Source organism: Anser brachyrhynchus, assembly GCF_964034855.1.
Source record: "Anser brachyrhynchus genome assembly, chromosome: 3".
NCBI classification, from domain to species: domain Eukaryota; kingdom Metazoa; phylum Chordata; class Aves; order Anseriformes; family Anatidae; genus Anser; species Anser brachyrhynchus.
Window position 1 is genome coordinate 30,202,168 of NC_137696.1, and position 72,089 is coordinate 30,274,256.

The 72,089-nt window shown below is 39.5% G+C and overlaps 1 protein-coding gene across 4 annotated transcripts; it reads left to right on the top strand.

Annotated features, from left to right (window-relative positions):
• Positions 1–8,130: 8,130 nt before the first annotated feature.
• LOC308192319 (uncharacterized protein) lies at positions 8,131–47,489 on the top strand. 4 transcript variants are annotated; one of them, XM_080585759.1, is made up of 6 exons: positions 8,131–10,862; positions 27,352–27,415; positions 29,557–29,606; positions 38,494–38,585; positions 38,853–38,999; positions 40,396–47,489. In XM_080585759.1, the coding sequence occupies exons 1-6, from the start codon at positions 10,847–10,849 to the stop codon at positions 40,504–40,506; spliced, it is 480 nt and encodes a 159-aa protein (XP_080441885.1). In that variant the 5' UTR covers positions 8,131–10,846; the 3' UTR covers positions 40,507–47,489. The 4 variants fall into 4 exon arrangements, 1 of the variants encoding a protein (XP_080441885.1); XR_013948721.1 differs by lacking the exons at positions 27,352–27,415; positions 38,494–38,585 and having other exon boundaries at positions 38,838–38,999; positions 40,344–40,474; positions 44,151–47,489; XR_013948722.1 differs by lacking the exons at positions 27,352–27,415; positions 38,494–38,585; positions 38,853–38,999 and having other exon boundaries at positions 40,344–40,474; positions 44,151–47,489.
• The last annotated feature ends 24,600 nt before the right edge of the window (positions 47,490–72,089 follow it).

The window sequence follows — 72,089 nt, forward strand, 5'->3', positions numbered from 1 at the left end:
TCAGTGCCAATCAGTATTACTTTCATAGAACACTGTAAACAGAGGACTCACAGGCCCTCACTAATTAATTCACATGGAGATATTGCTAACAGATGGTAAACACATGATTAGTCATGGCATCTTTGGTGTCTACTTCAATATAACTATCACAAAAAATGAAAGGATCGTACTACTAACTGCAAGAACTGCACAGTTCTGAAATTACTTACAACAAGTAATATATTCTTACATTCAACTTGATAGTTCTGCCCTACAGAATTTTAGTATATATGGTTACACTGGTAACTTGTTAATTGTTCTGAGCAGAACAGACCAACATATTTAAAAATGTCTGCCTTTGGAAAAGCAAGAGTTAACTCCATTTTCTCTTCTGACATACATATCCTTTGCTTAAGTGCTCTGCTGTGAATGTCAATACTTTGTTTTGTCCTTTCAGAATTGTTATGAAATGCAGGGATGAAATGAAATTACTCACTGGGTAATACCGCCCATCAGCCTGTGCTTCCTGTTCAGCTCTTCCTTGTTGGGAAGAGAGTACACACATGGGGCTCCAATGCATCAAAGGCTCATTTTATATGTCTAATGTTAAAGTTATGTGCTGTTGCAAACTAGGCCAGCTCCTAAAAAGCATGTAAAATCAGAGTAAATGGAGCCCAGTCTGGCAGCTGTGAAAACTTTCACTGCTAGTACAGCCAAAGCAGATGCTTCAGCTCGGAGCCGCATTCAGCGAAGCGGCCGCCAAATTCCAGGTTGTCTGGATGGAGAGACATCCAGGGTGGTGACCAGTGCCCAGGCTGTGGTACACCCGCTGACACGTCTGCTGATGTTCAGATGTACTGCATTTGGGGGTTATTTGTATAAAGTGGCAGAGCTGGGTAAGTATGTGGTGATAAATCTGGTGTGTTCCAGAAGGAAGATGCTCAAAAGAAACAGCACATAACTAGATTATAGCTCAAGTGAGCCCAACCTTCAAGTGAGCCTATAAACCACATACCAATCCCTCGCACAGCTGAAAGCCAGGAAACACATACCACATACCTCAGCGAGGAGAAGAAGGGTTCACGGGTGGCAACAGCAGTGGTTCTCCAGGAGTCCCTTGGCTCCAGCCTGGGAGCGTCTGGGCTTGGCATGCAGCTGGCAGCCAGAGTGACCCCAAGGTGTCAGTAGTGGCACACCTGGGACCTCTGTTTGCTAACAGTCGGGGTTCAGATGCTCCAGCACATTTTGTCTGAGAGGCATCTTGTTGCTGGTCTCTTAACCTGGCTCCAGCAAAGAAGTTCCAGTGTGAAAAACTATACATATGTGCCTGGTGTTTAGCCAATTTGTACTCAGTAAGGTAAAGACGTTTCATATGGTAGCTAGTGAAAAGCAAAATCACAAGTGGTTTGGGCTAAACTGAGTCTAACCTACTGAGGAAAAAAGGCATACTTACTGTCCATGGAGGAAATATTCTGTTTATATTAGGCTATTAACCTGTGTGATATGCTTTGCTTTTTCCACTCCTTTAATGGTATATTTTGTCATGCATTTCCAGGTGGTTTCCTGTGCAAAGTTCAAAGGACTCTGAGAATTGCTGAATGAAGTTGTTTTTCCTGGGTGAAAGAATGAAATGTTTGAAATGCTTTGCAAGGTTTACAAATATATAAAACATTCCTGTTAAAAGATCAAATTCCAGTCCACAGAAATTGATTTCCCTATTGTAATTGTAGGAAATAAATTACGTATGTAAGATAGACAGTGTGTGCTACAGGAAACACTAGTAAAAAAGACTTTTCAGGGACTGCAATAAGGCATCTCTTATGCTTTAGGAAAAGTCATTAAGGTATTTCATAGATAGGAGAGGACAGCACAGCCTTGCCTACCCGTGTTGGCTTCCGGGCTGGTTTGTCACTTTCCAAGTTGACTAGGAGGGAAGAAGTCACAGACCACCTCTGAGGAGGAGAGGTGAATCCATGTCCCTTTTGTACCTCCTGGAAGTGCACAGCCTTTTCCCAGGGGGTTTCCCAGGATAGGCCGTTCTGCACCCTTCCAACACCAGGTCTGTGTGCCCTCACTGGAGATGCATCTCTGGATGCTCCACAAGATCAACTATTTAGGAAAACAAACAAACAAACAAACAAACAAACAAAAACAAAACAGCAACAAAAACCCACAACTTTTCCCTTCACACAGAGCTTTAAAGAAACAGCAGGTTTTGCTCCGAACAAAGCCAGATTTTTGTGCTCCTTGCTGGCTGCCTACCTATACATACAGGCTGTGTTAGTATATCCCTAACATACAGTTTAAATTGGTAAGAGAATGTTTGGCAGTTACATTTAAGATGTAATGAACAAATCAGTTTGTCATCAGTTTGTAATGGTACAAACATTTTAAGTATTGCAAGACAGCTTGAATAATACTGTGCTCTCCAAAGTAAAATGTTAGCATTTGGTTAGTGGCAACAGTGGGTAAAAATGAATTCTTGTTGCAGGAATGCTACATTTCTGTGAGGTTAACCACACTCTGGCCAGAATCAAGCCAGAAATTAGCCTCTCGGCTGCTAAGATGGCAGCTGAAATGTGCAGACTTGAGAGAAAAAGCCTCTGTGGTTCTATCTGCTTGGGGCAATCCCTTCAGAGAAGGGATAAGGCAGTTTAGCATCAGTTTTAGACTTCATTAAACTAGGTCTAAATTTGTTCCCCTTCCCATGTTATAAATACCAAAATACTGTACGTCTGCTACAATTATAATTGTATACCTTAATCAGCAACCAAATTTCTCAACTGACTGCACACAACTCCAGTGAATGGCAGCTGGAATCGCGTTTGAGCGCAACTGGTTAGCATCGGCTTTGCTCTTCAAGCAGAGCCTGCACAACCAGCAGTAGTTAGAGTTCCTGAATACCTCCCATTATAAGAACCAGTTTTTAAATATTTATGAATTTGCTGAATTTAAATCATTCAGGCAGAACAGCTTATTGCTGTAAAATTTGTTTCTGCTTATATAGTTCATTAAAGCAGCAGAGATTTGTGTATGAATATGTATCTAAAAAATTCAGACCTTACTACTGACCCACGCATGATCACTGATTTTATGGTGAAGAAACATCTGTATTTTATCTGTTTCATTTAAACATTTAAAGAATCTACAAGAACTTTTTTACCCCACAAGCAATTGCTTCCATTCTGTGACATTGCAAGAAGTCTGCATGTGTTTGACGCTGTATTCTTGCAGCAGTTATTTTGTGTCTTCATAAGACTATGGGTTATTTTTTTCCCATTTTTTTTTTTTTTCTTATCGCTTATTTCAAAATTTCATTGAAAAGGCAAAATTTGGTTTCAGGAAGATGGATCACAGTAATGGGTTTGACAGAATCTTCGTTAACTTAAATGGGAAAAGTGGCAGTGCCTTTGTCATTAGCTTCCCAAAAGAGAAAATGCTCACATCTCAGCATTTATGCTAAAATTACCTTTTATCTTTGATTTGTATCAAAGTATTTGAGGTCTGACTTATTTATGGGAATGCAGATGTGACCATTGGCCCATGTACATTTATATTATAATTCAGAAACTACACTGAGCCTTTTGTATCTAAAGAGGAATCTGTGGTCTGACTTATATGATGGGCTAAATTAAAGCTTAACAAGTCTTAAAATATTATTAAAGAAGGCACTTGCAAAGGTTGTCATATTTGAAAACATTGATGGTATATTTGATCTACCCTTGTTTTAGCAAAGGATATATTTGATAAAAGAGCAAAAACTAGGTTTATTTATTATTTAAAAGGTCAGGGTGTGTGAGATTTTTTAAGGCATCATTAAGTATGCCATCTGAAGATAAAAACATACACTGAAGTTGTTACTTGGGCAATATCTCATGGAGAGAATGGAGGGAGGGAGGGAGGAAGGGAGAAGGGGTGGAGAAAGAAGAAAAGAGAAAGAAAGGAAGAAAGGAAAGAAGAAAAGAAGCAAGGAAAGAAGGAAAGAAGCAAGAAAAGAAGGGACAGAAGAAGGAAGGAAGGAAGGAAGGAAGGAAGGAAGGAAGGAAGGAAGGAAGGAAGGAAGGAAGGAAGGAAGGGAGGGAGGGAGGGAGGGAGGAAAGGAGGGAGGGAGGGAGGGAGGAAGGGAGGAAGGGAGGAAGGGAGGAAAGTTCTGTACACTATCTCAAAAAGAAACATCCAAGGAAATAACTACAAACATCATGAGCATAGAAAATAACTGGAGAAGTATTCTTGTTCTGTATTTAGTTTATGTTTTTAGAAAATAAAATTATACAGTATTCGTTTTGTTAGGTTTTATGAATGATTAAAGAGGGCTCTTGGAGATAAGAAACAGAAAACAAACTAAATATGTTATTTGAAAAATGTACAGCTTGTAGGTAAACAAGGCAACCACGTGTCTGATTTCACTGATCTTTTGTGAAATAAAAATTCCCTTTGACTTAGTGTAAGTCAATGAGATAGAGAAAAGTAAGTTAATGATTATGAAACCCTTTAAAAAATTAGGAAAGATCTTGTCCCTACTAAAGGTAGATGGAATTTTGCCATTGCTTTCAATATTCTACCTGTTCTGTTCAAACAGCTTAATACATAACAGTAGATAATTGCCTTCATATACAGACAGTAGCTACTTGCCATAAGAGAACATGATATTGATTGGTCCTACAGCATGGGAACTGATTTTAAAGTTTAAGTCTATATCAGTAATAAGAAAAGTATTTATTCAAATAAAGCTACTATGAATATAATATTCACTAACAATCCGTGTCTAAAACATGTTGTTTTTCAATAGTTTTGGCTTAATTGCTTTGAACTAAGAAATTGTCTCTGAAAATAAATATTTTTGTTTTGCTTTAAGTGGGTTAGGTTGGATCTCAAAGAGAATCCAACCTAACTGTTGTGCCAAGGCTGAGGCACTGCTTCCCAGTGCACAGGTGCAGCTGGCAGGGTGAAATGAGGGTGGAACAAGGAGGAGGGAAGGAATAGGATGCACACATTTTGCAACAGAATATTCTCACTTCAAAAAGTTTGCGTGAAATGGAGTCATCCTTTTGCTCAGAATTAGGCATCTACTCTGCCTATAGCTGCAGTCCTATGCACTGGGATCATTTATGCAGGATAAAAGTGGCCAGTGTGGGAGTATTCCTCAAAGTTTTAACCATATATTAGTCAAACTCTGAACAAGGTGAGTAATTACGAATTCCATTATAGGTTTTTCTGAGGTGCTAATTGGCACAGGATATTTTATGAGCATGACTGAATTTATCTTCCAGCATCTACTGATGTAAAGCATAATGTTATTCCTGTTTTAAAAAGGAGAATAACCAGGAGTGACTGGGTACCTAACAGGAGACGGCTTGGATCTGATTTTTTGGAGTACTTAACATTTTATGGCACATTACAGTTTCAAGGCACAGCTTCTATTGACTCAGCTGTCTTTCCAAGAGCTCAGCACTTCTTAAAGTCAGACCTCAGGTACCTCAAAGTAGGTGCTCAGATCTGAGGAAAATACAGTCAGTGGCCACCTGTGAAAATTTTGGTGTGTGATTTGCCCACCATTGCCAACAGCTCGCTAGCAGGGCAAGAAACAGAGTTCAATTCACCAAGGTGGTAATCAGCTCCTTAAAGCACAAGATTTTACATCTTCTGTCTGAACATCTGCCTTACCTCTTGGCTTTCTCAAGTTACGGACCAAGACATGGGGAAACCAATTAAAAACAAACAAACAAACAAACAAAACAAAACAGAACAAAAAACAACAAAACAAAACAAAAGCTATAAATTAAAAAACCACTTCCAAAACATTTATATGTCTTCCTTTTCAGAAAACCAAACCAAACCAAAACCAACCATGTGTGAATAGGCATTAAGAGGGATTGCACATTGTGTTGCTACTTTCTTCTTTTTAGAGACTTTTATTTTATTTTATAGTATTGTATCAGTAAAATAGCTTTACTTCTGTCATCCTTATCATTTGGACATCAACTTATTACCTCATAAAGCCATCACACTTATACTGTCATGCGATGTATTTCAAAATGGTTTTTCCTTTATTAGAACTGACAATTCCTCTATATAACCTTGTTCAAATAAACTTAACACCCACTTTAAAACCACTCTGACTAAAGCCTGTATTTTTCCCAATGGTGTAAACTGTCTGATTGTGCACGTGCACATGCACACAAAGTTGTGCTGAGACTTCAGGTCTCCACCACCAGTAAAAAGCAATCCTCCCAGCATTGGAAACAAAAGACTTAAGTTGAGGTGATTATTTTGGTGCCAGTTTCCATCAATCCAGGGTTCAACATGTCCATGGCTAATATTGATGCTGCTGACTCTCTGTTCAAAACACATTTTGTCCCCCCCCCGAGAGGTACTGACTTAATCCATTGCCTGAAAAGATGAAGATACTGCAAGATCATAGCACATGCTATCAAAGGGGCCAGGGAATTCAACCCAAGGGCATTTGAACCGTTGTGGTTTATTTGACCTGCACCCAAGGAGTGTCCCTTTTCCTGCCCTTGCTGGGAGCACCTCTCCTGCGGTCCAACCTGAGCATGTTCCCCTTGTGAGGAGGGGGATGCGGCTGTGGGACAAAGGGTCTGGCTGCAAGGCAACCTGCTCTGCATCAGGGAAGAGCAGGAGCGCTGCTTTCGGCGACAACCCACACCAAGATGGGCTCAGCCAATTGTGAAACCACAGTGTAAGTCTCCCTTTCTTCACTCTGAGCCTGGCCAGCCCAAAGCACAAAACCCCAAACCTTTACTAATGATATATTATGTCTGGGAACTGAAACATGTGCAAAGTGTGTGCATACGGAGCCGTCAGCATGTTCGCCACTAGGAAAGTCACACCGGCCACTGACAGAGAGTGTAACAGCCTTCTTGTAGCTATTCCTGGAATAGGAAATGTTCCTCATTTTCATTCAGAATAAGTTGTTGTATATGAGTTAGCTTACAATAAGAAAATGCATAAAATATTTCCAAAATTTGAAATAGTTTAAAAAGCAAAACCTAAACATGCTGCATGTATAAAAGTAAAACATTTCACCGTTTCTGATTGTTTTCATAAGCAAGCAGTTCAGCAGTTTGTTTTCTTTTTTAAACCGAGGTGCATTTGGAACAGGATCTGTATTTTTAAACCTCAAAATTTACTGCAAGATGATGGAAGAAGAACCGGTCTCCTCCCCAGCTCATGTCAGCCCCTTTCCTGATTGAGCCCTCCCTTCTCTGCTCGGGTTGGGCAGTGACACAGGAGCAAAGTCAGGCAGAGGCTGGTCTCATGGCAGGCCATACCACATCACCGCCATGGCACGCACATGGACCCGCTGGCCCGTCTGCACGTCCCTCCTCAGGTGGAAGTCCCGCTGTCTTACAGTCTGCTACAACCACTTGCCGTGGAAGGAAAGGTCTTCTGCGCAGTGAGCTTCCATATGAAGAATTTATATCCCCAGTTATAATTGTTATTTCCTTTAGTTTCATCGCAGCCTGGAAATTGCATAGGAGCATGACCGTTTACAGAAGGGCTAATTAAGTGATTTAGTATTGGTACACCAAAAATTATAGCAATAGCCAGCAATGGAACCAAAATTTCCGGCTCCAAAACATGAACTCATCTCCCATTCATGCTGCTTCCCTGCTTTGCCATTTTTTCTACTTTCTTTGGAACATGAATTATGACAATTAATGTATCCCAGGACATATAATCATTTTAGTTTACTGCACACTTGCATGTATGCCTCCCTTTCTATTACTGATACAAATAAACAATATATTATTTGCGCTACTACACCATTTCCAGTTCAGTCCAGAGTTTTTTCTCTCTCTAAATATACTAAGTGTATGATAAAGTTCTCCCATGTCTAGGACATTGCTGCTCAAATAATGCTAAAATTGCACCACAAACTAAAAGATAAGAACTTAAGCGTGTTCTCTCCTGGGTCAGTGTTTCAGCTGTTTGGCTGACTACACAGGAAGATGAGAAAGCTTAGAAGAAGGGTTCAAGTTCCTTCAAAGTGCACAACACCTCTCTTTTTCATGACACATAGCATGTCTGTAGGAAATGCTCACACTCTCATCAGGAAGAAAGCCATCAGGTATTTGTAACATTGAACATATTACAGTACATGGAGAGACAACAGCCATAGGAGTTGTTATATACATGATATAAGTAATGCAAACATATTCTCTATTTACACAGCAGTAAAAGAAATCAGGCTCTTCCCTAAGGTGATATTTTATTTAAGTGGTAAACTTATAAAGCCATTTATGTTACCATATAATTGCTTTATAAGAAACCTGAGGGCTTCTGCTCTGCTGAAAGTTTTGCAAGTACTCTTTTCATTTTCCCACTTTTGCTTCTTCCTTATACAAAGTCAGATCCTTTTGAGAAGAAGTAGTAGAAGAAGAGCAGCACTACAGGGCAGCATGATGGCAAGAACAGATCCGCAGAGAGTGTTAGAAGCCACCTACCTCCACTGGGGACAGACCTCAACTCCCCCTGCTCCCGGGGACTCTCAGTACCTTCTGAGTCAGATCTCTCTCTTAGGCTGTCCTACGTTTCATTGTCACCTATCCTTTCCAAATTTCTGATCAAATCTGGATTCTCTGAATAAAATATTTATTCTGCAGTGCCTTAGATGATGTGGGAATAATTCTTTCTGAACAACTGAGCAGTCTATTTTGAAATATAAAATCAGAAACAAAATGTTTAGACTGCTTATAACTGTAATTTGAAATATCTTGAAGGAACACTATGGATCTTCTATGCACATAGCCAAGAGGAAAAGGGAGTTTTCACTTCAGACACAAAGGAGAGACAGAGTTATTTACTTATAACATTACACTGCCTTGTCTGTGCCCAATTTTTTAGCCTCATACCATAGGACACTTGACAGCATAATGACATAAAATTATATAAAATGTAAAGGAAAGCAAACACCTATTTTGAAGAAATACCCACTTTAGTACTCAGTTCAAATGCCTGCATCCCCGAGCTGAGCAATAACAAATTATTTCAGAACAAAGTATACATTCTGCTGGAAGGCTGGAAGGGCCATGATATATATTTCTATCCCATTACATTTCTACCATCATGAATCTTAATCTTCACATTAAAGTCACAAGGGCTACTATTGTTCGTATCCTTTCCATTTTCATCCCCCATCTGAATACATTCTTCCATTTGAAAAAATAATAAAAAAGGTCTTGACACATGCCTGGATACAGCAAATTTAAAAGGAAGAAGTTTGGTTGCTATTTCTCCCAGTTGTGAAACAGGAATTGCTTTTGTATGAAGCTGGGTCTAACGGAGTGAGACTAAACATTTATAAAATCAAGTAGGGATTGAAATATAGCATTGTGGTTACTAACATTTCACAGCAGCATATCAAGTTTCACGTTTCATCAGCTGAATAGAGTCTGTGTGCTGGGCTATTGTGGTTCAGTAGCTGACAGCAGTCAAGTAAGTGCTGCTCTCTTCCTGGCTTAATCATTTCTATTACACTCAGTGTCAAAACAATAATGTCAGTGAAATGGGCTTGCTGACATTATAGATTAGAATTGAGTGATTCTGAATGTCCTGAGACTGAATTGCATTTTATTTCTAGAAAATTACATATTACAATTGCAAATTAAAGAGCTTAGATCTCAACTGGCTGTATCAACAAATACGTAGCCATGGACTCCAAGCTGCCGGGGAGATGATCCATCATGAAATTCATGAGGTTTCATGTATACTAACAAGAGAACAACTGCCTAAATATTCCGCCATGTGTTTGGAGGGGATTTGAAGAACAATCATTTTTGTTAGGAGAGATTCATTCAGCCGCACAAGAGGTGAGAATCCCTCGGGTAATCTCAGAGAATTACAGGAGATTCCAGAAAAAATAAATAAATAAATAAATATAAATATATTCTTGATTCTCTTTCTTCCATCAGCCAGCCATCAGTTTATGATGACACATCTCCTCACATTCACCTGAGGAACACATTCACAATTTACATACCAGCCCCAGCAGCAGGCTGCAGAGTTTTCTGCCAGACTGACAGCCACCAAATGAAAACAAGTAGCATTTAATAACAGCAGTCATCAGGGCTCTTACTGAAAAAGAGAGGGTATTCCTGTCATCTGTCCTTTAGATGGCAAGGGCAGCAGTGTCCCATAGTACTTTTCTATAAAAATCTTATAATCATAGGATCATTCAGGTTGGAAAAGACCTTCACAATCGCCAAGTCCAACCACCAACCTAACCTAGTCCTATCACTAATCTATGACCTCTAGTGCCACATCCGCGTGTCTCTTAGATACCTCCAGAGATGAGGATTCCAAGAATAACCACATTTAAAATACATTTTACAGAACATGAAAAACTTTGAAATACAAGAGATGTGCTTCCTCTTTGTATTTTCCTAGAAAATCAGCAAAAAAAAGTAGTTACTCTGGTATTTGTAAAATAATTTGAGGTTCCTTGCAAAGAGCAAGTAAGACCAAGCTTAGTAAAAGTGCAGCAACCAACAGCCTTTTAGGAAGGTCCTTAAGTTCTGTTTTGTTTTAAAGATCCAAACCCATTCCAAAGTTTTGTCTTTTTTTTTTTTTTTCTTAAAAAAAATAATCTGTTGCCAAATAACTGCATTTCTTTCTTTTAAAACAAGAAGAGAACTAGAGGTCCTACCTCAGGCTCTTGTGTCTAAAGAACTGCTTAATCCTAGGAGGAAAGAAAGTCTGCAGCAGCAGATTTGTAAATGAGAGAAAGGCAGAGTTAATATGATTCCTGGAAGAATCATTTACCCTTTGATCACAGTCTGAACTGTGTGACCACGAAGGAATAAGGCTGTGTTTCACATTCTTGAGTGGCGGCTTCAAGCTTTGAATGCAGCTGGGCAAGGGTAAGATGAAGATTTTGTATTCCTTTCCTTCTGGGAGAAGGTGCTGGGGAATAAATGAAGTTTTAGCATCTTTTCCTCTCTCTCTCTCTTTTATTTTTTGGTAGCCGTTCAAGTGTTTTATTCTTCTGTACTTTTTCTTCTCTTCTGTCCCCTCCAGCCCCACTCTGCCTATTAGGCTCTTTTTTTTTTTTTTTTTTCCTAACTCATCTTTTCTGTGCAGTTAGATTATCATTTTCTTGTTACTTCTTTTCTCTTTGAAAGTTGAAAAGAAATATAAAAATGTGGAGAATGTACACAAACATAGATAATGTTACCCATTTGAGATTTTTTGATCTTAGCAAGGGGTCATTTCCGTTCTTTTAACTACCACATGTCCTCCCAAAAAGTATACTTACGGCACATATGCAGGTTCTCAACTAAAGAAGGAATCTTCCAGTTGTATCATTTCTTTCATTTCTTTCTTTCTTTATTTTTTTTTTATTTTTCCTTTAGTAACCATCCTTTAACAACGCAGTCATCATTAAAAGATAGATTCCCAGTGGATGATACTCTATCAGTTAAGGCAAGAAAAATATAGAAGGGTTTGTGTATTTGTTTTTACACACATTCTTCTAAATGAAAAAAAAAATACTGACCAACCAACAAACAAACAAAAAAAAACTTTCATTTTGCCTGAGCAGTAGGAATTTAAATTTATTCACAGGCTGAAAAAGCTTGTATGAATTCAGAATATCATTTGTAAGAGCTGCCAAACAAGGAGAAAATGTAATAATATTATTCACCCATGGGAACATTTGTTTCCAGAAAACAGAATTAATAGGCTCAATGCTCTCTGAAAGGCCTTCAATGCTTTCTGAAAGTTCATTTAATCAATAAGCAGAAATAACACTACCAACCAAACAGTGATCAACAGTGATCCAAACAAAAACTACAGAGGAATCTACAAAAATGTAATATATTTACAAGTAAGAAAAAAGCAAGTAGGAAACATTTGATCTTAATATATTTTGTAAATTACTAAAAATATCCACCAGTTACTAATAGGCTAGTATCTCATAAGTAATGTGGGAAGAGGAAAGACATATTTTCTGTAGAACAAATTAGTCATTGTCACAATCGTGACAAGATAACTTTTATGGAGAGTGATGAAAGAACGCTGAAGAAAAAAGCAAGACCATATGTATTTATATAATTCATCATATTATAGAATTAATATCAAAAGCTTGTCATCTGTGCTCCATGATGGAACTTAGATAAGTTTCAGTTAATTCTCAGGATTATTATTCTGAACCAGAGTTCAAAAGGCACGAAAGGCTGCTGACGGCAGCAAAAAAACTTGAGGTTACTTCTAAAACTGTTCATGCTTTTAGATTCTCTTAATTTACTTGGTAGTTTTTGAGCAAAAAAGGGAGATGTATCTTCAATATTTTTTCTACAATTAGTTATAAAGGCTAGATACACTTTTGAACAAATCAAAGGCAAGAGCTTATGTTAATCTCCAAATCCAAGATAAGATATGTTCATCTATTTAATTCCTTATGTTACTGGTAGAACAAGAAATTCTCATTTTTCTCTGGAAGATATGAGTCAGCTTCAGTCCTACATATATAAGGAAACACACTAGTAACAGAAGATTCTGTCAAATTTACCAACTGTGTTTTGATCGGATTTTTGCAAAAGCTTCATTACTTTTGTTAAATGAATAATCACTGAGAAGCCACAGCTCTACCAGGTTATGTGTCTTATAACCTCCTTTGTATAGTTGAATGAGAGAGTGTGTCCTCATTTCATATTTAGCAGAAAGTCAGTCATGCACGTAATAAAGGTATAGGTTTTAGCAAGGAATAAAGGGTGCCAGGAATATAAATATTTGTTATGTGTAATCACAGAACATCTGTTGCTCTCTCCCCATGGGTGGTCCAGCTCCAAAGTATACCCAGCATTTGCACCTTTTGCCATGTAGCCCAGATAAAGTAACGCTGCACAGTATCTTGATTAGTGCTGCTTGCTGATTTCCTTGGGCTAAAATGTTTTCCTGGGTGAACCTACCATACAAGTTCAATAATAAAAACAATCATCTTAACATCTTAAATCAAAAAGAGAAATACACAGCTTATCCTCTCCAGCTAGTTTTAATTCCTTTATTTTTTACAGTTATGCCCTCTTTTTTTTTTTTTCCTGTCATTTTTTTCCCAGCATTTTGCCAGTGAAGCTTTTTTTTTTTTTTCTTTTTTCTTTTTTTTTTTTTCCCTACTCTTTACAGTACTGGTGGTGGTTCCTTGGGTCACAGAGTTAAACTGTTTGAATCCACAACAGCAAGTGAAATATGATCTTTCAAAGCGTTAGTTATGGAGCTTTAGCATTAACTCTGCATTTCCTCTGTCTCTATCTGTCTCTCCCCCTTGTCTCCCCTCGGCCCTCTCTTCCACATTTGCAGGGTGGAATGGGACACTTGCATGTGGCAGAGTTCCCTCCAGGAGCTTCAGTCACATCATTCCTGTGGGTCTCTCCAAAAATGCAATATAAGCGCATTTCTTTATAAGGATGATTCTCAGTGTTAAACTTTTATTAATCTGAGGCTGTTCTTTTCAAGTATTTCAAACTTAAGATTAAAAATGACAACAGACCCTCAACTAATAAGATACCAGGAACCCCTTGTTTATGGACTACAGACTGTTACTATTTCATCCTGAGGATGGGCAACAAGACAGTCCTCCTGGATCTCTTAAAATCCAAAGTGCCTGATTGCAGGTGTGCAGAGTGACTGACTGTATGCTTATTTCAGCAAAGGTCTTTCAAACCCTCAAGCATTCCTTAAACATCTTTGCCTCCGCAGTCACTTTTGCCCTCTTTCTGCCCCAAAGGTCAGTCAGTCCCATCCCCCTGTCCACCTTCATCTCTGTTGCTCTTCCCCCATTGACCAGACAGAATAACAACAGTAGGCACTTAAGGTAACTTCTGCAATAAATCAGGTTATCTTCCAGTGTCACTTCAGATAGAAGGAGGGAAGCTGCAACCACATTAGGGTAGTTGGCTTTCCCAGGTTTTGGCACACGCAGAAGAAATCTAAAGGGCAGTTTTGAAGTCCTCTGTCCCCCTCCTGCCCTGGGACAGGTTTTATTTCCTTTGGGCAGAAGGCATACTGTGTGTGTGTGTGGGGGGGGCAGCATCCCACCTGCTCCTCAGCCAGCCCATGCCCACCACACTTGCCACCAGGCTCAGCACCTCACTCAGTGCTCTGCTCGGAGCTGCTCACCCAAATGGCCAGCCAGCCCTCCGTGGCACAGAGGTTCCTCATGCATGGGGGTCCCCATGTCCCTGTGCCCCTCGGAGACCAAGCCCTGGCCCCCTGAGGTGCTACTGAACAGTCATGCAAATGTCAAAAAAAGTCTTTTTTTTTTTTTTTGGCCAGGACTGTCACCTTGGGAACAAGAATATCTCCAATGTCACCAGATTTCAGAGCATGCTTCAAAAATACCTTCACTTCAGGTCACTTAGGAAAAAAAAATACCTTCTAAAAACAAAAATTTTTACACTACCCCAGAGCTCCTACTCTTCTATAAGGCACAAATCACATATCAATGAACACTCAGGTTTTAAACAAGAATCTTAGGAAATCTATAAATTTTCCAATCACTTCTAAGAAAAAAATAGGGTACTTTATTTCCATTTTTTTTCTTTTTCTTTTTTTATTTTTTTTAATTAGAATAGAAAAGGCAACATTCTTCTTGGAGAAACTTAATTAAGTCCAGGTATGTGGTCTAGGAAATACAGAGCTGTGTAACCTGATGGAAACGATCATTTTCAATTGTCAAGACACTTCTGCTTCTTTTCACCCCAGATTTAAGTCCATCTGGTTTCCACCTGCTCTGTATAAAATTGGTTTCTTCCCTTTTCAAATGTGACCATCCTGCTCTCTATGTTTGTCTGTGGCATTTGACTCAAAAAAGTCAACTCCACCTGGAATATGTGCTCAGCAAGGTGGGAAGGAGATGGGTTTTACAGGAAATTTATTCTGGTGATGAAGGAATGTCACAAACTTCAAAAGGGGCAGTTTAGTTGGCACATTAGGACGCCAAACTTCACAGGTTCAAAACTTAAACTGCTTTAGTTTTAAGAACTGGATTTACATTTTGATTAATGCCCTCCCAAAGTCTGATTTGGCGGGTGGCCTTGAACTTTCACATCCTCTGCACAAGTTTCGCATTCTGTACTTACTGTATGCATCACATATCACTTGAAATCTTCCAGGGACAAAGGATACCATCTATCTCCATGACTATCTTCTAGAGGCTCTTCAATTTGCTACCACAAGTGGCATTTATTTAAGATGGTTATGAGTTTTTGAGACCTGTTAAAAATATCAAGCTCATTTTAATTATCCCTCATGAAGGTATAAAATGATATTGATATTAAATTAAATGTCCAGAAGTGAAGCTGGAACATGAGAAATTCTCATTAGATGTAAAGAAAAAATTATTTACTGTAAGGATGGTCAGACACTGGTCCAGATGCTCGGAGAGACTGTGGAGCCTCCATCCTTGGACATACATGAAACAGTGAGACACAAGGTCCTGAGCATCCTAAACTTTATGTAGGATGGTGGACTACAGACTTCCAGAGATCCCTTCCCACCTACACATTTCTAATTTCCAGAGGGTTTTTGTCTTATTAAACAAAAATGTAACTACACTGCAAAATGTGGCGTATAAAGGCCATGAATATTTGGTTGGTCCTTTGCTCCCACCTATGGCAGAAAGGTCTCCACACAACGGACTGTAGAAAGGACGTGGGCAGGCACAGCACTTTCAAAAATCAAACCGTAGATCCATCAAGGCACTTCTGCATTGTGACACACAACATCACAGGACTCAAGAAACACAACAGTCACCCATCAGATATCACATTCAGGACAGCTGTTTTGCGCTGTTCAGGAAAGGAAGTTTTATGTCAGGATCCTTCAGGGAATAACCAGGATGTATTAGCAGTGCTAGAGGGGAAGGAGCCGTCCTCTGAGTGTGATCTGGTAACATGGAAGCCCCTGATCTTTTTCTGCCTGATACTGATGCAATTGGGTTGATTAGGGAAATCAATGTTTTTCCAAAGCAGCTGTGATGATGCAACCACTGAAACGGGCAAATTTCTGCTGCTTTCAAAACAGAGCTTTTGCCCTTATTCCCTGAAGTACAAGATAGTCCTAGAATAATAGTCTATCTCACAGATGTCTCTGATGCAGGTTTGCAGTGTTACAAATACAAATAAAGTGCTACTTTATCTTTGTGCAGATGGATGTACAGGTGCTTTTGCAAATCTTGGCTATGACGATTGCACACAGAGGATGTTTTATTAAAGGACATTTCCTCATTTTCTTTTCACTGTTTAGAGCATGATATGTGCACACTAACCAGAGTCTGTCTTCAATAAAAAGCCCTTTAAAGGCTGCCCACACATCCCCAGCACCACGCAAACTGGAATGAGTTTAGCTTCACAAAGCCTGACAACGTTATGGAGACAGCAGTGGCTCCAGCTGGTGCACACTGCTGGCTGAGGAAGGGGCTGAGTACCATGAGGGCACCCGTCATCCAACCTTCCTCCTGGTCCTCACGTTAGCCGTTGATACATCTGGCAGAGTTACCCAGAGCCACCTGTAACTGACTCGTCTAAGGTTGGGTGGGATGCCTGAAAAAGAAACGGAGCCCAGGTCTTTCCATTTTTAATCCAATTCTCAGATGTATCTTTCCATTTCCTTAGACTCCCCACCTGGAAATTAAGCAACAGTCCATTTTTACAGAAAATGAGGCAGTTCTGCCATAGAGTGGGTGAGACAGTGTTTTCTCGTGGAAGAGAAAAATACTTTGTGATCGTGTAAGTAAAATATATTTCTTAAAGTCGATGCATAAAGGGGTACAGTTAAGTTGTATGCTGAACAAAGCCAATTTCCAGTACAGGAATAATACTCCTGCCAAATTTCAAGTTTCCATTACCTTTGCAGAGGTGCTAGAGCTGTAAAATATCTTAAAATCTCTTACATCATAAAAATATTTTCATCACTTTTTCCTAACCTAGAAGTTATTCAACCTTCCCTAACTTAAATTTTGGGGAGAAAATTATGCTTTGTTTAAGAGTAAGATTACAGCTGTATAGGTGAAACTTGGAGAAAAAAATAAAATAATTAAAATTAATTGAATGATAGCAACCCTTCTTTGCATATTAAGCAAATGCCCCACATAGAACAACTCAGAGTGTTTTCTGACCCACTCTGTGGACATCAGCTGGTACCTCTATGTTAGCATTTTAGCTCTGATCAGGACTGATTTCTGAAGAGAACAGTTGTCCCCAGTTGCTGTGCTTTAGTTAACATCTTAGAGGAGCATTGGCATGCACTAACTGAGTTTCTTGAGCTTCTTTTCAAAGATATGTTGTAGGAATGTACCTAATTCACTCCAGCCAAGAATGGTCTTCTAGTCAATCAGAGCAGACTGGAATTAGTAGGAAATTAAGTACCTTGCAACATGTATGGTGTAGATGTCAAATTCTCGGTATCTGTTGTTTCACTCTAAACATATTGGTCATGGCTGCTTGATAATAGCAAATAGCAAAATAATGTTAATCAATAACGAATGCATGATTATAGATGATAACAGTGCATAAAATGTGATGTTTTCATGTTTGGCATTATTTCAAAAAAATATGACAACAACATGAGTTCCAATTTATTATAATAGTGCTTGAAGTGAGTGTACAGGAAAGATGGGTTTTTGCACAGGAATGAAGGAGTCAGGAAGAAGATGTGTCTGATTCTGTGATCCTCGAAAGACCTAGCGTAGGGAATCAGATTCTGAAGTCAGGCATCCCGTGCAGAAACCAGTTTATTATCTAACTAGGTGGTTACAAAATATATGAAATCTCTCAAGAAGAGTGAGTACTGCAAATTGATTCTGCATAGTAGTAATTGAAAAGCAGGATCAGATGAAAAGTGTCATTGTGAGATGTTGAACATGATTTTAGAGATGTTCCCACCAGCATCCTCTGGCTGCAGTTCCACAACTACTGATGTTGGATGTTGGGCACTCTGTAGTCATGATGGGACAGATCTGATCCACATCAGAAGCAGACAAATGTTCACATTTCTCTTGAAATAGCAACTGTTGAAATTTATGCCAGCTTTATGCTTTTATTCTGTCTGTACAAGGACATGGAACACCTATAGTCTGCTATTGCAAATTTAGCCTTTCAGAAATGACTGAATGAATTTGAATGAACAAACTGAGTTTACATGGGATCAGCAATTTGTGTTGTATGACTGTGTCATCTTTGTTCCAGTGCTAGAAATAATGGATTTACTGTATCATGACCCTGGGGAGAAATCAGACTATTCTGAAAAATGGGCATACTACCAAACCAACAGAAGCCTCTGATTCCCAACTGTTCCAGCAAATAGCTGCGTGTTTTATGACAATATCCCTTTTCCTTCTGCCCCCTGTGCTCCCCAGCTGTCTGTTCCATTTTCTGCCAAATGCAGAGAGTGGTGGCAGAGGCAGCAGAAGAGGCATCGTTGCACCTCTGTCTCCACTGCTCCAAGGCTTCAGCCCCCCACTGGTGCTTTGTGTGGAGGCAAAGCCCATGGCAAAGACCAGCTGAGGGAGGGCCATGCGTGGCCAGACACACATGAGGGGTTACTGACATATTGCATTGCAGTGGGTAGGGTGTCTGACCTCAGCTGTGGTGGACCATGAGGACCACGGATAGACCAAAAATGGATGATTGATAACACACCTTAGGTGAAGGATTATGATCCAGTGGCCAGTCTCCCTTATTAAGGGCTTTGTGCTAGAGCCATACAAGTATCTACAACATGTCCCACAAACACTGACTCTACTACAAAAGTGAATTATATTTACTGTCACTAAACAGTCATTTATCACAAGTAGTTTAGGTAACTGGATTAATGGCCAAAGTCATTTGAAGAATACTTTTTGAAAACCAAATATATTCCAGAAAGCCATGGGTTTTCTATGGACAGTTACCCCATGGATGTGGGATGAAAATTGCCAGATGAATCACTGCAAACTATATGTTCACTCAGTTTTCCACAATCTATGAAGCAGGAGACAGGAAGGTGTACAGTACATTTACATTTTCTCTTTATATCAGAGGAAGAGGAAGAGGAAGAGAAACTTGTTGACAAGATTTTGTGTTAATATGGTAAGAAGCACATTGGAAGCATACTTAAAAAGACCAACAAAAACAGCAACAACAAAAAAATCAATAAAAATAAAAAAAATCAATCCAGCAGTTGCAAAAGAGTATTTGGTCTGCAAAATATAGTGGTGATGCACTCTAGGACTTCTGCTGTTTCCACAGCTTGATCTGTAGGCACAGATGAAATCACACACACAAGAAAGAATTTACACCCTAAATAATGGGCCTAATATTTCATACACGTGTGAGAAAAATCATTCCTCAGTAAGACAGGAGACTTGCTCGGAGTTAGCTGAGTCCCATAAATCAGCACCACCTGGAAGGATGCCATTCCTCTACCCTGTCAGGTCAAGGGCCCTCTCTGTGAAGGATGGCTGTGTGAGCATCTCTGCTGTTCTGAGATCTGTGGGTAATGTTTTTACACTCCGTACAATCTTCGTATTTGTCATGACGACTATTCTTGTCAGCTGTTGGCTGCCATTATAAGAATAATAGTCTTCTTTCAATTATTATGGCAGTGCCACAGCAATAATTAATTCTAAGAGGAACTACAAAAAAATTACTCCAGAAAAGCTATTCTGTAACATTCCAGTAACCAAGGCATCTTCTGGATAAGATGTTAATTTTATGAACAAGTCTGACAATATATTGTGGAGTACATTAAAAGTAGGCCTTTAATTTACTAGGGTATGCAAGTGCCATCTTAAAGGCAGAGAAATGCCTAACTTAGTGTTTATTATTAATTAGAACTGACCTAATGATTAACTTTTATAAATAGAGCAAATCCTGCTTAGAGGTAGGCAGAATTACTTATAAATTCTCAAATGCACTTTCCTCTTACCCTCCTTGCTGTGGCTGAAACTAAATATTTACATCCCATCTGAGGCCTCTTCTTGGCACAGTATGTTATTTTAGTCATTGTTACATTTTGCTTTTGGGCTGGGTCACCCAGTGCAATGGAAGATAGCTGGTAAATCCAAAATCCAGGTGGTGTGGGCAAATATCGTACATGAAGGATCGAAGCTTATGTAAGGAATGAACCGAGCTCAAATATATAGCCAGTTCAAGACACTCAAAGCAACATTTTTACTATCATATCAGTGAAGGATCTCCCTGCATGGCATCCTTGGGTCCAAGAGAAAGTTAAGAGAGGAAGGACAGAAGGTTTAACACTGTGTAATAAAAATTGTGATAAAAGCATTTCCCTCCACAGGAAGCACTGAATTTCTGTGTCAACAGAAGTAAGTAAATAGATATTGCGCAATGATTTGGCACTTCTGTTTGATGTTTTAAAAAATCTCATATCAAGTGAAAAAATTATCTTTCCCAGCTGGAGGGGTTATTGACAATAATTTCAAAAACACATCAATGCTTCAGAAAGTCTTAGGAGAAGTGACAGATAATGCTTGCAAACACAAACGCAGTTTTACTGGTGAATTGCAAAATGACTCTGAACATTAAGGAAATGAAGTTCCAGTACAATCTTGAAACAGGAGTATGGGAACAGCAGGATGAGCTAAAAAGAGAAAGGAAAACCACTCAGCTACACTGAAAATTAATAGGAGCACTTTGATGAAGAAACTAATATAACCTAGAATAGAAAGGCGAATACTTAATTACAAAAAAATTAGGAATGTGTGAAAACCTTATGTGTATTTTCTTACCAAGGTCAGATATGAATATAGTAGCACAATGGATGTGAATTAATGGAAATATGAATTAATGGAAAATAAATAATATTCAAGCATGAGCCTAAAATACTTACTCATTGTGAGTATCTTAGTACTGGAAACCAAGGTATTTGGGTGTTAGTTCTGACCACAAGTATCAGTACTTTGATCAATACCTGGCTTAGGCAAAAATTAAGCACAAGTGTTGTGAAAATTTCTATATAATTAAATGGCTAATTCCATTGGTACTCTGTTACTTCCTGCGTTCATTGACAGTAACATGTTTTGAGACACTCAACCATCTTTATATCTTTAGGCATTTTGAAGAGGTAGAGCAGCTGGCATTGGAAACTCAAACTTGGCTGCATGTTTCATCTACAAGTCTTGACCTTTTCTTGAGAAACAGTATTTAAGGGCCACAAAGTCAGTGACATAGGAAAGACCCAATCTGATTGGGACGTTATGAAGTCTTCATGCCTTTAAGACTAGGTTAGGGAAGCATAGCCTGGGAATGATATCAGTATAGCTGGTCCTACCCCTGGGCAGCAGAATGACTAAGAGGACCTCTTCTAGCTTTTTTGTTTGTTTGTTTGTTTGTTTGTTTTTGTTTTGATGCTACTTAGTGTTTTTAATTTGAAGGCATGCAAAGTAAAGAAACACATTAACGCAATCCATTACTTGATTAATGAAACGTTTATAGTTTATACTGCAAAGCTATTACATTTTTGTTGATTTTTTTTTTTTTGCCAAAAGACAGCTTCAAAACTCTAATAAAACTCATAAATGATATGTTTTCAGTTTAAGCAAAAGTCAATGCTTTTTTCACACAGATACCAGTGTATGTATTTCTCTTTATGTTGCAGTTTTTCTTTTTTTTTTTTTTCAAGTAGCGGCACGATAACCCAACTAAGCCAGGGTGAAACAGGAGGCGGGCAGTGGTCCCAAGGCACCACACTGGGACTGGCTGAGGCTTGCCAGCTCCCCCCGCACAAGCCAGGAACAGTATCTAAGCCTGGGGTTTGGAAGGCATTTAAGAACAGGAACCGAAATTCGGCTTTTCATCCGTCTCCCGCAGCTGTCAGCCGGCGCGGATTTACCCGGGGAGGGGTTGCCATCTAATGGCACAAACTAGAAGCAACGCAAAACGTTCAAGTATTTTGTAATAAAATGGGTCCTGACTATGGCAGAACAGCTCGGGAAACCCAAGAAAACTGATCTTTCTCTCCTCTAATTCTTCTTAACACGAACTTCTGACCTGGAGGCCACTGAGGACCTAGAGGCACTTGATTAGCTTCAAACAATACGTTTTACCAGAACTATGTTTCAGTGAATTTGGTTGTACCAGTCAGATCAAGACAACCTTGTAGCCCACCTGTGTATACTGTGGCCAGTAAAAGTCATGGGGAATGACTGTAGGAATACGGGGGTTTAGGGACTTTCACAGTTAGAGGCTGCATTAATCAAACTCAATCAGGCCTTCAGTGAGGACGAAACTTAGTGTGTGAAGCTCTACGTGACTTCTACTGGTGTGTGTGTGCATGTATGTTGTTGATTTCCAGCTAAACTCTTCTTGTAAAAAAATAATAACAGAAGAACAATAACAAAAAAAAACACTGTACAAAACTTCAAAGTTTGGCTCTCTTCATCACCTGGGAAGTGTTAAAAACAAAGATCACATTACACAAAACTGTTATTTAAAGCACAGAAAAATCAGTCAATCAGAAGAAGTTGAAGGGCTTCAGCATCTGATAGAAATATAAAGTGAGACCAAGTCTCAAGACCGATATGTCAAACATAAGTCCAAGTGATTCTTTCGGTGATGTTTTGCATGTGTGCTGGGAGCCTAAATCCACTCCTGTTTTGGGGGGGGCAAAACACAGAACTATATTGAAACTGTAAAAGGAGATGGTAGAAAAGCAGAGCAAACACATGGACTCACCAGAAATTTACTCCAGATTTACATCTAGTAACTTATTTTTTCTTATAGTAGCCAGTATACTAGGGGTTACACTGAGGCCAGTGTATCAAGCATGCAGGTGCTTGGAAGGAACCAGGCAACACCAGCCTGTCACTGCAAAACCCCTCCACGTGAGCTCATGAGGAGTACAGCCTCTGCGTGGCAGGTACAGAACTTCTGCCACTTCTGCTATGAGGAGATCTCATAAAGACTCAGTTGCTGACGTCCTTTGTCCTCTGGGCTACCGCCAGGACACCCGGACAGACCACCTGGACATGCATGCCTTGGTGCCTGCACACTGTCCAGATTACATGGATGCATGCAACTCGGAGCTTGTGATTATGTGGGTGACAGGGTGTGAGTGAGTGAAAAAAGTTTTGTTTGAGGTCAGAATCCTCTTTCCCACTTGCAAAGCCTCATGGTTCGGCTTTCCGTATTGCTGCTATAATCACGTAATATAAAATGCTACTGGGGTAGCATATTTGAGCCCACACCCTAACCAAGTGCTAAAGGTATAACATAATATGCCAGGAGATTCCTGAATAGGAGAGAGAGGAGGAGGAGGAGGAGGAGGAAGAAGAAGAGGAAGAAGAAGAAGAAGAAGAAGAAGAAAGAAGAAGAAGAAGAAGAAGAAGAAAGAAGAAGAAGAAGAGATTTTATTATTATTATTATTTTGCCAGCATGAAACAAAGGAGGAAGGTTTTTTTGAAACACCCCTTCCACCTTAGTCACTGATTGTGGGTGAGACTCCAACTCACTCTAAAGGCAGTACAACAAAAAGTATAGCCTAACAGTTAGCCAAGAAGAAGTCCTGAGCCCGGCTGTTATTCCAGAAAGGAGGGAAGCTCCAGAAACAGGTACTAATTCAATCGCTCACTTTCCAACCAGCCTCCTGGCTCTCAGGATATCAATAAAAGTATCTCTGCCTAAGCACATGCAAAAACACAAGAAAAGAATCTGTAATTTGACTGTTCCTCCCAGAGAGTCAATTACACATTGAGTTTAAATTTAAAATGCTAGATTGCAGGTAACACAACGTTACATGTAAGAACTGCTAGGCATTTTATATACATATATATATATAAACACAACTGAAAATAAAAGAAAATGATAAAGTTTCCAGAAATTTCTTAAATGTTGTGCAGCTTTCCACAGCAGTGCTAGAATTCATTAAGATTACACAGGCAGATTTCAGATGTGTCACTCTAAACTTGGGGTGCTGAGCTCCCCCATGTTATCTGATGCACATGCAGGGGAAAACTCTGTGGCTGTATAACTACACAGGGGTTATCTATAAAGCCCTATTTGAAGAAGAGTCCTGCATTGTGAATTTCAGGCTTGAGGCTTTCTCTCCAAGTCACTTGACCGATGGCCCCAGGGAAAGCTGTAGCCCTCCCTAATGCAGCTGGGGGGCTGTATGGCCACAGGGAAGCAGCTCTGGGAGCACAGCAGCACTGGGAGATAGATGTATGTCAGCAAAGGTGGCAATTTGAACTTCCATCTGTGTTTTCTCTTTTCTGGGAACCTTCTGTAAGGGAAGGTTTCATCTGCAAACCCACGATGCAGTCAGCACTGTATATGCCAATGGATAAAGAGCAAACTATCCGCATGCTTTGTTTAGGGCTTATTGTAAATCATGCACTTTGTGAAGCCACCTCAGCTCACTTCTGATCATAGACTTGATGTGACAAATACCACATCCTCCAAGCGACCCAGGATGTTTATTTTTGTTGGACAGATGACAATACAGAGGAGACTATGAATACTAACCACATCATATAATGATTTGGTACAACTATAAGGTTTTCTTTTTTCTCTTTAAGAGAAGGAGGAAAAAAGATTTTAGGCCTTTCACTCTATGGCAAAGACCTGCTAAGTTCAAACTGAAGAGGCATCGTAAATTCAGTGACTCTTTTATCCAGCCCATTGGTATACTTGAAATATTGTACAGAGAAGATATTTAAAGAACATACAATCTTTTGAAGAAAATGATCTTTTAGCCTATTTAATAAATGTCTTTCATTAAAAATCATTGCGTTTGTTTTTCCCATTTTGAATTACACCTTTGATACTAACCCCTGCTAGGGTACAGCTTTTTTCATGCAATAACCTTAGAAGGATTATATTCTAAAATGACATCCATGGACATAATGTTCTCTTTGCTATTATTTCATAATTTACAGTTATCTCATCTTGAAGGTAACCAAAAAAGAATCTTTCCGAAGTCCATTCAATTATAAATAAGGGTCTTTTGCACTTCAGATAGCATCTGGCTCACATAAAAAACATTGTGCCTATCTTTGTCTTCAATATATTAAGACATTTACTTTTTTTTTTCTTAAAAAAAATCTTGCTCTCTAGATAATATGATCTGCTTGTTGCTGCTATTATATATTATTTTCATGTTACAGCAACAGTCAAAATGTGCTAGCTGTTTTTCCAGATGTGTCACAGATATGATTTCTGTCCCCCAAAACCTGGAAGCTTCAGAGAGTGAACTTTATGTCCAAAAGGCAAAACGTTGTGAGGGTTAAAATCAGCTTGACAATATTACAAGGATCGACTTGCTGTGATTGCATGCTGTGATTTGGAAACTCTGACTCCTGGAAAAGGACTACCGAGGCTTTGTAGTAAAAGAAGACCCCAGGAAGAAGGAAAGATGAAAAACTCAATGGGCAATGTTTTAAGAGGAGATTTTTGGACTATCAGTCTGGAAGCAAATGAGATATGCCAGTAGTAGACCCACTTGGGGCAAAAGAGGGCCAGGTAAAACTGACAGAACAACACTAGGAGAAAAGCCAAGGGCAGCCATGGGAAGGAGACCCTCCAGTGCGAAGCTGGCCCTATTGCATATGTGTAGCTGAAATAAAAGAGAAAATAGCTACTACCTATTGATTTTTTTTTTTTTAATACGTATTACTGAAGTAAATACACACTGAAAGGTGTGATGGAGAAGTGAGGAGCCAAAGGATGGAAGAGGTTTCTTCTAGGCAATAGGGAACAAGAGCGCAGGCGGTCTGATTATTTGTGCTCCTGGAAAACTTCCTTTTGTCCTAAAGCAGAGCGTTAATGAGAGACAGGGTGGTCTGTCAGAGGACCAACGGAGGGAACATGCTTCCCAGTCACTAATGGTGACAGATGAAGTAAACTTCTTCACAAAGAGAATAAATAAATGAGGGACACTTTCTACTACCTGCAGGAGGTAAGGTCCTAGGAGAGATGGCTTATGCCCAATATTTTTTGATGTCTGGCAGTTGACTTGGGAAAAAAGCAGAGCACTGGCATAGATTCAAGCCCTATCTCTGAAGAGGCACTGTTTTCTCAAGCTCCTTTGGTGGTGTTTTGCACTCGAGGTGTTTCACCACAAAGTAGAGTACACTTCTCACGGTGCAGAGAGACATACACAGTGCCTGCCTTGATTTTTGGAGGCTGGCACAAAGCACAACCAGTCATAAACATCTTATAACTATGACTGAAAGGAGCTGGGTCAATACATTTCAGACACCACAGCTACAAATATGTGATTTGCAAGTTAAATATGAAGGTATGGACATGCAGGTCAGGCAGCTCTGTTCTTACCTTCCCTTTGTGCCACTCTTCCCTCCATGTCTCTCTAGCTCACCCAGCACACAACCTCAAGGGAACATACCTTGGGAAATGTTGTGAAGGAAAATATTGGGAACTTACGGAAAGTTCCCCATAAGGAAAACTTACGTGCACTTCCCCATAAAGATATAGGGGAAAACAAAGCAAATTCCATACCATCCCTTACACATCATTAAGGAGATTTACAACAACTAGAAAACACCAGTTATGCTTGCCCTAAATCTACACCACCTTGCACAAACAAGTCTATGTTTTCCCTAAATTGCATGACTTGCCTGTGTGCTGGGAAAATGGACTGGTAGGGGAAGTCCCAAATTTATCACCACTTTGTAGTTCATAAAGATGGTGTTGACAGGTTTCTCCCCTGCTAGAATGAGCTGAGCAGTCTGCCTACCCTGCGCGCCAGGCTGTGCGCATTCTGAACTGTGTCTCTGGTGCAAGCACCCACAAATAACAGGTCTCATCCTTTGAAAGGGCTACAGCTGAGCCATGCCTGATGTGCTGCTCTGTGTCAAGGATCAGCAGGCTCATTACAGACAACTGGAAGGCTCATTATGGACAACTCGTTACAGACACCAGTCTGCTGGTGTCTGCAGCAATCTGGGTGGAACCCAAACCTAGCCAAAATTAAAATCATAAAAAAGAATCTTAATGCATGTGGTCATAAGAAGCACAGACCAATTCTTCGCTTAAAAAGTCCAGGTCTTAGTAATGCTACTTTTTCTCCATGTCCCTCGTTCTCATACTGGCACAGGCACCCACAAATATACCATATATATAACCACACACCTAATTAAACACATCAACTCAACATGGACTGTTGATGTGAGGCATACTGGGGAATTCTTGCAGACATCACAGTGTCTGCAACACTGTGTTACCAACAGATAGGATCTATTCTCTAAATTTTCTAAAGTTTATAAATTTCTAAAGTTTAGTCTTTGCAAACAAACAAACAAACAAACAAACAAACGAGTTGTTATTCTTTGATAGATTTCTGCTTTTAAATTCCCTGAGGCCTAAACCTGAAAAAGTATTTTCTTACTATTTCCAGAAATCATTGCAGAAAAGGCCTTTATTATTTACCCAGTTATCCAGAAGCTGTTCATCCAGGAGAGGTAATAACATATCATCATCCAAAAAATAAATAAAATAATAATGTTACACTTATGAATGCATCAAAAGTTCTTACCACATTGTCTAGTACACAAGAGATGCTTAATATCATCTAAGGTTAGTACCTGTTTCATTTAAATATCAACTGGTTTTGAATAACAAAACGCCAATTATTACAAAAACATCCAAACCCTCGCCAAGTATATTTTAAACTGATGCGTGAAGTGGAGATGCAAGGGAGAAGCCAGAAGAGCATAGGCAGAAGCACTGTAGGATCAGAGACCATGTGCTAATGCAGTAGCTCTGTGACCTTCTGGCCAACATCAAAACGTGTTCTCCACAAGACAATATTGTAGCAGCTTTCTTAAAACATGGCTTAAACTTACCTCTCATGTTAAGAATGATGTGAAGAAGAAAAGGGGAGAGGATAAAGCCTGAGGCAGAACCACTCATTGTGCTTAGAGTATATGAGCCCTCCTTGCTTTAACATTGGTAAAAAAGTGACAAAAATCAATAAATCAGAAATGTTGTCCTACAGTCTCTTTTTTGACATTGACAGAAAGATGGCACATTACATTATAAATAAGTTTTGGAATATTATTTTCCTTCTCCTTCCCCCTCTTTGCCCACTCACCTCCCCCTGTGAATGATTTTACATATTAAAATATTTAAATATATGTGATATTATATAAGTGATTTAAATATTAATTACCTTTTCTGTTTTTCAGCCATGATAATTAATAGACTTCCTGCATTCAAGTTATCAATGTATGTGAAGTAATAGCTCTGATTTAACAACATTCTTTCTTAAGACCATGCATCCTAAATATAAAGGTTTTAAAATTTTGTCTTGGAAATGATGTATACACCCAAGGAAAGAAATCACTTTATTTATAGCGTACTCAGAATCATAGTATCACAGAACGGTTTGGGCTGGAAGTGACATTAAAGATCACCCAGTTCCAACCCCCTGACACACACAGGGACACCTCCCACCAGACCAGGCTTCCCAAAGCCCCATCCAGCCTGGTCTTGAGCACCTCCAGGGATGGGGCATCCACAGCTTCTCTGGGCAACCTGTGCCAGTGAAAACCCTTGGAGGACTAGATTAGAATTCAAAATTATCTTGACAAGTCAGAGAAATGGCCTAAAATCTTGAGGAAATAGTACAGGTAGATGTGCTTAATGTTCATGGTGGATTATGGATTAAATGTGAGTCAGGACTGTGAGGCAATTGCAAAGTGAGAAAAGTTATATGCAACCTTTGGAACACGATTATTATACTGCCCTCAGTGTTGCTCTGATCTGAGAAAGTGCTTCTGGCACTGTAAGTGAAAGAGATGGAGGTTGAGACGCAATTAACTGTCAACTTTCCAATGAAGAATAGCTGTTCCTTCTGATCACAGTTGAAAGAAAAAGAAGAAAATATCTTAATTTATATGAAAAGTTATTTCAAATTCAGCATTGGGAAAAGCTTGTCTAGGTGCAAAGACATGGAATATTGTGGGAGGGCATGGAATTTCCTTTTAAAAATGTTTTAAGCTGATACTAGATCATTGCTGACAGATGTCTATCCTTGTCAGTTTGAATTTATCCCTCTGCAGGAGTATAGATCGTATGATCTGTACAGGTTCCTTCTAGTTCTTCGTCATTGTGAAACTATAGGGAGCTCTGAGCTAGCAGGCAAAGGAAACAGCAACAGCTACCGAGTAACAGCTTGCTTCCTTGAGATGTTTTTTCATTCCTGCCACTGGCATACATCCATGTTCTGAATTTACATGCTGCTGAATTGCGTCCAAATAAGTGTCTACACATAGTTACAAATATGTCCTGTAAGCCAAAATAATTGTTTCTTATAATATGAATCATCTTGAAGACCATTTTATTATTATAAATGAGAAAGTTTCTAAAAATATATTATGCCCTATTTGGCATGGTATTAGAAAAATACCATGGTATTAGATTTGAAAAAGACTCCTTGCCAAGTCTTACCCAAGTAGACTGGTGTATCTGAGGGCAGAATTTGGCCTACTGTAATTAAATCCAAACGTTGCATCAGAGTTTAACTAGTGCAAGACTAGTTTTTTGAAACTTTTTGATTTTAAAATGCTGGATTTTTTACTGTCTTTTTTTTTTTTTTTAGTGTTTTCAGACTTCCATGGGTTTTAATCATACAATGGACACAATGCAAAGGTAATGTATCAGCCCAGCATGATAGAGTAGAAAGGTCAGTGGGTTTAGAAAGGCAGAATTTACAGCTAGAATTGAGTCTTCCCTTCCTAATTCCTGCTCTCCATGTTTAGAAAGGATAGACACTGATACTAGCTGATAGAGAAATACAACTGAAATGTGTTGATAATGCCTAACATGAATTTTGAGTCACCAAATGTGATTCATCCACAAATGTTTATACATTTCTTGGCCATTGCTCTAAATGCTCTGTAAGTGGAAGATACAAGGTTGAATTCTCCATCTGCATCATTTTCCAAGTGTTCAAGATCACAAAGCAAACAGAATTTTATATGGGAACTTTACCCTATACTGTTGGAAATTTTCTGGTGTAACTCTTGGAGAAGACTGTCATATGGGGTAATTGCTCCATGCGAGCTGGAAAGAGATTATTATTATTATTATTATTATTATTATTATTATTATTATTATTATTATTTTGGTCAGTGTTACAAGAAGGTTTATAGGGGGAGAAGAAGGGGATAACAAGGAAGAGATAAAGATATGTGAAGGCGACAATGAAAAGAAAATTTGAAAGAGTGAAGCTCCACTGGGTTACATTCCCCAGTTTGAAGTGGCTTGAAGTTCTAAAAATCTCTGCCATTTTTAATTTAAAGTATGATACAGTAATTTAGAATAAAGGATATCTTTTCCCTTGACTCTCTTTGCACTTGAAAAGGAGACTCTCTTTGAGGATTTAATAGGGTAAACTTACCCTGAGTAGGAAGAGAAGGGCAGATCCTTTCCTGTCAGGAAAAGCATATTGTATTATATTTGCTTGTTCCATTAGAAGAGCTGAATCTGCTGAGTAAATGTGGAAATGATCTCTTGGGACCATAGGACTTCTCATCAAAAATGACATCCTAACAGCTTGGTATGGTTTTCCCATGGGTTGTGTTATTGATCTTACTGGGGAGTTTTCCACCACCCTGTGGAGAATAAGAATAGGCTTGGTGCTGTTTGATTGGAAGTATGTTCCCAGTATCACCATGGTTTGGGCTTGGCTTCAAAAGAGTAAGTTTTAGTGGGAATGACTTTTGAGAACTGCATCTTTATGTTTGCTATAGTATATCTGGAGGCGAAATACAAGTATTTCTTTTCATGGGGGGAAAACTTGGCAGCAAGCTTTCAAAACTGCTTTCTTCAGTATCTGTGATGGGTGGCAAATCAGGTAGAAGACTGTGGGATAAAAATTGTAAAAATTATAACGTTCGGTCAGTTGTGAGCTAGAACTTTCAAGGCAATTACTGTATTATTCACCCTGTATACAGCTAAAAATGGTAACTTAGTCATATCTAACCAAATCCAACAGCAGCTATTGAAAGTGTTTGTTTTTTCAAGGATGATCTCTGTTTCAGAAAAAGTACAGATCATAAAAATTAATTCAGTTTTGATCAATTAATCCTGTTTTGATCAGTCTGGTGTGAAAGATAATTAAATATACATAACAGATCTAAAGCAGCTGGTCTGGGATAATATTAGATGTATACATTTATGAAAAAGGGAGTAAAAAAATGTTATTGTACAATCCTGTTCACATTCTATATTGTTTATATTCTGCATTTTTTTTTTCCAAAAAAATCTCTCTCACAAAAGTGTTATGTGGGACACTGATAGACTATTAAATGTTGAAACACAAACTGATATCAGAAACTGATAAAAGAATATGACTAGTAGCACAAATACTTCAGCAGTTAAGGAATTCGTAAGAATTCCTGAATCCCCTGGATACAGGTAAACAGATATGCCAGGCAATGTAGGGTATCCAAATCCCATACACAGAACTAGGAGTGCTAGAAGATCAAGGGGGAAGGGAAGCGGTGGAGGATGAGAAGGTTCAGCAGTAGATTATATTAAGACTTGGAAAGATGCCTCTTCTGAGCCATATTAAATACAGAAAAGGTCAACATTTTTGGCATTCAGGCCAAACCTAAATGAGAAGGGTTCAGTACTGTGCAACCCCCACAATATGTTGTCAGCTCTTTAGCAGCTAGAAAAGATGTTATCAGTAGAGGCAAGAATGCAGAGGAATGTTCTTGGAGGCTTAAGGCAGATAAAAGAAAGGAATAAAATGTCACTTTATGTATTTTTTTTCCCCTGAGGTCAAGGAGATATATCAAATACAAAATTGAATTTTATAAAATAGGTGCCTGAACAGAAAATTTTATTCTGAAGGGAATGTAAAAGAAAAACAAAAAATATCCTTTGAAATGGCTACTCAGTTCATCAAAACTATTTCTCTCTTGACCTTTCAGTCAGGATGCCAGTGATGTACAGCATTAGTTGGTATAAATACATGACTGGCCATGTGATATTCAGATATGATAGTCTAGTCATAGTAAACAGAAAGATGGAAAGAAGACACAGGAATGAAAGACAGAATTAGTAAAGCCCCACGGATTTATCCTGTAGCCTTAAACGAAAATTATATATGTAAATGGCACCCTTTTGCAAGCCTGGAGATATAAGGCAAGGGTGACGCTGTCAGCCCATACCTTTTAGCAGAGCACGTGGAAGTGTCTTGATTTGCAATAACAAAACAAGGCTCACTAAAAGAAGCAGCAATCATCACAGCTGCTTTGTTAGGATAACAATCATACTAATTACAGAGTAAAAAAAGTATTTTGATATTGTCTAGTTAGCATGAAAGTGGCCCAGTGTCTGGAACTATATTTAAGTCACTGCCCTTAAATGGACTGCATAGTAGGTTACGACAGCTAAACCTTTGCTTCTATTTTATTGCCTCAGTCACAAGGTTTTAAGCTCTATTTATACAAGTGGTTTGAGTTATAAAACACACATTATTACTTATAAGTAATTGAAAATAGCCTCCCAGACAAACAGAGATCTGGCCACCTGAACTGCAAGTTTGCCCAGCAAAACTATAATTTGATAGGTGTGCGACAAATGATAGATATCCGGCACTAATTCTTCTGCATGTCATTTGATACAAAGATGTAAGGAAAACAGTAGCAGAAGTATACACAGTTATTTCGAGTTTAAGTCACTAGGAAAATTATTGGGAAATTGCAAATGTCTCCCATTAACTTTTTAACTTTATTAGTATGTTTTCAATTTAGCTGACAAGCTCCTCCTTTGCAGGTCCTCCAGGAATGTGTAGAAAAATAAGGTACTTGATAAAATGTTTCCATGCAGAATTTGGTTTCAGCTATGCAATAAAATGTACAACAAAGTACACACTCGAGGGCAGACTTAGGCATTTTCCTCTGTAGGCTGGTGGAAACTAGAAATGTTAGAGAAAAAAATGCTTTGCTGTCCTGAAGATAGGCTTTTTTAATAATACACCTTACATAGCAGAAGTAAAGTAAGTAAGTAAGTTAAAATTTCCAGGAAGAAAGGAATTAGTCACATAAAAGTAGGTAAAGAAATTTCTAAGTCCTTCACCCATGAGTGACTCAGGACTTAATCCTACTGTCACTGAAGTCAAAGCAAATCATTTAAATCAAATTGGGCCTTCTTCTAACACAGTAATAAGGGCAAGTACATCTGGAGTAACTTGAATAAAACCTATCCTGAACGTGTGGAATTTTCTGTGGCTACAGAGGATCACGGCCAACTTTAAGTCATCTTCTGTTTCTGGTAAACCTGGGTAAAATTTTCAAAGTCAACTGAGTGTCCTTGAAGTCTAACTCCTTGAAGGGACTTAGGCACTTCCAAAAATTTTACTCCTTACCTCTTTCCAAACCACTTTTGCGTGTTTCCCTCCAACATATGCCCTTTAAATTGATGCCATGAGTGCACTTTGTACTGGAATGCAGCCGGCAGCCGGCAGTATATAAATAGCTGCTCTGCTTAATTACAAAAGGAACGTTGTTTTCTTTTAGACTTCTGCCATAACCAGTGCAAGAAACCAGTTTCAGAAAATTTCAAATTCTGGACTCTATGTTCATTTAAATACTTCCAAATATATATTCTAGCAGATGAAGTATCCATTTAAGATAAATGTCAAAAATCAGTGTTTGTGTTTTCTTTGCTGCAGGGAGTGGCTTTCAGTAAAAAACTGAGATAATAGATCTCAATCTCTGTAATCAGCATGGTTGCATGTCATGCTAGCAATTGTTTCAAGTCAAACTTCCTTCCAATTCCAAAGTAAAAGACTGTTTTCAAATTTTTATTGTGATATTGCACTATCCCAGTTAATATTGCCCACCATGAGTACTGCAAGCTCTGCTACAGAAGGCGGCCTGCTAAACCGTAGAACAGCTTGGAAGGGAAATGTTGCTGTTACTACTCTACAGATGGCTGAAAGGCGTCAGAGAACGTGCTATATCCCTTTATGCCTCTCTGTCAAATCACATTGAATACCACAGAGATACTTTTCTTATTTCCTTAGCTAATGGTCTGTGTAATAGAGCTGCGTGTGTCTTCACACAGCCCATGACCCCCTAAAAATTAAGAGACTTTCAAGTAGTTAAAAATAAACATTTTAGGTTTCGACCATTCTAAGCATTTCTCTGTCAACAGGATGAGTAAGACTTGAGTAGGATTTGGCTGAAAAAGTATGGTTGATGCTAAAGTCAACTTTATCCTACACTATGGCAGTAGATGAACACAGTATCCGCATACCACCAATATCAAGCAGATCTGGGAGCTACAGCCTGTTGCGCAGAGCATTTCCGAGGCTGAAGCATCCATCCTGTTTGGAAGCTTTCGGGGCCAAGCTCCACAGCCCTCACCAAGGCACAACTCCAGCTGGCTTCAATCCGCAGCATTGCCTTAGTCAGGCCTGCCAGGGCTTTCTTCCTCATGAGAGCACTGCCACTAGCCCTCGCCCACCGGAGCCTGCAGGAGGCAGATGCCTGTGGTCTTCAGGACCACCTACAGGGCTCGGAGACAACAGCCCTGCTGCAACGTGTGCTACATGCTGCTTCTAATTAGTCACAGGCGGACTTTTTTTTTTCAAACTGAACGAGGCGCAATTTTCCCTCTTGGAAAAAAATGTTGAAAAGTTTAACATTTCAAAAACTCTTTGGAGCCTCACTGAACTTTGGCAGAGAACAAGTTTGAAAGGTGTGGTTTTCTCTCAGCATTGCAAACTTCTGAGGGAAGGAGGCACTGAAGCTTGATTTCCAGATCAATTATTTCCCAATAAGCATCTGAATGTGTTATTTGAATAGACTTCTTTAGCCTTTTAATGTTTGCCCACCCATCCCTCAACTGATCAGCTCTTCAAAGCTCCATAGTTATTTAATACAGTAGCTTTCTGAAATTGTGCAGGGGAAGTGGGGCACTAAGGCTTAGTTCCCATATGGCGATCAAAACTCTATAGCACATGAAGGAACACACAGAAGAACCACATTTTATGTGTAAGGTATCCTGTTTCAGAAATCACTGTGTAGTTGCGTTCAGTCTCCTATCATCAGTATCTAATCCCGAGAAGACTACTAAATGGTCTGGACAACTCTGAACACCAGATTTAGGGTCACAGCATGCTGTGGAGCAAGCACCCAGGGACAAGAGTGGCCAGAACAGGTGGCACAGCAGCTCAGGAGCTGAAGTCTTTCAGCAAGTTCTTGATCTTTTTCACTGGTGAGAGTAGAGCATGATTTGGATCCTTTGGAGATCAGTCGTGTGGGACGTGCTTCCTCTAGTTTAAACAGCAGACTACTCTGCTAGGCTGTATCCAACCTATCAAACTACACTTCACCTACTTAGTAGTCAATAGAGGAAAAAAGAACTTCTGAGCATGATTCATATATATGCACTCCTTTACATGACTTCCTCATGGAGGCATTAACCATGCCCTCAAAGCACCTACTCTTCTGTACTGACTACAAAATCCATGAATAGTTGACATGGTGACAACTAGAAAGCAGTTGTCTGAAGTTATGAGAGAGGAATACATCCTCTCAGAGTAAGCTTCTGAGGATGTTTCAGAAAGAAGGCTGGGATGACTAGCTCAGATCTTGATATCTACAATATATTTAGCTACATTAATCTGTTCCACATTCTTAATGTTCTACATTAACCCGTTTGCCCACATTCCTCACTTTTCCACCTCCTCATCCACCACCACATCTCCTCTTTTCAGCTTTTTTCCCCACCTCAAAACTGTACCTCCTGCTTAGGAAGCTCAGAGTAGATATGCACAAGATATACCCCTTGTTATTATTGTCAAGTCCCTCTCCTTTTCTCCTTTGTGAGATTTATATTTCAAGCAATCTCTGAATATAACAGAAAATTTCCAAGACTTCATTTTTTGTCAGTCACATTCCCCAAGGAGTGATATTTGTTCTCACAATTTTGACTTCTTTTGGCTATAACTACTGTGCATTTTCTAGATCTTCAGAATTTTACTCACTTGCTTACTGGGACAACGTACTTCTGACAGAATAATTAAACATCTTTTTTTTTAGTTGTTGTTGTTATCAGCTCTCACAATATACAACCATAGTTGTACTGAAACAGATGCTTTTGCAAGGATGCCACAAAGAATAACACTGCATAAGTTTTGGTGCCTACAGAAGGTTATTCAGATTGGGAAAATCTCATTTCCTAGTCTCCGGTTGCCAGCTATGCTGCCTGGAGTAAGAAGAGATGAATTCAAGCTTTTGAGCCCTCCCAGACCTTGTTCAGGTAAATATTCAACAGGACTCCTAGGCCAGAAAAAAAGAGCTCTGCGATCCAAAAAAAAAAAAAAAAGTCATCTCATTTTTTGTACTAAGAGACAGGTACTACTTTTCACTCATTTTCCTCTAAATTCAGAGACTGGACACAGCCCAGAAGGAATGGGGAACAGAAAGGCCACTTTAGGTACTACTCTGTCTCAGGATGAATAACAGAGATGGGAAGAAATATGAAATATCAGCAGTGTGTGACAGGGCATCCTGTGCTTCAGATCCTACCAGTTATGGAACTGCACTTATAGATTAAAGAAAGGTACTATTTTTAGTGGAGTGAGGAGGATAAAATAAAAACAAAGGTCAGTGACCAGAACTAATATAGCTTTTCCAGCTGTGAGTTTTCTCTACAAATGGAGAAAGGAGTGATGTTGTTTATATTCATGCCATTGTGTCAAATGATTTTATCGTACTTCCTTTATATAATGCATTACAAAAGGCTGCTGACTGACTTTTCACAAATGATACCTTATAGAGGAAGTGTCAACTACTACAATAAAACCAGGAAAAATTTCTATGGAGAAAGGTAAAGTAGCCATAAGTAATCAATAAAGACAATATCAAATTATGCTACAGTGAGAACTGAAATGTGGGAAAACAGGTGGGAACACCTTCATCTAAAATATTGAGCTAAAGTGTTTCTGACAGTTTTGAAAGCCTAGACAACATAAATATGCTTATATTTGACGATTCTGGCATTTTCAAATTCTGGTGTGTGCAGGAAGTGCCAAAATATCACAAAAGAGCTTATGCCCTATTTTTTTTTCTGGCTGATCTTGATCAGGGAAATACCAGAAATGTCATGGGAACTTTTTCTTACAAAATTTGCAGATTGAAAATGTGAAGAAAAAAAAATCATCTAAACTTCTGCAACTAATCTCTGAGATCTAAGGTTTCTTAAAGTTGAGTAGGCAATTTCTTAATACTATTAATATGGTAAATCAAGATGAAAGATGGCACATAAAATGCCAGGCAATGTAAAACAGAAAGTCTGCGTTACTCCTCTTTTCTATCACTGTCTCACTCTGTGACCTTCTGAAAGGGCATTTTCAGATAAAATATCAAATATTAATGTCTGATAAAAGCATAAAGCAAATACTCATTTTAATTTAAGGTCAGTACAAAGGACATTTTAAAAAATAAAATAAAAATAATCTCTTAGCTAAAATCCCTGAATGTACTGTATTTTTCAGAGAATCTGGAGTCCCAGAGCCAAAACATCCATTTCAGATGCAGCAGTGTAGGCTCGTTACACAGAGAAATGACCACAAGGTGGAGATGGTACAAGCTCTTAACATCTTAACAGCAAATATAGTGCCTAATATCCTTTTTTTTTTTTTTTTTCTCCTCCAGTTTTTTATCTAGGGAAATAGGATCACATTTTAAATTACAGCTGTCTCCCGTTAACAGTTATGGTGTGATAAAACTAAAATAAGTATGTAAAAGCAAAATAATTAAAAGCAAGGTTCTTGTATTCTATTTGTATCCTGTCCTTGAAATCAGTCCTTCATATTTTATAAAATTTAATGATATTAACTTGATTATTACATTCCATAGGAACATGATTTATGTTAGTGAAATAAATTGTGTATTTGCTAATTATATAGCTAGGCTGCAAGTCAGCTTTACTGTCATCCAAATATCCTTTAAGATCTTCAAATTGTCATCTAAAAACTATCTTGACTTGGAAGAGGAGTACAGGAAGAGGGCAAGAGCACAAGCTGGAGTTTGTTGTATTTCAGATCAGATGGATACATCTGTGTGAGTGAATGTCAGCACCTCTCATAATATCAGCACCATAGGAACTGTGGGGTAAGAATTGTGTCAAATTCAGGGAGCTTTCCATATAAGTTAATGGCAAGATTCATATTCAATCATATTCAGAAGGATGAGAAAGAGAAAAAAATAATCCTAGCATTTTTATATTCTCTATCCTACAGTCAGAGAAATATGTAAGCAAGGAAAATGTGTATTTGGCTCATTTCCTGACATCTTTAAAGTAGAAAGTTGACTACAAAATCTTAACCATCCAACTGGTTAGGAAATGTTCTTACCAAATGGAAAGCATGAATCCCAAACTCTCCTTTAAATAAATTAAAAAGGAAGATTGTCCACTTCTACTGGAACAGATACAAGGAAACAACCACCACCACCTCCTGACCTACATGATTTTTAATTACTTTTTGATTCTGCTTCCTTACTTTTCACAGAATCACAGAATTGCAGGGGTTGGAAGGGACCTCAAGAGATCATCGGGTCCAACTCCCATGCCAAAGCAGGTTCCCTAGAGCAGGTTACCCAGGTAGGCATCCAGACGGGCCTTGAATATCTCCAGAGTAGGAGACTCCACAACCTCCCTGGGCAGCCTGTTCCAGTGCTCCGTCACCCTCACCGTGAAGAAGTTCTTTTGCATGTTGGTGCGGAACTTCCTGTGCTCCATTTTGTGGCCATTGCCCCTAGTCCTGTCCCCACAAACCACTGAAAAGAGGCTGGCCAAATCCCACTGTCTCAAACACTTAAGGTATTTATAAACATTAATAAGATCCCCTCTCAGTCTTCTTTTCTCCAGGCTGAACAGACCCAGGTCTCTCAGCTTTTCCTCATAGGGAAGATGCTCCAGGACCTGAATCATCTTTGTGGCCCTCCACTGGACTCTTTCCAGGAGATCCCTGTCTTTTTTGTACCAGGGAACCCAGAACTGGACACAACACTCCAGGTGAGGCCTGCCCAGGGCAGAGTAGAGGGGGAGGATCACCTCCCTTGACCTGCTGGCCACGCTCCTTTTAATGCATACTGGGATCCCGTTGGCCTTCTTGGCCACCAGGGCATACTGCTGGCTCATGGCCAACCTGTCGTCCACCCTTTCAATTATTCACTTTTAAAAACAATTTATCTTTTATCACCCACACTTTCAGCTGCACAACAAATATAACGAGGTTTATATGGTTCTCCAGAACACTGGAGTTTCTGGGAAAGATTGGGTTTTTATATGAATAGAGACCATTGTCTCTCCCCTTTTGCTTTATTTTCTAAATCCTGCTTTTCTTATAAGCTATGGGAATATGTCCTGCAGGACTTTCCAAAAATGCAACATATGACTTTTGCCAGCAGTCTCAAGATTTTCAAATGTAATAAATGTTTTCTATAGGAGTGGAACTTAATTTGACTTGGAAAAGTATGACCTATCATCCTGAAGGGTTTTTACACCATTATCTTGAGACAATTAAGTTGGACGAGGTATTTTGAGACATGAAAAAAGTCTTTGGGGAGTAGTACTGGTGTTATCTACATCTGTTGAAGTTAAAACTTCAAAATCATTTAAACTTAGGCATAAGTCATCTGTTCTTTGCCTGGAGATACAATCTGATAGGGAAGGAACTAAAAAGTTCAAGAATCATCGTAGTTCTACTTCATAAAATATGTTACAATGCTATATAACTGTTGGCTAAAAGTTGTGTATATGCTGCATATTCATTGCTAAGAGTTGTAAATTTATGTACAGCTATAAATTATGAAGCCAACTTCTATCAAGCTCATCCTTCAAACCAGCAAAACTTATCCCTGTGGAGTTCTCATATTACGGAAATATTATAGCTGTGTGTTGTGGGAAGTAAAGAAATGGAAATTAAAAGAAAGCTGCTCCTGTGTTTCAAATATATTGTTTGTGCTCCTCTGTGTTCTTCCTCTGTAGTAATTAGTCTACTGAATTAGGATAATATGAACACGTGTTTTACATTATATGTATATATTTATCCATATAAAAAGTTATTTTCCAGGCTAATTTTTCAAAACAACTATTTCATTCTTAGGATATAAGAATCTTTTTTTTATTGCAAGCCTGTTATACATCTTACTCTTACAATAACAGCAGTACTGTGTTACCATTGCTAGTATTAAAACTTCATGGAAATCCCCCAGACTCACCATCTTTTAATTTAGATTGCTAGATTTTCACTTCTCCTTAGTCTTATTGTATACATTGTTTTGACTTAACAAACTGGATAGTGATGATACAATAATTGCACAATACCAAAACCCAACTGTAAAGTATTCACTGTAGGTGAAACGCCCTCCTGTGCAGAAGCCAGAAGATGGCTCACATCTTGCTTAAGTTTATAGGCTACAGCTGGGACTCCACACAAGTTCTCTATCAAGCCCCAGATGAAGCATATTTAAGCATGAGCAAGACAGGTAAGAGATGGGAATTTGCAGAGGGTTACTGAACGTGGAAGAACCATATTTGTTTTTTCGTCTGTATTTTCTGTCAGTCTCCATGCCCAGAGCATTTGCAAACACAATAGACCTAGTGTTGTCAATTTTCTTCTTATTGTCAGTACATAAACCCACAATTACACATTCATTATGAGTCACTGCACACTTTTGCATGAAGAACTGTAGCTATATGTCGTTCTCTGAAAACTGGAAAGTGCACTCACAGCTATTTCTAGCATATTTAAGGAGGCCCACTGAATATATGTCTATGTGTGTTTATATCAGCAAAGACCCTTACAAGGCAGCAAATCCTTAAAATCAACAAAAGTGTGAGCTGGTAGCTACTGTAATTGCTAGCAGTGAGTCATGTTAATAGAGAAATGGTGAAATATGGCCTGTTTTATTATTATTATGAGGGTCTACAGCTAGATTCAACTGAAGAATATGGGGCTCATGGGAAACCTCATAAACACTGACATAATCAAGTATTGGTTCTAATACAAATTCATAAATTTTTATAGGTGTTGAGTTGTCAGGCAGATAATATATGACCAAACTCTGGATAAAGTATATGGAAAAAAAGCATTCCAGAAAGACTGCAAATATAACATGATACAGTGCAATGCCACAGAGGACTGCAGCTTTGTTGTGACCACTGCTGTGAGCAAAGAGGTGCAAAAATCATTTGAGGCAATGCCTTTGTAAGGCTAGCCTGCCACCTGAAAGCCTTCTGCTCTCAAAGTCTAAGAAAACTTCTTTGAAACTAACAAAAGCTAAAAGAGAGAAACCTGAGCAAGGAATACACAGAATGCATTTTTCACAAAATTTCTTCTTTTAGTAGAGGCAACATTTTCCTTGCAAAGAAATAAGAATAAAGATGGATGGATTGAAATATTTGCCAGAGGCAAATCAGAAGGCTGAGCTTTGTCCAGAGAAGTGTTTTGTGTGCAGCTACTAGTCGTGTTTCCCCAGTCACCAGCGAGTGTCAGCTACTGTGCGTGAAATATCCCTTGTAAGTGATCTCAGCAGAAGGAGCACAGATCATCTATCTCTCAGCTTTAGTAGCAGGTTCTCCAGCTCCACAGTCAATACATGCAATGAGTAGCTTGGAGGAAGGTTCAAACTGCTGCAGCTCACGCTGGATAACAACTGCGGAAAAAGAGCCCGAATGACCACCACAGCAGCCAGCTCTACCATTGCAGAGCAGACAGAGGCAGCGTTTATGAGCACAGATGACTGCAGCTTCTCCCTGACTCCCACTTAGAAGAATGCAAGGCCAGGGCCCCTTTCCTCCTCCGCTCCGTAGCTGCTCTGCTTCCTTTGTAACCGCTCCACGACACTGCTGGCCATTAGCCACTCACTACTTCCCTACAGGCAACTACAACTGCAGTTGCAGGACAGAGGGGTGTCTTGCCAATTGTGAAATATTATATTCTGACATAATATAATCTCTTCACGTAAAATAAAAATGCATGCAAACAGCAGGCAGAATGGCTAATAAAATGAAAAGATGCAGAGGAGGGACTATAAGAGGAGAGAAATTCTAGCCTTGTTCAGATCAATGGCAAAATTCCCACTCTTTTCAGTGAGCCAAAATTTCACCCTAGATATTCATGACCCTTTTAAGCTACATTTTAGATAGCTAGTTTGGCAAATTCTACAGTGCTTCATGCTGTGTGTATAACTTCAGGATTCATTTTCACTTGACTAGGTTTGGAACCCTTTTACTTTGATCACATATCAACTCCAGCACAAAAAATCATAGTGCATGTGACAAATTAGTTTTTTTCCTAAGAAATATTATCTTCTTGATCTTCTTGTTGCTTAGAATAAGTAATATGGGCTTGGGGATGAATATCAATGATTTAACATGTTGGGACCTCAGAGATTCGTCCCAAACTACACAAGCAAGGGCTTATGTCTGGTCTTGTGTAGTCTGCTGCCGCAGAGCAACCCACAGATCCCCCATGTGGAAGGTCCCTGACACTCTGAGACCCTGGATGCTACACAGCAATGTCAACTTTCTTCTGATAAGGACTGTACATTTTGATCATCATCAAAAAGAGATCTGCCACCCTGGGCTGTCCATACACAAACAATCTTGTCATAGAATCTTAGAAGCATTCAGGTTGGAAAAGACCTCTAAGATCATCTAGTCCAACCTCTAACCTAGTACTAAAGCCCACCACTAAACCATGTTACTAAGTTCTAAATTACACATTTCTTGAAGACCTCCAGGGATGGTGACTCAACCACTTCCCTGGGCAGCCTGTTCCAATGAATCACAACCCTTTCAGTAAGAAATCTCTCCAACCTAAAATGCACCATGATGTTGTCATGCACCATGACAATTCTGTGCATCCACCACATCATGCTCTGCTGGTGCTCAAAGACATTAATAGATATATTTCAGGATAGCACAAAGAGAAAGAAAAACAGGGATCTGTGGAAGTTATTTGGCTCTGTGCAAATCCCATGCTGTATTAAGCTGAAAAGGAACCCAACTTTCAGAGAAAATGATGCTTCACATTCTTAAGAAGTTTGGCTGGAAACAGCAGCAAGGAGAAAAAATGAGTCAAGTTACCTGATTCATTCTGCAATACATAACATGCCATAGTGCTGTCTTCAGTATAAACTCACCCTTCATCTGGAGCTGGGAATGGTTAGCAGCATTTGGTAAAACTGAGCAGGACCAAATAATTCATACATAAGTTTGTGTTCTTTTAATAACTGAGTTTGTTTGAAGAATTTGTCTACTTTGGACAGTGCTTTAATCATTTTTTACTTCAAACTCTTTCTAAAGAAACCTTATATTTTATAGTCTTAAGGAGAGACAACCTTATAATTCATACCAGTTAAATACATATTACAGTACCTTATGGCTAACATAAGCCCTTTGTTTTCCCTCAGAACATTACAGCAAGCCATATTATGAATCAATAAAATCTGCTGCCTTTTCCCCTTGTTCAACTGTATACACTTGGGGCCTGGGGCAGTGCCAAAAAAAATCAACACATACCAATGGAGGTCATAAAGAAAAAAATCTTGACATCTTCTCCTGCCACTCATTTTAACATAGTTAGTCTGGCTGGATGCATAATTTACTTTTCAGATAATGTGCTAGTAGATTATTATTGCTCACCTATCAGCAGATTTCGGAGTAAAATTTCCCCACTCTTTTAGCTGATAATTATTTTGTGTGAATAGTTGTTGTGCTTCAAAATATTTGCAATAAAAAGGCATTTCTTCCCCTTCTTACTTTGTTAGGGGGTAAGAAATCATGCACTCTGAACCTCGTTATGGAGGGAAAGCAGAAAAAAAAGATAGCAATCATACAAAAGTTTTAACCCTTTGGGGATTTCCTATTGAAATTTCATAAGAAATAACATCGTTTAGCTAGGACGAAAGGAAAATCACTCACATAAAACATGTTCTATGCCTAAACTGCAGCATTTATAAAACATTGGCAACCATAGTTCAGCTTATTTTTACAGAATACCACTTCTACATACAAGGCTGCGTTTTTGTAAGCAGACTGTCAACACAAGAAGAATATTCAAGTTTCATTTTCTAGACTATTTGTACTATGACTCCTCAGAAACTTAACCAGCTCTGCTCATGTTAGAGATGGTAACAAACCTTTTATTTTCAACAGAAGCAGCTTGAAGGCTTAGCCAAGGATAAAAAAGAGTCAAGAAAGCTGGATCTGATATGAGACTGATTCCTGCATTTCAACACTTCACAAGAAAATGCTGAAGTTTCAGTGGTTGGCCAAAGTGTCTGATTTAACATCCCCTGAAGTCAGAGTCTCAGCCTTAAATTCAACAGCATTGGACTCAACCCATATGCCCTATCATATCTTCATCTCTAATTAGAAAAAATATATATAATTGAAAAGTAATTTTAATTAATATTCTGGAAAGTCAGGCAGGAGAGTAAATCTCTAATGTTCCTTTCTATCATGGCTATGATAAACAACCATATGAAGAACTACAGGAGACATGATAACAACTCTAAAATAATATAATTTATAATTTTACAGTTTAAATGTTCTGGCATTTTCTTTTTGGAAAATAAAGCACAATCACTTTAATTGTTATAAATTATCAAATCCAGAAATTTCAAAAAGATCTTGTCCCAGCAATGGCCTAACAGGATACTGTAGTTATAATATCTGGTTTATAGATCTAATTCTGCAACAGAGCTACTACACAGCTGCTAACATCGTGGAGACATTACAAATGACCTTATTAAGTGCAGTTCCTCTGTCACCTTGCCAGTGCTTGCTGTATTTTCCTGTGGGTCCAGACCAGGCCTGTCATAGAGATACTCCTCCCATTGACTTGAACAGCATTGGAACAAGTCCATATTAACAGGAAAAGTACAAGCAGAAGTAGGCCATATGTTTGTAAGACATTTCATTAATATTCCCTTTAAAAAACAAAACCTCACAAAAATGCAGAAAATTTTCTTTTTGTATGGTAAGAATTGCCAATAGAATAATGTCATATCTTCCATTTTTAAATGTCTTATAATTATAATTATTTTTATACTGTAATTGTACAAATAGGAAAAGATGAATGAACAAATAGTTATACAATAATATATAATAGTTATGTATAAGTTATATAATAGTTTTTCTGGCCTTTCATTCCCTCTCACTTCTCTTTTACTAATTTTCCTTGTTGTACCCATTTTCCTGAAGCAGCTATAAATCTGTGCATCCCTTTGCTTCTTCTGGGACTATGCTCAAGCCCTCGGCACACAAACCAATATGGACATGGAAAGCTGCAAGCATATGAATAAACCATTTTGTTGTTGTTGTTGTTGTTGTTTGTTTGTTTGTTTGTTTTTTCTGGACGAATGATTGGTGAACTGTTCACCTCCACAATTCAAAAGGTCATTTCAAACTTGTTGCATTTTTACCCTCTGCATTTTGTAACACTTGTATGCATGAATGCATAAGAAATCATAGATGAGTTGCAGACTTTCTCCCAGTGAAGCAGCAAGCACACAGCTGGATGTGGTGCTGCTTGAAGTGCCAAGTTCATCACAGCAGAGGTGAGGAGTGACATTCCCAAGCTGACGAATGCAGCTCTTTCATCAACTCTGCAGTCTGCATGAGATAGACAACTTTTTCCAGGAAATCTCTTGATTTTTAAAATCTGTAGAAACAATTAAAATGGGGGCAGGCAGGAAATGCACACTTTTATTTTTTTTTTTTTCTCCAGAGAAGCTGAGTGTAAAGCAAAACATAGGGTTTTAGCAGCTAGAGGAAATGCTTTTGCTTTGTACAACTTCCCGAAGAGCGTCTAGCTAATCATCTTCACAAGACGGTATTGATCATAGCACTGTGATTATTTTGGAGCTAGCTCCACACGACTCATTTCACATGTGCTTATCTTTGTGCACTTGTTGATTGGTCCTCAGAAGACGTAACTGCCTTGAGGATATTGCTGTTTTGATAAAAGGCATCTGGTCCCAGGGCAATGACAGGGACTAATCAGGATGGGATTCTTCTGCACTGAGAAAACCCACAGGTGCCAAAAGCATCTTGGGTTATTTAATAAGCCAGGACTCAGATGATCACAAGAGCTAAGTTTCTAATTGCACCTAATTCTTATTGGAGATAGAAACTATTCCTACTGAACAGAAAACACAATGTACAAGTGGATATTGAGCAGTAATTTCTCTTTCAATCTTGGCTCTTTTCTTTAAATAAATCATGATTTTTCCATTATTTTTTCAATGTAGGATTTTGAATGACAAGTCTCTATATGTATTTGACATTCTAAATTTGCTGCACCTCATGAAAAAGGTTGAAGAAGCTTGGTCCTTTCTTTTCTCTCCAATTTTCTCTCTGATTGCTGTCAATCTTTAAAGCCTCTTGGCAGCTGGCTCCTAACTATGCAAGTACTGTGTGCAGCCAAACTAACCAAAACATTGCCTTCAAATGTGAGAACAGAAGAAACTCTGGGAAAAACTATTTAGACTTTTGAAAGCTGTATTTCAAATAACTTTGGTTTTGTTTGTTAAAGGGAGAAATTCTTAGTTTATTTCAAAAAGCAAATCCTGAATCTTTTTCTCCCATAATCAAAACCAAACTAATGTCATTGGTCCCACCAGAATCTCCACGACAGTCCTGTGAATTACGATATGTTTGGTACGGTGCTTTGAGAGCAAGATATTGTGCAATGTTTTTTTACAGCCCTTTTTCAGCTACAGCTTTATTGCTATAGATAGAAGTGAGACAAGTTAACCTGATGCAAAGATGGGGTTTGTGCCATGTCCTTCTGTGAAGTGGCACTGTCAAAAGAAGCTGGTGACAGTCCTGGCAAAGGGAAGCCCACTCTGGGTTGCACAGCAGCTCGAGTCAGCGTGGCCAAATCTCAGATATGTGAATGTCATCTTTCCTAGGAAATCTTTGGTGCATCTGTCCTCAGGCAGGCAGACAAAAAGTGTCTAATCCATGTTAAACTGCTGCCTTGCTGGTCTAGCAGCATCCAGCCCAGGATAACTGACTTTACAAAAACTACCCGCCATCTGATCCTGTCTGCCTTTAAGCAAATTTGAATGTTGCCTTTTGCTATTTGGAAGAAGTGGAATGTTCAACCTTATTATAAAATAAATTTCTAGCGCCAGAAGGTCTTATGTTGCATAAGAATTTATACTGAATAAAATGTTGATGTTTCCAAGAAGAATGAAAGCAAATATTCAGACAGGACAAGAAGTGTTCATAAAGGATGAGAAGTAGCCTGATATTTTATTTCTCACTTTAGCAAATAATTCACTGCAAACCACTGAGACAACTCCTGAAATGTGTGTGTAACTTTTACCCCACCAAAACTAATCATTGCTACAGGAAACAATATTTCTTGCTGCAGGATACCCTCATGGTAGAAAATAAACCGTTTTTCACTATTGATGAATGTAGGGCCATATTCCAACTCTTCATTCACCCTCAACAATAATAATAAAGCTTATCTTTTTACCCAATTTCTCTGTTTTTCCTTAAGTCCCCTGTGTTTTAGATTATGTGTTATTCACCTGATTTTTAAATTGATTGTTTACAGGGCTGGATTAATTGTGGGAGAGAAAGTTCTTTACTCAAATTGCCACTAAGCAAAGAAGACCATGAAGATAATTGAGCTGTCAAAATTTCTCTGGGGCAAGACAAGATGTACGGGGCCTTTAATTTCTCATTTCTTTCCTCACTGTTTCCTGTAAGGTTGCAACTCATGTTTTTCTTTGCACCACCTTATTGCAGCAGACCCTTGAGAAAGAGGACTGGCAGGGGTGTGGCTGAAGGGATATGCCTGCCAAATCCTGATGCATGGAGTTTCAGGTGTCTATAGATTGGATAATGCCTTAGTTTCCAGGGAGAAGCTCTGCTATCTCCATGTAACTGCAAAAGGATCAATCTTGCCTTGCTTTCATTCATTAGAGCCAGTTCATACACAGAGATGAGAATTTCACTGTAACATTTCAGAAATCCTTAGAAGTGGTTGACCTCTCCTTTTCTAATCCAGTGCTACACACAGACCAGTCCTATAGTAAATCCTAATTCCTAAAATTCCATCATTTGACTTCAGCAGATTCTTTGTATAGAGAGCTTATTATAATAATACTTGTGCTATTCTTTTAACGTGACTATGGCCACACACCCTGCACAAAACACTGTGGTGCTATTTTTATAAGCTCTTTATTTTTTTGCAGCCAAAGACATTGGCCCTGGTTTGCACTGATAGTTGCGTAGGGCAGAGTGAAAGAAAACCCCTGCCAAGTATATGCCTGTTTTAGCTCCAAATTTATTTTCATGCCTTGTAAAGCTAAGGATCGTTTGAAGACTATCTCCAAACTCCCAGGAGAAAGAAAAGTGCTTGGTGGCTTGTAAATAGAGCCTAGTAAAATAGATAGCATTTCGTTTTACACTCTGTAAACACATGTACATTGTCCTCAGTTTGCAAACATGCAGTTGAATACCCTCCCTCTCTATTTTTAATACTGGTGTTGTGTTCAACTTGAGTAAGGCTAAGATTTTCTCTGCATGCTGAAGTTTCTCCCAAATCTGCCTTAAATCACACAACTCCAACATGTCTGACACAATAGTACAGGCCGTGTTGGCTGTAACACTATAAACAAGAAAAAAATAAATTCAAGGCCATCCTGATAATAACAAGGATAAAGTTTCATAACAATAATCATAAGAACTACTGGATAAAGTGTAACTGACTGTGACCTCAGGCCCATGTCATGTTACTATGGCCACAAAATAAAGATAATTTTGTTCCCATTATGTCTGTGTGTCATAATATTATTAAAGACAGATTGCCCTATATAAAACGAACAGGATCCCTAAAAAATTGAATGAAAGGCAAGTCTTTTAGCAGTGGGGTACTTTCCACTCACATCAGAGCTGTGGAAAGGTCTGGCACAGAGATGCCCTTGCAAGTTGATTGCTTCAGAGACCCAATACATTTATTAGAAAAGTGTCCCACAGCAGTCTTTTTATTTTTACAACCCATGTACTGCCAATAAACTCAAAGCTAATACAAAAGCCACCTCTGTGTCTTAGGCTGACTCTTTGGACAAAGTGCTACACATTTCCTGTGCCCAATCTGGTGAGCTGAAGAATGCAAATCTCAACACTAAAGACTTTTTCTCTGCACAAGCTGTGCCTTCTCAATTAAGTTTTTCACCATCCTGCCCTTCCAATGCTGCAGCAGCTCCTGGTTCAAAGGCAGCAATGTCAGCAGAAGCCAGCTCTCCTGAATACTGCCCGGAGAGATTTATTTCCTCTCTCTGACTCTCTGCAGAGTAGCATCATATTAACTGCAACAGAAAACATAGCATCTTTAAAAATCTTACCAAAAACATAAAAAAATGACTTTCCAAAACTCCCTTATGTTACTTCTATATGAACAGAAGTCTCTAAACTCTGAAGCAATTTACAGCTTTTCTATAAGTAGGACATACTGACACCCTCAGTAACACTACCTCATCTAATCTTAATGGGACAGTTGCCCTGGTTTTGTGAGTGCCAGCATCCTTACTTCATTCATGTCCTCTTATCAATTCATGTCATTGTGCTTTGCTCAGCACTTAAGAAACTTTAAAGGGCATAATCAGAGTTGGATCTTATTCACCACTCCTGTACATCTTTTTCCTCTCTCTGAACTGCCAAAATGGCGATCTGGAAAGCAAACTGTTATTTTCGTGCACTTGAAAATGAAGCACACACAGGAAACAATTTCTGGGGAAAGAGTAATAGGCAAAAACTATCTAAAAGAATGCACTGGACCCCCTTCTGATTTAAGTTTTTCCAGATGTTGACCAGGTGTTCTTATCCATACATGACTGACTGGATTAAAACTCAATTCTGCATACTAGATATCAAATCACTTGCAGATATCCTCTGTATCATGAAGTGCTTCAGCATCCACCTGGAAATTCCACACAGGAATGGATCTGAGTGTCACTTTTAGTCTGCACCATGTTCTCACCCTTTTATCTTTCATTGCTTTGTCTTTTTTTTTTTAAGAATAACTTCATGAAAATTATGAAGAACTTTCCAAATGTGCATTTTTATTTGTCTCTATTTCCCCTCCCCCAGAAGTTAATTCTTTTGTCTTCAGAGAAGATTCATATTGAAAAGAATGGGAGGAAAAAAATTCTGCCAACACTTTCAGATGGGGAATTAGCCTCTTTAGTGCTGGCAGCAGCAGGAGGAGAAGCAGAATATATCAATGCTGTACAGAAGTCAAAGATTTCTTGACCTTTTGCAATCATTGCTGCCACCTATACTGGAAGCAGCGAGGCTCCAGAAAGAGAAATGGGGTATTTAGGGGGCAGTATTTCAACATCTCATAGTGGTCTTTGCTTTTAAAGTTTGCTTCCTTACTTATTGTCATCTTATACTCTCTATAGTAGCATATTCTTGTAAATAGGCATCACATTAACTTCACCACAGTTCACCCATCACCATCAGGTCATTGTTTATTTTTCTCCCTTGCCTTGAACTTGGCTGCTTGCTACAGTCACTATTCCAGCTGGTTGAATTTGAGTGTTGCTGAAATTTCCTTAATGTCTGTTTTGATTTCTTATCTGTTATGTACCACACAGTACTACCCAAATATCATCTGTTTACAAAAAAAATTTTGCCTCGCTTATTGTATCTCTAGGCTTGAATTAGCTGATGCACCATTTGCTGTTCAGTAATCTCTGCAAGTGTCCTCGAGCAGAATGCACATAGCTTGAATAAAATTTGGGGGAAAAAAGAACAAAACTCTTCCCATGACTGCAATTATAAATTTTGCCAAAATTTGAGTGGCAACTTGTGAAAAAGTGTTTCTCCTGAGGAAAAAGTATAGATTCACATAGCCTTGAAAGGAAGGAACTGCTTTGAATCAATTCAAATTAACTGAGGAAAAGTGGGAAAGAATTGCTGATGTCCAGCTAAAGAGAATACCAGAGAAAAACTGATTTGAAGGGCATTTGTTTTTATGACTTGATCATAAACACAAAAGTGTCATGGAAAACTTGGAACTTTCCAAGTTTTTCACAGATACTCTGAGGTTGCCATCCTTTTCTGCTTTGGCCATCATAATGGTAAACCTTACAGATTTTTTCAGATGGGATATTTCACCCGTACAACAGTTTCCAGGTCATTACAGGTTAAGATTTGTGTGCTCTACTATGCGTTCTTAGAATTATATTAGGATTTGTTTTGCTTCATGTACAAGACAAACAAGGATGCAAAAATATCTGCTCACTAAAGTTAAAATTCAGAAAGTCACCAGCTTCTCCATACACAAAAAAAACACCATATATTTGTACTCAGAATTACTTATTATAAATTAAAGGAAGCATGTGAGAAAGGACAAATGTCAAAGGCCCAAAGAGACAGTTCATTTCAAACATTTCTTTTGGGACAGGCTGCCTTAGCTCTGTCTCACAGCATGCCAAACAAGCAGACTCCATACTTCATTAAAGGGCTCAATGTAGACAAAACAAAAGACGATCAATGATGAACAAAGCCCCACTGTGTAAGGTGTATCCCTGAAAGAGATAAGAGTCCTTGTCCCAAAGAGCTTGTAGCATAAAACATTGGATGAGTTTCCAACAGAAAAATATCTTGTCTATAACAAAGTTTTCTACCAAGACGTTGTTAAATATATAATTAATATATAATATATAACATGCAATATATAATATATAATGCAATATATAATATATAATATATAATATATAATAATATATAATATACAATGCAATATAATATATTAATATTATATAACGTTAATATTAATATATATAATATATATAATATATACAATACATAATATTTATATATATAGAATCCAGACCTTGTGGAAAAAATTCCATGAGGTGTTCAGCAGGCAAAAAAATTCCAGTTACGGCAGTGTTCTGGTATCTGTAAATCATCTCTGGCAGGTTTTCCTGCTGGTTCTTTATGCTGCTGTTTCAGCAGTAATGCCCTTATTCTGGCAGTTTGTGAGATACATAATTCCTTTTTGCAAATCTGAACAAAATGTTCTCATATGAAACGTCCTTACAACTGTACTGCATAAGTCATGGCCTATGGCCTTGCAGTAGGCCTACAGCCTTATGGTAGTCCTACGGCCTACTAAATATGTTAATAATCTCTCTTCAGATCAAGTGATTGTATACCTGATTTACCAAACCTAATAGACAGATAGATAGATAGACAGACAGATATATAAACATGATCCTTATAGACATCACTAAGAAAGCGATGTTTACATTACCCTCAAAGTGGAGAAATGAAAAATAAAAGCCTAGAGAGTGGCATCACTTAATCTTTATTTTTCTTTATTCTCTTACGGCATGGGACTCTAGGGACCTTTCACACTACGGAAGCAGTAATTCAAAATGCCCCATAACAGCAAGCTGCAACTCACAGACATTTTATTCTCTGGATTAGAATTCAAAGGAAGTGTGCTGTAAATGTAATTGGTGTTGTGTAAGTGGAACAGGCATTGGTTAAGGCCTGAGATCTCTTAGGTAAAATGACTTGCTAAAAAAAAGTATTTAGTACTTATTAGAAGTTTATAAAAGTATCCATCAAGTATTTTACAAAAGAATTCCACACAAATTTGGCTTCACATAATGGAAATATTTCTGAAAAGATAAAAAATCCCCAAATGGGTTAAATGTATAATACGGCCTCAGGGGTTCTTAAATGGCTTACATTTCTGTGGAATTTTACATCCTGGAAGAATCAAAAATAATTTTAAATATTATGAACCCAGAAATTATAGGAAATTCTTGATGCTTCTGCTTAAGGACTTTTTGTAAATGCTATTTAGAATTTGGTTTAGCCACATGCCTAAGGAAATCACAGGTGGAACCTGCATATTTACAAGGTGACACACATAGGAAAGCTCCTCAAGATAGTACAACAGTATACAAGAATTCCTGTTGAATAACTAAGAAGAATACAATATTCAGAATACAACAGCCCATATGGAAATTTGGGTAACACAGTAGGTTTTTCTTTTTTCTTTTTTTAAAAATTTATTTATTAAATGAAATTAAATTGACCTAAATTGATAGATTCTGTGAGTAGTGGCACTCACCTTCCTGAGTGTGCAGACTGTCAGACTGATTTGATCTTCTACATATGGCCACTAGGTCACTCTCCAAGATTTTAGAGCCCTGGTACACTACTAATTCACTGAGGTCTGCTAAAAACGATACCCAAAGAAGTTGTAAATTGGTACGAGTACTTCAGGTTTGTACTCAGCTGCAAGATTCAGAGTGGATCATCAGATTAGATGATTCAGAGTGGGATCATCAACCAAAAAATTTACAAAATTTTCAATAAACCAGAAAAAAATGAAGATTAACCTTGATTTTCTGAAAAAGGTTCATGGAAATGATTCTGTTTTGAGTGTAGTTTTGTGCCTACCAGGCCACAGTTTAAATGTTCACAGTTCAAAGTTTAAAATAACTTTGAACGTCAGCAACACTGCATCCATCAGTATCATGATGTAAAAGAAGTCAGCATTTGCACTTGGTCATGAGATGGTTCATTCTGCAAATCAACCAAAGAACTTCCTGAACCTGATTAAATTTTAAAATGCAGAACATAAATTTGAATTTTTTTATGAAAGCAGATGTGATCACCTTTATATCACTTCTGTGATAGCCATCAGAATCTGATGGAAAGCCTGTTTTCCCGTGTCCTCAATTAGGAATACTTAAAAAAAAAAAAAAAAAAAGGAGGGGTGGGGTTGGTTTTCTGACCAAAGGAATTGCTGAGCGGGCATTCCCAAGGCTAGCACTGGTCATCTTTAATCAATGTCTCAACATCAAGCCCTGTTCAGCTCCAAAACATCTTTGGGCACTGCCTCCCGCCAACACTGAGCAGAGACAGTGCCAAGGAGGCTAGACTCCCCCCTGCCTCCCCCAGCCCTCCAGCCCTCTTTTCTGTCTGACTCTGGGAGTTATTGAAAAACACCTGAACGACAATGTGGTCATTGGTCATAGCCAACACAGGTTCACAAGGGGAAGGTCCTGCTTAACAAAATTATATTCCTTTTATGACAAGGTTACCCACCTAATTGACCAAGGCAGACCAGTTGATGTAATCTTCTTAGATTTCAGCAGAACTTTCAATGCTCTCCTCCTGGACAAATTGTCCAGCATACAGCTAGATAAAAATGTAATAGGATGGGTGAACAATTGGTTGACAGGTCAGGCTCAAAGGGTTATAGCAAATGGGGTTACATCAGGCTGGTAGCCAGTCACTAGTGGGGTTCCCAGGGCTCCATTTTAGAGTCAGTTCTCTTCAATGTTTTCATAAATGACTGAGATGTAGGACTAGAAGGTGTATTGAGCAAGTTTGCAGTTGATATTAAATTGGGAGGAGCTGTTGACTCCATTGAGGGTAGAGAGGCCCTGCAGAGAGATCTTCACAAATTAGAGAGCTGGGAAATCGCCAGCAATATGAGATTTAACAAGAGCAAGTGCTGGATGGACAACCCTGGGGGATTAGAGGCTGGAGAGCAATCCCACAGAACGGGAAACAGCATCTTTAATATGAGTCAGCAGTTGTGCCCTGGCAGCCAGACCAGCCATATCCTGGGGCGCATCAAGCACAGCACTGCCAGCCAGTCGAGGGAAAGGATTGTCCTGATCTGCTCTGCGCGGGTGTAGCCTTACCTCAAATGCTGTTTACTGTTTTGGGCACCACAGTATATAAAGGACATAAAGCTATTAGAGAGTCTCCAAAGGGCTACAAAGATGGTGAAGGGTCAGAAGGAGAAGATGTATGAGGAGCAGCTGAGGCCCCTTGGTTTGTTCAGCCCAGAGCAGAGCAGGCTGAGGGGAGGCCTCATGGCGGCCTGCAGCTCCCTCATGAGGGGAGTGGAGGGGCAGGCGCTGAGCTCTGCTCTCTGGGGACAGCGACAGGACCTGAGGGAACGGCATGGAGCTGGGACAGGGGAGGGTCAGGCTGGGGGTTAGGGAAAGGTTCTGCACCCAGAGGGTGCTCGGGCACTGGGACAGGCTCCCCAGGGCAGTGGTCACAGCACTGAGCCTGCCAGAGCTCAAGAAGAGTTTGGACAGTGCTGTCAGACACAAGATCTGATTTTTGGATGGTCCTGTGTGGAGCCAGGAGTTGGACTTGACGATCCTTGTGGGTCCCTTTTCCAACTCAGGATATTATATGATTCCATGATTCTATGACTCTATTCACTGGACAATATGTGTATTACCATCTGATGAATGATAGCTGTTAACCCGCTACCAGATCTAGAGCTTATTGGGATCCCGCCTGCCACTAACAATTAAAACCAGATTTTCTGAAAATGAAGAGGGCCTCGTGGCAGCATTACAGCACAGAGCATTAGCAGGTACTGGAGCACAAGGCTCCTGGGCTATGTTTTGCCTCTCTAAAAGGTTCTGGCCCATGATACATATGCTGGTACTATATATTATTTTGTTGCCTTTCCTTTGCTTGTGAAACTCTGCTCACTTTACAGCCATGCAAGCTGCAACAAAGCTCTGCTCATATAATAATCCAGCTGCATCCTACTATGACATTAATCCAAAAATCTAAGACCTCAAAACTTCATCCGTCCTTGCCAGATTTTTCCTCGCCCTTCCTGGGTTAGTACTGCAGCCAGTTAAAACCACACTGAAATTACCTTTTAAACATGCCTTTAGGCACAGAGCTAAAGGAAAGGTTTGGCAAAGCTCTTCCAATTCTTAATACTCTAATGCCATATTATTACTACTCATTGAAAAGCTTAATGCATTTAAATGCAACCCCTATGCCAAAATACACTGATGTTATTTAAGAGTTTGCCATATAATTTGAACTGATTGCATATTTATTGTTGAAGCAGTCTCAAACCATAAAGCCTTCTGGTTTCCTCACGAGCACTTATCCTTCTCACACTTTGATTGTGTCTTCCTACATGGCTTTTATTCACAGCAGGCTTCAGGGAATTCTTTATTTAAGAGAGAATATTTACATTTCTTCTGCCTTCCATCACCAGGGTTTGAATCTGTGGTTCAGAGATTTTTCTACTGAAAAAGTAACAACAATCTCCTGCAGCAAAAGATCTCAGGTTCTTCAGTTTCAACACAATTCACCCCAGGCATGCCCCAAGGAGCCAATGTGCTTGTATAACTGCATTTTGGAATGTGTCTATACAGGCACTGCTAGGAAATGATCCCCTTTCTATGTGAAAGCTGTTGAGAACAGTGTGAGCTGCAGCAAACATACATTCTAGGGCTACTTCTTTAATTCCTGGTTCAATTTTTAATTTGCAAGATAGATATTAAGAAACTGGCTGCCAATGGCCATTCATCATTTAAAAAACAAAACAACAACAACAACAACAAAAAGCACAACCATCTGAAATAGAAAGGTGCACGTTCACACAAGACAAGAACATACAACACAAGTCTCGGTATCTGTGTGAATATTTTTTTTAGCAGCTACCATTTCACTTAGGCTCCTCCTTGTCCTCATTTTGACATGTATTTTGCATTTCTGAGGTGAATTCACTGTCGCTAGCAAAGAAATCAATCAAGAAGGAAACACTTCTTACTGTAATTGTAGTACATCAAATGCCAGCTACCCCCTCAAATTACACTAGGGTAGCATCCAGTGACGGTGAGTCACTGCAAACCGTTCAGTAGCGTCTTCCCAGCTGAAACAGTTTCTCACTAAAGTGCTCCCCTTTTCTTCTCTAGTTTCTCCCTTTACTTTCTGATATCACCGCACACAAACAGAACATCCAAAATTGCTAACTGATGGGTGACTTTTTCACATCAACTTTCAGGAAAGGCTTCCTTTCACTAAATTCTTCTACTAGCTCATCTACTTGAAATATCCCATAGTAGCCTAATTTGAAATTTGAAACACAGCAGAGTCTTATATCATGGACATGAAAATAACTCTACAGAAAAAAAAAAAAAAAAAAGCACATTCAATAATATATCTTCTTCTTTCACTCAGAGAGGCCTCTATTTGGCAATGTGTTGAATGAGAGAGATATGGTCTGCACTCAGTGAGAACAAGATCAGGTCTCCAGTGCCCACTCTCAGTTCATGCAAAGGTAAAATGCAGAAGGCAAAAGTGCACTTTGTTACACTAAAGCTCTCCAGCTGGCCTCCGTGGAGTAAGACCAAGAGAAGCACTTGACCCTCTGTGTATTTAACAGGATCTGTGCCAGGAAAAAAAGAAAAAAAAAAAAAGAAAAGAAAAAAAAAAGAACAAGAGCCCACACACAGTCCTCAAATTTATCAAGCAAGTATCTTTCAAGAAGTTAGAAACAGTGAGTCTTTCTTGGGTGACAACTGTGTCTGTCTTCTAAATCACCTCTTTCACAACAAAATGACAATGAATTTACATTTCTTTTTATTTTTCCTTTCTTTCCCAGCATGTAGTTCTGCTTGTGCCCTGCAAATGGGCAGTTCACAATCAGCCACAAAGTCATCAAATCAGACTTCTCTAACAGAGTTTATTTTTCTTTAAAACTATCGATCAAGCAGGCTACAGTAGACATGTGGAGCTCTTTATGACATGCTTTGTGCAAAAGAGGGATTATAAAAGTTAAAAACCATTGCCTTTAATTTCTCTGAATATTTCACTGACAGCAAAGTGAGATACATCTGCAGGCTCATTCAGAGGAACTTTTAGACTGGAAGAGGATAGCACCACTGAGGATATGGAAGACACAAAAAGAAACAGACAGAAACCAAAAAGTACTGAATCATGTTGGTCAATTAAAGAGCACAGCATTGCCACCCAAATGGAGGGGAGCAGGAATTCAAAAAACTCTCAACTTTGACCACATCCAAACATGCATATTTCACAATGAAAGCCTCTGTAAAGATCTGTAGTGAATCTGGAGCCACCCACATATTGGGTACTTTGTTTATTTTAAACTGACACGCTCCTTTCCTGGACTGATAAATGAATGGGAGATGGAAATGAAAGGGAATAAATAAATCTCACATGTAGAAATAAATACACTTTCCCTCTTCACAGCATCAGGAGGAAAGCCCTTGCCAAACTTTCTGGCAAGTAGGATGGCAACTCTTAGTCATTTTATCATTTCAGAAACTGATGGAGTTGACATTAATTGGAAGAATAAACTAACTTTGTCACAAAGCCTCTTTCAGTTTGATTTCTTGGTGCTATATTAGCCAATACAAATGAGCTTATGGAATCAATGCTCAAAAGTCAGAGGCCAGGAGCTACAAGAACAGCCTTGAGATAGTTTTCCTTTGACATCTGGAAGTAAGGAACTACACTTTTTCCTGAATGCTTTTTATCAGGCAGAAATGTTACTTGTGTCCCTCTTCCCACCCAGATACCCCACTCTGCTGAATTCCTCTAGCATTATATAGCTTTTTAATCTCTTCCTTCGTGCTGTTACAGGGCATACACCTTCCTGCTCTCATCAAGGTGAGGTCCTTAAAAGAGACAGGGGAAAGACTTGTTTGAAAAGTCCTTGGCATGAGTCCTTGGGGAAATAGGCAAGGCAGAGAGATGGAAATCTCAGTATCTCTCATGCCTGGAAAAGGATTTTTTTTACCAACTCCTCAGTGAGGCAACTTTGAGCCTGGTGAAAAGATGTGGTCCAAACAGCTACAGCACTCTGGGGATGAGTCCCCACCCATAGGAACAGCGCCAGTCTCTAGGTCTTAGAGCAGGAGCTGCTGCTGTCCGGGCTAACTAACCCAGCCCTGGTGAACATTTTTCAGTGAGTTCAACAAATTCTGTGTATACCTTAACAGAGAAAAAATTACACTAGACAAGCATCTTAATACATAAATGGGTCGTCTCAGTAAGCACTGATGAAACTGAAGAAAAGGTTATGTATTTGGACTATTTTTGTGATACTGTGATGAGGACCTTATCATTATATAATTTACTAGGTCGTTTTCTGCACTGAATGTGATTAATAAATTCCTCCCCAAGTGACTGTCAATTAACTTACTATTCTTTAAGTTTGTTTTTCTGTGACATACTGTCACAAAAAGCAAGTCACACCAACCTTTCCCTGAGATTAGTTTTATTCCTATTTTTTTACCTTCAGAATACTCCGCAGTGTTTTGATTTTCAGTGAATCACAAGAAAAGGAAGGATGGGATCTGCCATCTGGAAATGATTATGAAAACTTATTGTACTGCATAATACGCTTCTTTTTCCTGCCCAGTCCTAACACAAAGCAGTGATATTGAAACAGATGCCAGACTAAACAGTGAAGAAAACAATGCAAACATGAACTTTGCCACGAGCAACCTAAGTACTCAGCTTGATCATAAAAAAAAGCACAACCTGGAGTGTATGAATATTCCAAAGTGGGTGAAATGGTCTGCTATGGAAAGCAAAGTGAAATTTATGTAATTTTTTTTTTGTTAACATAAGCAAAATTTGATATCACTGAAAACTAGCTGGACTTAAGCTGCTGAAGTGTGAACTCACAGCAGAAAGATCTAGTTTCTAAAAAAGCTCTAGGAAAACATGCATCTCTAGCACAGAGGAAGTCAGAAGGAAATCAGCTACATGGAATGTCTGCTCTATTTCCTCTGAGACTAAGGTATTTCTATCTCCAGAAAAGGGGAAATAATCGCAGCTTGCTTTGGGCCCTGATTCCCTCAGCCAGCTCTTTCTTGGTTTTTGCCATTTTCTCTTTTGCTGTTGTCGGGTTTTGAGGATCTGGCATCACTATCAGTTTGCTTTTCTAAACATTTTTGTTTGTTCAAATAATCACTGATTCTGCATTTAGCTGGTAATATGGCATTGGATTGCTTGAACTTGTTGAAGTATTTTCCTGTGTCCTGAAAATGCAAGTAACTTTTTGTGTATATCTGTCTGACTGTCATATATTCTTGATTCAGTTGAGACTAGGCTACCAAGAATATCAATATCCTTTCAATGCCCAACCATATGGCATATGGCTTCACAGTGTTCAGTACAAACAAGTGCTCACCCAGAGAATTTCCAACCATTGCATATTGGTGGGACTGCACTGAGCGGGTGCGGAGAGAACAGCTACGCCAAAGACCTACACAGGGTACAAGCAGTTTACTGCATAAACAGGTAAAAACACGGGACTTTCAATCACTCCTTCAATTAACATCCAATTTTTGTTCACACTAAGTAAATGAATTCATCTTGCTGTCCCTCTTACAGGTACGAAGGTGTAGGCATGGCTAGCAAGCAGAAAGCTGAATCTGCACTTCTGATTTCCCCTTTTGCCTCTTTCTCTTTAGCCTCCTTCTCCACCTCATGACTCCTGCCACTGCCCTGCACACACCCACCTGCAGCCCCCAGTCCAGGAAACTTGATGCTGCCCACATTTGCCCCAAACCTATGGAGACTCCCCATAAAATAAGTTTACCACTATTTATTAGCCGGGGCTGTGCTTCTAGCTGTGGTACACCTCCACTGCAGTATGGGGTCCCCAGCACCATGGTACAGCTACTGCATAGCCATCGAACACAATATCCATTCCTACTCATCATTGCATGACCCCTATGCAGCAGCCCTCTACAATCCCTGTTGCCTGTGCCCCATGGGAGAGCCCACATACACAAGATCTCTAGACTGTATCCATGCCTTTCACGTAATCAGAAGCTGGACTTGCAATTCTACACATTATATTTAGTTTTAAGCGCAGAATTAGGAGTTATTGACTGGTAAGTAAAAAATACTGTATGTTAGCTGATATAAGAGCAATCTGTAGGTCCTATGTATTCGGGTGCAGGGAATAGGATATCTGGATATTTAATATACTGATGTTAATCATGTGTATGTTACAAATATCAGGTGGCTACTGACTTTATATACCATAAAAATTATGACTCCATGTTTATCACCTCAAGTCCCTAGCATGTGATGTTATTCAATTTGATTTTCTATGTTGCACTGAAATGCTAGAATGAGAGAATTCTCTGAAGTGGTATAAAAAGTAGCAGCTTATGAAAGCATAAGAAAACTATGGAAGTATGTTTTCACTCCCTGCTCCACTGCATTTTTCAGTATAGAAGGGACTATCTAAACTTTGGAAACTTGTAGAATGACATGACACTGGTACATAGGGATGAAACAGTTCAATGAATTGCTTGGCTAAGAGATGGTTATATGTCAAAGTCATAAACACTCTATTCCAGACAGTCTTTGTTATCTATGGCCAAGCATGGGCTCAAGGCATTCACCCAAGCTGTCTTGACTTCCTGCTGCTTGGTTGGGCGTAGTCCAAGGTCCAGCTATTCCCCATGTGGGGCTTGATTTTTCCTGCCTGAAATAAACACAGTTGATTTGCCTGAGGCCAATATGAAATATGAGCCAATAACAGGAAGTGAAGATGGTGGGAGAGCTTGGATTCAAGCCATGAACCAACATGTAATTAGGCACAAATACCATCACGTCAGAAAGCACTGCTGAAACCAACAAGTCAGCTCTGGCTGAAACCAACAACTAGTTAGGTGTTATCAGGCAGTTATCTAGTCAGGTATTTTAACTGGAATCACATTATCATCTGACTTTTACTGCTGCACAAGGAAGGGGGTTGGTCCCTTTTCTTTGCAAATCTTTGGATATGACTGAATGAGACTAAAAATGAGTAGGTTCACAGATGTTTCACCCTTAATATAATGACCCAAACCTGCAAGAACAGCTTGGAGACAAGTTGCTTAATCTCGTCAGTTAAATATCCTCAAGTGCTCTGTTGCTTTCATTTATCTGATCACAAAGAGCAGCTCAAGTGGGAATTTTCAACTAAGTACTCCAGAAATATCTTTTGTAGTTGCTACTGAGCCTCTTTATAACAGATCTCCAGCAAAGTCCTGCAACTAGTCAACTGCCAAACATTCTGCATACATGTTTTTCCGTTCCTGATGGCTTGTGGATACCAATTCCACTACTGGCATCCAGATGCTTGAATGGCCCACTGTCCAGTCAATGGAGTTAATAATACCTTGGAGCTAGAGAGTATCTAGAGTTTCTGCCTTAATGGTATGAATGAACTTCCAAACAAAAGCAAGCTAGGTACTTGACCCTGAACAAGAAGGATGAATAGCCAGGACAAGAATAATTAGGGTCTGGTAAGAACCATAACTGGATGGGAAATTGACAGGTAAGAAGAAAGAAAAAGAATGATGTGCACTAAGGAATGTTTGAAATAAGATGAACATCCTAAGCTGAGTAAGGGGAGCAAATATAGAAAGCATTGCATAGAGAAAGAAATTAAATTGGGACAAGAGGTGGCCTATAGGCTCCCAGAACACCACTGACAAAGAGAAAACCTCATCCCAGAAAGAGTTGAGCAAATCTACGAGATGGGGAAGGTCTCCTCACAGTCAATGACATAGGCAAAGCAGAGACGTTTAATGCCTTCTTTGCCTCTGTCTTAAACACTGTCTTCAACACTGTCTTCAACACTGATGTTGGGCTTCGGGACCCAGGGTACCCTGAGCTGGAGGACCATGACGGTGGGAATGACAAACTCCCAACTGACCCTGAACATGTGCGGGACTTGCGGCTCCACCTGGATCCATACAAGTCCATGGGTCCAGATGGAATTCATCCCAGGGTGCTTAAAGAGCTGGCTGACGTCATCGCGGGACCTCTCTCAATTATTTTTCAATGATCTTGGGAATCTGAAGAGGTCCCATTGGACTGGAAGCTGGCAAACGTGCCAATTTTCAAGAAGGGTAAGAAAGAAGACCCTAGCAATTACAGGCCTGTCAGTCTCACGTCAGTGCCTGGTAAAATTATGGAGAGGATGATCCTTGAAGTTATTGAAGCGCACCTGGGGGACAATGCAGTCATTGATCCCAGCCAACATGGGTTCATGAGGGGTAGGTCCTGCCTAACAAATTTGATTTCTTTCTACGATAAGATCACCCATCTAGTTGATCAAGGGAAACCAGCTGATGTGATCTTTTTGGACTTCAGCAAAGCTTTTGACACGGTTTCCCATAGGATCCTACTGGACAAAATGTCCAGCATACAGCTAAACAAAAACATCATGCGATGGGTGAGCAATTGGCTGATGGGCAGGGCTCAAAGGGTTGTGGTAAATGGGGCCACATCTGGCTGGCGGATGGTCACTAGTGGGGTCCCTCAAGGCTCCATTTTAGAGCCAGTCCTCTTCAATATTTTTATAAATGATTTGGATGTAGGACTAGAAGGTGTTTTGAGCAAATTTGCCGATGACACCAAACTTGGAGGAGTTATGGACTCGGATGAGGGTGGAAAGACCTTGCAGAGAGATCTAGACAGATTGGAGAGCTGTGCGAACACCAGCCACATGAAGTTTAACAAAAGCAAGTGCCTAGTCCTGCACCTGGGACGGGGCAACCCTGGCTATACGTACAGACTGAGCGACGAGATGCTGGAGAGCAGCCCCGCAGAGAGGGATCTGGGGGTTGTGGTTGACAGCAAGCTGAATATGAGCCAGCAGTGTGCCCTGGCAGCCAGGAGGGCCAACCGTGTCCTGGGATGCATCAAGCACGGCATCGCTAGTCGGTCGAGGGAAGTGATTGTTCCGCTCTACTCTGTGCTGGTGCGGCCTCACCTCGAGTGCTGTGTGCAGTTCTGGGCACCACAGTACAAAAAGGACACTAAACTGTTGGAGAGCATCCAGAGGAGGGCGACGAAGATGGTGAAGGGCCTAGAGGGGAAGACATATGAGGAGCGGCTGAGGTCACTGGGCCTGATCAGCCTGGAGAAGAGGAGGCTGAGGGGGGACCTCATTGCAGTCTACAACTTCCTCGCGAGGGGGAGTGGAGAGGCAGGTGACCTATTCTCCGTTACCACCAGTGACAGGACCCGCGGGAACGGTGTTAAGCTGAGGCAGGGGAAGTTTAGGCTGGACATCAGGAAGAGGTTCTTCACCAAACGGGTGGTTGCACACTGGAACAGGCTCCCCAGTGAAGTAGTCACTGCACCAAGCCTGTCTGAATTTAAGAAGTGCACTTAGTCACATGGTCTAAACTTTTGGGCAGACCTGTGCGGTGCCAGGAGTTGGACTTGATGATCCTTATGGGTCCCTTCCAACTTGGGATATTCTATGATTCTATAATTCTATGAAATCTGGTAGAAAAGATGGGTGAGCAGGAGTGGGAGAAACAAAGCAAATTAAATCTTTAAAGCTTATGCAGCAAATTGTGCTGTTGGACTCCAATGAACTGTAGGACAAAGCTTGTCCCTAAACACTCTTAGCACTTGAAAGAAGCTATAAACACCACTCCACAAAACCAAACGGAGCAGCTCTCCTAAATCAGAAAGAACTCCTTCTGACTCCAAGTGCACAATTTGCTTTTTCTCTTCAAACTTCATTGAAACTTGCCTTTCAGCGAGTATTAGACATCTGTTTTGAGATACTTCAAGCAAAAGTAGAATGTCTAAAGACAAAGCGTATTCCAAAGTCTGTGGTCCCTTAGTAGCAACTCCTTGTCTGCAAGCCTCTTTTTTAGGCACCTACAAGGTTCTCCAACACTGGCAGTCCAAGGCCCAGGTAGAAGAGGTTTCTCCTACAGGTTAGCTTTCAAACATGTATGCTGTATAATTCAAGAAAACTACTAGCAGCCTTGTCATAGCCCATACTACTATGAAGTGCAGCATGTGGTAAACAAGTTCCAGTTCCTTAAGTGCATCTTGATAACAACAGTAGCACCACACATTCCTTTCCTCTGGGGTCTACATATTTACTGCTTAGGAGAGCCAATTTCAAAAGCATGTTGATTAATTGGAGAGGCTGCGAAAGTGATATGAGTGCTCAGGAAAACACAATACAGCAAGAACCACTGAATTCAATCTATGGAGTTGCTCAAGTGAAAAAGTGAAAGACAAGCTGTTTGTCACAGAAAAACATTCTGGAAATAAAACACTGGGGATTCAAGGGTCTTCACTTTAAAGGCCAGAATGCCTAAGACCTGTAGTTAACCACTGGAGCCAGACAAAGTCAAATTAGACTGCAGGAGCACGTTTTAATTGTGATAGTGATTAACCACTGTGACAAAATTCAAAGGAAATGATGAGTTCTCTACCTCTCGCTTTTTCTCATATCAGAGGTAGGTGCTTTTCTGGAGAATGTGATTTCAGTAAGCAAATTAGAAGCTCAGTGCAGGTCAGAGTGAAACTCTGCAGCCTGTGTTATTCAAAAGGTCAGGCTGGATGATCTAACTGTCCCTTTTGGCCTCAAAAATCTGCTTGTGAATCTATGAATCCCTTCTTTCAGCTCTAATTGTTCTGTGCATAAACAGAGCAGAAATCCCAGTGCCTGCCTCAAACAATATCAGTATTTACACAGTCGCATTAACACCACTTCCATATCGTTTTCACCCTGCATCCAGGGCAGCAGTTAACAATATATACCCCGGCTGTCTCCCTTTTCCCCACACATCAGGAGATAAAGGCCTTACATGGGACTCTTGTTAAGCTGCGCTCTGGAAGCACAAGGACCTATGGCTGATGGCCATTAACCTGCCCTGCCGAGCGAGCTTTCAGAGAAAAACAGTGACTATAGGCACAAATCCTCTGAACCACCCTCAAAGTAACGCAAAGCCAGGGCCTCCACACGCGGCCAAGAGCCCAACGGCAAGATGGCCGTTACCTCTCTGTCACCAACTCTCTCTTTCCTCATTCGTGGAAAGAAAGAACCTCTAAAGAGGACCTAAATCCACATAAGAGCAACGCAGGGACCCTCCTGCTGACAAAGCCTTCCCTGAAGCCACCAAGCCCCGCAGGAGGCCGCCAGGGGGCAGCGCCGCGCCGCGCCCAGAGGGCCTGAGGCCGGGCCGGGGCGGGGGCCGGGGCCTGGCCGTGCCAGGCGAGGCCGGCGACTGCAGTGGTGGAGGCGGCGGGAGGAGCAGAAACCGACGAGTTTATCTCTGGTTAAACCTAGTTTGTGTCTTTCTGAAGCGGCACCAGAGAGGAAAGAACCCTTTAAGCTCACAAAGCATCTGCTGTTGCTTTGCACTTGCACACATACGCGGGGGAAGGTTTCAGTGAGAGAAGTAACTGTGACACATGCCGAGATTTATGTTCACGGGAGAATATCTGTGGGGAAACAAAGGTTGTAAATGTGTAATTCTGAAGATTAGTAACTAGTATATTTTAGGAATTTACTATCCTTGTAAACTCTGAGGATTTAGAGCTTTCGTAAAACAAATGTTTGGTGAGCCAGACCTGCTGTCTGGTTCACACTTGATTTATGTGCTAAGCGTTATTTCTGATCCCATAAATGCCAATTACAAAGTGCTTGCAAAACGTTGTAACACTCCAGTGTTTTTGCTGTGTTCACTCAGAACTCCAAAGTCCTGCTATTTTTGCGTAGCATTAAATTCTGCCCTTATTTTTAGCACCCTCTGATAACTAGACAGACATACCGTGGTAATGAAAGTTTACAGCAGGAACACCCACCGCATTCCAAAGCACACAGTTTACTTCAGGAATCTGTGTTTGATGTATGGCAACACTTCAAGACACAAGTGATGTGACACAACAGTGATGGAAACATCCTAATGGGTTAGAAGATGAAATCTGGCATCTCTCTCTATTTTCCCATGCTGTGACTTTCGTATTTATTAAGAACAAACTATCAGGAAATTAATATAAAATTTAAAATTACTGTGCACTCAAAACCTATTGCTGCAACACCCAGCCATCAGAGTTCTCACTATTCCTCTGCTAGGCAAAGCCAGCTCTCTTTCCCATTGCTGTTTTTTCTTGTGCATTCAAATCCACAGTTTCCTCCCTAAATTATCCATGTCTCTTTTTTCCTACATTGGTAAAAAGCAGCAGGATTGATTCTTTTTTTTTTTTTTTTTTCCTTAGGATCCCTTACTTTTTTTTCAGAAACTTTTTTTTTTTTCATCCAAAAAAAGATGCCACAAGATTTAGATCACAATCTTAAGAGCATATAAGAATCAGGAATAAGTTTTGCTTCTTACTTCATTTTCTTGCATTATAGCAGTAAAGGTTATTAGTATCTTTTCTGACAAGTTTATAATCAGCAATATAATTCCTTTTAACGAATGGTTTCTGATAGATGACAAGTTGCATTCCCTGTGCTTGAAAGGGAAATTACTATAAATAATTATTTTTAGAAGATAAGGTTAATTCAACAGGGAAGAGCTACACTCCAAGATAAACTTCAACGTGTGATTTTTGTTTATTTATTAGATTTGTTGGTCATTTATTCCCTCTGACTGCAGTTCATGTTGAATACAGTACTATATACAGTATTTTTAAACGAGCAGCCTCTTTAGATCTTATGGTAACAGTTGCAGAACCAACATCACAAATTAACAAAAAAAAAAACACACCTCACATATTAAATGACATGAAGGGCCCTTCAGACACTCTCTGTTACTGCTACTTACTCACTGTCTCTTCGATAACGAAACAGTTAAAAATGTCTGAAATAAATTGACTAGGCCAAATTGCTCCCTGTTGTAATTCCATTGGGTATACCAGGGATGAATTTAGCACAGTTTTTTCAGCATTATAAAAGCTACATTCAGTCATTATCCAGTTGATAAATTATTCAGGAGGTTTCCTTCCTTACGGCCCATTAGGGAAAAAGAAAATCCTTTTCCAATCAGTCATTGTCTCGTCTTTATTTTTGGTACTAATTTAAGAAAATACGTTGCATTAAAAAGTGATTAATACCACAGGCGGTCATGCAGGTTGGGACCATCGTTCCTCTGCATGCAGGGGTAGGTGCAGGTAGAGCTTATCCCTCACAAAGCACAAACAGCCCCAGTCAGATGAGCCACTAAGCCTAGCATCATTTACATCACTGACCAAACTCTGCCTGCCAGTGAGGTGCAACTTGAAATGAGCACATGGGTTATCCGTACATCGCCCAGCTGCTGTGCCACTGACTGCTTGGTCAGCTCTGGCCTCCTGTTTGTGGCTGCCCTGGTGCTAGTTAATGCTGGTGCTGGTGGGGAGCTCTGGTGAGCACAAATGTATGCAGCAGCAAATCTGCACAGGCCCAAAGTTGTAACTTCCAGTTACTGGTGTCGGAGGCCAGGGCTGAAGAAGCGCAGTGCGAACAAAAATGAAATGAAAAAAATGAAAATCCCCTCAGCTACCCCTCAGCCTACCTTCGTACCTTGTTACTAGCTTTTCCTACTACGGAGTTTCTGAAGTGATAGGACATGACACTGAGCTTGGCACACCTTGTTTTGGTGACAGTGAGGAGTGTATCAGTGCTGCAGAATAACTACCCTAGTCACTGTTGGCCACATTCCTTAGAAGCGCTTAGACATTTGGGTTTGAGTTCACGTGCCACTTGAGTTCACGTTGGACTTAACCTTTCTGACCCTCAGAGATCTTTTTTTCTCTTGCTTCCCAAGCTCAAAGTACCAGTCCCCATCTGCAATGTCCAACAGAAGTACCCAAGGCCCTTATCTTGTTGAAGTCCTATTACACTTCCAAATGCTTTTGGGATTTCCCACCAGGAAAATTATGCCTGCTTCCTTGCTGTGCGTGCCCTGAGAACACCCAGGAAACACAATATACATCCGGGAGAGAAACAGAAGGTGTTTTCCCCATTCCTCCATCTCCAACCATCAGCTCTTGAATGACTACAGCAACCAATTAAGCTGTGGGAGATCTCAGCTAAAATCTCTCTTCCACCAGAAATGTCAGAACAGGACATCAAACTCATATCTCCTATTTAGATGAGAAATGCCTCTCCCTCTTGTCTATATCAGTCTGCAGTAAATTAATCTCCTTGCTGAATATTTTTTCATTTGTTGACATTTTTAATATACAAATAGGAGGATGAGCAGGGACTGAGTTCTCCCAGGTGAATGTCCTGGACATGGGGCTACAGACTGATTCTCAGTCCTTCAATGTAAAAAGGTATCTGTACTGAGGATCTATCATCAGAGCCTATGATGAGCATCTGAGGCACCAAACCAGCCAAGAGAAACAGAATTGTATTCATCATAGCCCAAGAACAATGGGATGAAAGTGATTAAAAGAACTTCTGTGTTTAAAAGCAGGAAAACAAACAAATAAGGAAAAAGACATGCACACAAAACAAAACAAAAAAAAAAAACAGAGAAAACTGTACCTACCTGTAATCAGGAAGTTTTATCTGGATTTTTAAAAGAAGATCTGCTGTGTAAGTTAATGTTGAATTAGTAAAATGAGGTCATATAATATATCTTTTCCTTAGTTCTATCATTTCATAGTCTCTCTAAAAAAAAGGATGGAAAGTTTTCAATCCACCTAGCAGGAACGTTGGGAAAAGGATTCACAGAAAATGGAAAATAAATCAAACCTATTCCTTAGGTCAGAAGTGCAACAACATCTAGGTTAAACATTCACATCCAACTGACATTTCTGAAGAACTCATAAAAATGGGGAAGAATTACAGAAGTTTCTAGTGGGCATAGAGGGAAGTATGAACTTTATTAAAGAAACTATCTTCATAAAATTCAATGAATTTTATCCTTAGTTGAAGCTTTTAATGCTTTCATGTAATCTCACCATAAGATGAATACCTGGACCATTCTCTTACAGAGAAAGAATAAGCAAAACCAGCAGTTAGTAAGAGTTATTTCTGTCATATCAGTTTGGGCTCATTGCATCAAGGCCCACAGGATAATGCCTAGCTCTGCAGCAAAATACTTGCTGCTCTGTCATGCGGGTGAAATTAATTCATATTAGGAGATAGAGTTACATGCTCATAAAGCCAATAACCATGCCAAAGCTTTGATGCGTTATATAAAAAGTCAATATCAGTTTTCACTCCTCTTCAGTTCTGCCTTACTTAAAAATTCCCCAGTCGGCTCTGTTATTTCCAATCCAATCCAACACAAATTCTTTGCAATATAAGCAAGTACAGCACACAGTTCTCTCCCAAACCAGATGATATTTAAATTAGCTTCATCTATTTGCTTATTTAAAGCAGCATGACAGCAGGGAGAGCTGAGCTCCACCTTGATGGTATAATAAACTTGAACTTAGTGATATGTGCAGGGGATTGATTTATGCTGTTGACAGATTCTAGGCTTCAACAATGAATGTGTTAGAGGGGATGTAAATGCAAATGGCCACATGGTTTTCTGAAGACGAGTGCTCCTATGGTCTTGTACTAATCACTTCCACATTTAACTCTTATTTTTCTCGATGTAAGCTCCCTGCTTTTCACAGGAAAGTTATGGCCATCCAAACCAAATGAATTTATTCACCAACTCAAAGTTGTTTTTTTTTTTTTTTTTTTTTTTTTGAATAATAACCACCAATTGTAGAAGAAACAAATAAAAAAGAATTTCACTTTTAGAAATATCTCTTGAGGGTGCTTTCTAATATGGTTAGACCACAGCTCTGACTAAATGAAAACTGACATAGGGTAAAAATCAGAAAGAAATGACAACCTTCATGTCCTATGTAATTATTGATAAATTTATTAATTTATTACCATCTCTGAAAATTTTCAATTGGGAACACATCTGTAATAACAACATGAATTTTTGCCAAGAGGTAGTGTTGGTTTTCCCCTTGTTTCAGCAACTCGTGTCTCTCAGCCCTTCTTAAGAACCACAGATCAACCTTTGGTACCTGCTTTTAGACTGACTTCCAAGGTGTGGGTGTTTTGTTTCTGGCTTGAAATGAGACAAGAAAGTCCCAGAGATGCTGCTACCTTTCCTTAGAATCCTTGCCTTGCTTAAAACAAAACATAAATTTTGCATTATACAAAACCTGTTAAAGGAACTAGGAAGAGGGGAAATCCTGATGTCTTAACACTATAATTGCCTATTGAAATATGACTCAGTTCTTATCAAGGTAACACATGTATAGCCATGCTGACAGCTTGGTAGGAAATGCTCAGCTCCTGCGGCTTCCAAGAAGAGCACAACACACCCAGTGCACCCCTTGCTATAGGCAGCCCACAGCTCCTTGACAAAGTGTGTCTCGTGCGAGCAGGCGTTAGTATTGTTGGCGTTATGAGGAAGGAAATGACCTTGCCTATGAAGGGGCAAGGTCTCAGACAAACCAGCAGCAGCCGTTTTAGAGAGGAAGTTCTGAATACGTAGCTGATATTACCTTTTCTCTTCTTAATCCTTGTACTAAAGGAAACAGAAGCCACATGGGTTTAGGGGACTATCTTGGCTGGCACCAAAGTAATTCAAGCCTCTGTCACAACTCCTGACAACTTCAGTGAAATTATAAAGACAAGGGGCTTGATCTTGCATCTAACTGCTGTACGGGATTTTGAAAGAGAAAAAAAAAAAAAAAAAGAAAAGTGATGCAAGGACAGACAAAGCTGTCGATTCAACTTCAGCTTGGAAGCCAAAAAATACATGTACCTGCTAGTGGATACCAGCCAGCAAGAAGCGCCCACAATTTCAAACATAAGCTTATTTCCTCTCCTCTTTGTATTCAGGCTGCCTTGCCACTCACCCCATCCTGTTCCCTTGTATTTTGAAGGGAACAAATGGAAACACAAGGCTTTTCCTAATTTTTCTGTGGAATCAATAGTCAAATTAGCTTTAGGATTTAAGGGATTGCTGTTTGTACAGCTTTGCTCAGAAGCGTTTTGTTGTCGAAGTACAAAGCACATGTGGGGCTCTGTTTGCCCTTGCTCTTGAAACTGTTTGTGTTCTTTCCAGCTTTTCCCTAGAGACATTAAAGCTAATATGAGTTTTTCTGTTGTAGTAATAGAAAGAGAGAAAGATATTTAGTGGCAAGAAATGCTCCAGAAAACGTAGCTTTAAAGAAAAAAACAGCTATGACTTTCACTAAACTCTTGATAAGACTGAGAGTGCTTCAGGGTGTGCAATAGCCTTGCACTCTTTGACAAGTTATCATGTGAAGAGTTACAGAAGAAAAGAATAGGTTTAGCAACACCCAAATTATAAAAAGCCAACTTTTCAAAGCAAAACAGGAAGTCTGTTCTCTGTGTTGGCTACCTGACTCACTGCAACGAAAGCACTCATAAAGGGCCGTTCAATGCAGTCAGTGAAGGCCCTCTCGTAAAAAGAAGTATCAACAAACCCAAAAGATCTCTACTATTTCTTTACATTATTTTTGCATTATGTCCTGTTTTTA

Bases quoted from the DNA above. Each gene is read 5' to 3' on its own strand.
- LOC308192319 (XM_080585759.1), top strand. The intron at 29,607-38,493 runs GTAATGTATCAG...TACTTTTCACAG, and splicing joins ACAATGGACACAATGCAAAG to AATCACAGAATTGCAGGGGT. The intron at 39,000-40,395 runs GTGAGGCCTGCC...ATCTTGCTTAAG, and splicing joins AACTGGACACAACACTCCAG to TTTATAGGCTACAGCTGGGA.